This window comes from Clarias gariepinus, chromosome 3, assembly GCF_024256425.1.
Source record: "Clarias gariepinus isolate MV-2021 ecotype Netherlands chromosome 3, CGAR_prim_01v2, whole genome shotgun sequence".
Classification (NCBI taxonomy): domain Eukaryota; kingdom Metazoa; phylum Chordata; class Actinopteri; order Siluriformes; family Clariidae; genus Clarias; species Clarias gariepinus.
In genome coordinates this window covers 31,293,689-31,365,777 of record NC_071102.1, presented here as the reverse complement: position 1 = coordinate 31,365,777, position 72,089 = coordinate 31,293,689, and the positions used below count along the sequence as shown (strand labels likewise).

The 72,089-nt window shown below is 38.9% G+C and overlaps 2 protein-coding genes across 4 annotated transcripts; one reads left to right on the top strand and one right to left on the bottom strand.

Annotated features, from left to right (window-relative positions):
* The first annotated feature begins 27,181 nt into the window (after positions 1–27,181).
* sp8a (sp8 transcription factor a) lies at positions 27,182–29,851 on the top strand. The gene is made up of 2 exons (XM_053492845.1): positions 27,182–27,297; positions 27,719–29,851. The coding sequence occupies exons 1-2, from the start codon at positions 27,277–27,279 to the stop codon at positions 29,045–29,047; spliced, it is 1,350 nt and encodes a 449-aa protein (XP_053348820.1). The 5' UTR covers positions 27,182–27,276; the 3' UTR covers positions 29,048–29,851.
* Positions 29,852–35,012: 5,161 nt separating this feature from the next.
* itgb8 (integrin, beta 8) lies at positions 35,013–60,430 on the bottom strand. 3 transcript variants are annotated; one of them, XM_053493353.1, is made up of 15 exons: positions 59,857–60,430; positions 58,195–58,280; positions 55,487–55,658; positions 55,092–55,338; positions 49,924–50,089; positions 46,219–46,377; positions 46,026–46,121; positions 45,800–45,880; positions 45,116–45,259; positions 43,996–44,398; positions 41,933–42,155; positions 41,472–41,575; positions 39,606–39,716; positions 37,929–38,105; positions 35,013–36,619 (listed from the first exon to the last, which is right to left on the bottom strand). In XM_053493353.1, exons 1-15 carry the CDS (start codon positions 59,993–59,995, stop codon positions 36,555–36,557), a joined length of 2,373 nt encoding a protein of 790 aa, XP_053349328.1. In that variant the 5' UTR covers positions 59,996–60,430; the 3' UTR covers positions 35,013–36,554. The 3 variants fall into 3 exon arrangements, with proteins under 3 accessions (XP_053349328.1, XP_053349327.1, XP_053349329.1); XM_053493352.1 differs by having other exon boundaries at positions 37,945–38,105; positions 59,857–60,429; XM_053493354.1 differs by lacking the exons at positions 58,195–58,280; positions 59,857–60,430 and having other exon boundaries at positions 37,945–38,105; positions 55,092–55,334; positions 55,487–55,648.
* Between the last annotated feature and the right edge of the window lie 11,659 nt (positions 60,431–72,089).

Genomic DNA, 72,089 nt, shown 5'->3' with positions numbered 1-72,089 from the left:
CCTAACAAGCACAGGGAGAACATGCAAAGTCCATGCACACAGACCCGAGACAGGAATTAAATTCCCTCAACCCTGGAGGTGCGAGGCCACAGTGCTAACAACTCCGCCACCATGAACTCTTGACTTCTGGTTACTAAATTTCAAACAACAAAAATAAAAAACATTTCAAAAATTTCAAATTTATCTCTAAATTATAAAAAAAATATCTACTCATTACCGTCAATTATTTATTTATTATTATGAAAGCTAGTGTAAATAAAGTTTTTGCTGTATCATGCTAGCTAACTTTTGAGCGATTGGGTAAAGCTGTTGTTTACTTACATCCTTTGATGGAACTTAAATGAAGAATTTAACACTGTAATTGACTTACAGGTATTTAGAGAGTTACGCATTTATTTCATTGCAATTATAACATTCAGTTATGTAAACATCAGCAGTCAGATGTTTCTAGAATGTCCCATGGGTGTCAATCGACTTGGCTGAATCAAGAAACATGGGAAACACTAATTTATGCTAGCTTACAGCATACAACATGCTAGCTTACAAAACGTTTTTTTTTTTTTTCACTTTAGACCCTAGACTTCTAGAGTGTTTGCTCTGCGATGCCTTGGCACCCTGTCCAGGGTGTACCCCGCCTTGTGCCCTCCCCCAAGTTTATATTACTATCAATTGTTTAAATATTATTATGCAATCTAGATTAAATTCTTACTGTATCTAGTTAACTTTTAAGAGGTCTGGTGAAGCTTCTGTCAGATTGCTTTAGTTTATTTTATCCTTTTTTGTTTGATTTTGTTGAAGATTTCCACTTTTATATCATCTCAATTACAACATTCAACAATATAAAAAGCAGTAGTCAGATGTTTCAATTTACTTGGCAAAACCAAGAAACATGGGGATACATTACCAATATTCTAGTTTACAACAGCTAAATACCTTAGGGCAACATCTTGGGCTCCCTTGTTATTGACTCAAACATTACCCTGGCATCCCAATCTTATGTTACAAACTGGCTTGGATATCAAAATCTAGTTAAAAATGTAGATAAATACATCATTTTAAAGATACACATTGGGTCATTTTTTTCTTATAAGGCAAGTGCAAATGTTTCAGTTGGCACAAAGATCACAGACATTTATTTTAGTTTAGCCCATGGGTGAGGAGTGCTCTACCACCCATTTGCTCTTTTGACAAGTGAAATGTATGAATTATAAAGATCATAGAGAATTGTAGACATTATAGGCTAACCGGTCTGTTTAAAAAAAATAATGACTAGTTATTTTTGCTTTACTATTAACACGTCAGGTCCACTTTATTTGCAAATATATGTATCTACTATATGCTGTCTATAATCCATATCCTAGTAGTTACACTAAATGCGATTTGAGCAAGTAATGGACCTAAGAGCTTTTCATAGAAGTCTATTTTGGCCCTCAAAACTGTCACTCCGAATCCACACAACCCTCCACCCCCCACTCCCTCGGCCTCCTGCTAGTGGACGATAGACAGCTTTAGACTGCATTTGGAGGAGATGAATGGGCAACTCGGCGTTGCAAAGCAGGCTTGTTTGTTGCTTCACAGGCGGCCTTCCATTCCATCCATCCATTGGAAAGTAGGAGAGGGAGAGAGAGTGATGAAATCTCTTGTCCTGGCTCTTTTGCCCCCTTTTTATTGCCTCCCTCAGAGCCTGTGACCCATTACTTGCAAAACACAATGGCCCTCGTCGGCACTTTCCACACTGCTGCTGAGTCAAACAGCACTGGGGGGAACTCGGGTCAATTGTAAGCGACCGCTGCTCTTTCAGCCTCGCTGTGAGAGCTCAGCGGGACTGCTACTACCTAACAGGGAGGGGACTCCTTATCTCTACTGACATCCATCTCTCTATCCATCCATCCATCCATCTAACCATCCACAGATCCATCCATCCAGCCACCCATCCATTTCTGGGTCCTCTTTCCTCTTCATCAATGGCTTTTTGGAGCACCAAAACAGCTTGCTAATCCTTCCCGCTCCCTCCCACAAGTCTTTGTGGCTGTTTCTTTCTCTCGCCATCTCTTATTGTGCGCCTCTTATTCTCTTGCTCTCTGCTCTAGTAGCACCTCTCTTAATCCCACTTGTTGCTTCCTGTCATAGGGCGCCTCGGGGCAGGCAGGCACCGGAAGCTTCTTCGAGTCCGAGACACAGTTACGGCCTGCCACTGGCTGTCTTCTCACTCACAACTCGAATTCATTGAAGAGAGAGAAAGAAAAAAAAAAGAAAAGCAAGCAAGTGTGAAGAGAGGGAAATAGATGGAATGGGAAAAGGGTTAGAGAAAGCAGGGGAGGAGGGTAAGGGTAGTTGACTTCTTGAGCCTATTTTCCCTATTTTAATACCATTAAAAAAGAGTAGCTAAGCGATTAGCAGAGCGAGAGGGGAAAAGACACCCTTGAGTGTGAGCAGGGTTAAAGTGGAGGGGGCACGCTGGGCTCTCAATGCACGAGGCTCACCGGCCACAGAGTGCTTCTGCTTCCTCAAGCACACTCCATGGAGACTCCAGTCAGGTGGAACATTTAACTGCCAATTCTCTTTCTCTCTCTCGCTCTCTCTCTCTCTCTCTCTGCTCCCAGGCACTCTTGTGTTTCCCTCCTACCCATAATGAAAAAGATTTCACATGACAGAGAGATGATCTCAACTAATTAGGAACATAACAGCCACCTGCAGGCGTGCTGAGAGAGAGAATTTGAGAAAAGGAAAGAAAAGTGGCCTTACTAAAATAAGTGAATGAAGCCAAAGTTATTTATTTCTAAGTACTGTAGTTATACATAGATTTATATATGACTGCTGACTATGGATCTGATTAAGGGTCTTGCCTGATCTTAGTGCATAGATACTGTATTTAAATGCATCTTTTATTCCTCAACGCACACCCAGTATTCCTAAGATAGGCTCCGGAAAAAACTAGTTTGAAAAGATAAATAATTGAATAAACATGAACTTTTCGGTAACAGCCATATCCAATGTAATATTTGTAGGAAATTTAGTTACAAAGTGCTATGTTTAAATGTAAATTACTTACTCAGAGAGTAAATGGAAGACTGTTTACTTTTACTTGAGCAATATTTTACCTAGAGTTTGTTTTGTCTAAACTTGTTTGTCCTTGTATATACAGTACAATAAAGTGATTTATATAGTACTCGTACTATTCATTCATTCATTCATTCATCTTCTACACCGCTTAAACTGTGTACATGGTTTGCGGAAGCCTTGAGCCTAACCCAGTAGACTTAGGGAATACAAGTTAACCTAATCTGCATGCCTTTGTACTGTGGAAGGAAACCCACTAAGCACAGAGAGAACACACAGACACCATGCTGACACACCAGAGGTGAGAATCAAACCCTCAACCACTGGTTTCACATACAAAAATTATTTGTATGTTTGTTATTAGTATAGCTTAAGGGGTCTATCTAGTTTAGTTAATGTCTTAAAGTTATTGACTTATTAAAGCCAGTCATTTATATCAAGTATGTATGATCAACAGATGATTGACTGAATTTAACTTAAACCTACTTAACTTAAACTCTGCACTGCCCTTGTTAATGGCATTAGGATTATGAATATTTGTGTTACACAATTTGGATTTCATGTTTAATTAAACAACTATTTCTCCCAGGTGTAAGTCAGCCTCTTAAATTTAAGTGAACACACACATGTACGCACACACAGAGGAGGTATGATCAGGTGAGACTGATTCTGTGCTTTGATTAGCCTAACACACGCACACATGCACACACATAGTCCTTAGGAAATGACTTGACATATGTCTCAAGATAAGTTATAGATTCTCACTCACTCACTTATCATCTATACTGCTTTATCCTGTATTCAGGGTCACAGGGACCTGGAGCCTATCCCAAACTCCATGCACACAGGGACGGGAATCAAGCTGGCCAAGAATCGAATCCGGACCCTGGAGGTGCAAGGCGACAGTGTTAACCACTACACCAATGCGCCAACGAGGAATAGATTATAAAAGTAAAATAATCTTTTTTACGGTATAGAGGCATAACAGAACAAAACATGGCTAACTTGATTTTACTTAAGTCAAGACAAATGAGTTTAACAGACATGGACCTGATGAAGGACGTGATAAAGAGCATGTAGGAGAAATGCTCCATCTCCATCAACGTAATCAGTAATCAGTCAGAGAGAAAGAGAGAGAGAGAGAGAGAGAGAGAGAGAGAGAGAGAGAGATGATTGACTTGGTTTGCTGTATCTGTAAATATTTAAGTAAGTACATCTTACATAAAAAAAAAGCACTTAAATCAAAGTTGTACAGATTTAATGTTGTGTAATATTTAAATATGGTTTATAATCAAGGAAAAGTTAAAGTGCTGTAGTCATGTTGAGAATTATTGGCACTCTTAGTGAGAAATGGCAAAACTTTTAGAGACACAATATTATTTCCTAATATTAGATTGCAGAAAATTGGCTTTAAACTTATCAGCATCACACAGTTAATATACAAGATGTGATGAATGATGATCCTAGGCCAAGTCCACTGCAGTCTCATTTAAAGAGTGGAATCCCTGATCCTTCACCAACAGCACAATTACCAAACAGCACTTGCACATTACTCAGCAAGGAGTTATTGTCAGATTATGATGTTGGCCCACCCATTGTAGCTACAACAGCTTCAACTGTTCTAGGGAGGCTTCCCACAAGGTTTAGGAGTGTGTTTATGGGAATGTTTGACCATTCTTCCAGAAGTGCATTTGTGACGTCAGACATTAATGCTCTAATTCATCTAAATGGAAGTTTTTCCACACCAAAGTGGCTCATTCATGTCTTTATGGATCTTGCTTTGTGCACTGACACACAAATACTGTACAGTGTATTTAACAAAAATGGTTTATGGTGTTTTTATTATTTTAAACTGCACATTTCACCTGGTCTCCTAAAAGGGTGCCAGTAATTCTGGAGTTTAAACAATATTTCTGTCAAATTATTAATTGTCAGTTGTATTAAAAGTTTAGCAGGTTATGTGAATAAGTAAGTATGTGCATAGAGCTATGCTAACACTTACCTTAAAAAAAAGAAGTAATTTATTTTCTATATGTGGCTGTAACAAAATAACTTTCCTTTCATGTGAGTCATTATCGTTTGAACAAATGCTCTTCTAGGAACTACCACTGAGTTTCCTCTTTCCTATGCTCGACCTTCAGACTCCTTTTATAATATGCAACCTGCACCCATTAACAGAAGCGACTTAGGCTAAACCATTCAGCTCTGTGAAAAGAAACACTTTCCATATATTAGATGACAAAACAAAAATATTATCCAGATTTGAAAGGAATAAATCCACTGGACAAAAGGGTAATTGGTTGAGCAAGCACTGACTCTCATTACCAGGCTCCACGGTGGGAAACGGGTCACTGATTAGGCCATTCTGAGGGCCTTGAAGGCCATCCTGCCGGGAGTCACACTGGGGGAAAAGCTGGCCAGGGGTTTAAATAGATTTGCAAGCAATTTACCTTTGCACCATGTTGGCAATCTGATGCAATTTGAGTGCAATTTGCCTGCTTTCAGACTCTTAGCTGCGCTCTGTGCAGCGCAAATGGCAGAGTTGAAAATATCAGCCTGCGAGAACCAAGTGGCATATGACCACTTCTGAAGGGGGCTGCATTGACAACAATTAGAATAAGTGCTAAAAAAAAAAGCCAGACACTGGCTTGCAAGAAGGCGAGCAACAGAATGACAAAGAAACGATGCACCTATGGATGTACAGTATAGACGGTGGATATGGAAAGTGCATCAAAATTACCCGTCCCTTCTGATTGTACGCATGGAAATTGCTCTGACATTTTCTAGAATTCGCAGTCTTGACGTCACTCACAAACCAAAATGACCATGATCGGAGACCATTCCACGCCACTGCGCTCGTCTCTTCTGACTTCCCCTCACTCTTGCTTGTCCACTTTAAAGTTTGCACAAGTGTGTGACAACTTCTGAATAACAATGCACATGACCTCTGTAATGCACTGCTAAACAAATTGTAAAGGATTTGTGTACAAAATGAGAATAGGACTGTTTCAGAACAAACATTATAATGGACAAATGTAAAGTAGCACAAACATTTCAGCCTTAAACTGTCTGTAACAAGGACATGGATCAGGTTCTAAAATCTTAAATATGATCTTAGATCTGAAATTTATCTGGCTGTAATTCAAATTAAAAGTTTATAATTAACAGCAAGCTGAATGCTTATGGGGCTTTCCCACATTCCTGAACTTGATCCCACACTGGTGCAATCTAGAGATGATAGAAGATCATAGGGAGGATGAACCGAGCAGACTCTACTTCTTTAGAAACTCATGTCCTTTAATGTTTGCAGCAAAATGTTTCAAATCCCTTATCAGTCTGTTGTGGCAAGTGCAATATTCTTTGCTGCTATCTGCTGGGGCAGCAGCATCAGAAACATCGACTAACTAAATGAGCTAGGAGAGGGATCTCCCTCTGTGACATCGCTATGAATACGGTCGTATGCATTCTATTTACATCGCACTGATATGATCATGTTCTTTCATTCACTACTTTATTAATGTTTCAACTGGCTGGTGGACCCTATGTATAGTTATTTAAGTTGCTGCCTGTATATACAAACATTATGTATAGGTACATAGAAATAGAATATAATTATTATTCTTTTACACTATTTTACTATGATTGTCATTAATGCACCTTTAAAAAAAACTTTTTTACCCTTTTCTCATTCTGATTTTTGCTGTGATTTGTTGTAATATGTGAACTGGCTATAGTAACATTACAATTTCCCTTTGGGAATTAATAAATCAATCGATCAATCAATAAATCAAACTATTTATCTTGTAATGGTTTACATTTTTTGGAGCTGGTTTGTGTCCAAAATATGCTGAATTCCTTGTTTAGTCTTGGCGTGAATAGCTTTAAGCCGCCACTGCTGAAACGCTTGTAAAAACCTCACATAAGGTGGGTGAGAAATCAGTGCAGTTCTTGACAATTCATGGCAAATCATGAGCTGTAAGAGCTGCTTCAAGGGTAAATTGTTTAAGACAGTTTGTGACAGTTGTGTGAGTTAAGCATGGTTTGTAGTAAAGTCATAGTTAATTGTTGGTATATCATACCATTTCATGGGTATGCAATTATAAAACCACTTAAAATATTTGGATAAAATGTGATAACAGTGCTTTTATTTATAACATAAGTGTATATTATATACACCTATTATATAACCTTTTTATTGCACAAGTTTATTTAACAATAGAGGGGCAGCATACGTATTTCAACAGGTTTTGAAAGGAAAAATGATGCAACTCAACTTTTACCTATTCACCAGGTGCACTATGCATCTGTCAAATTTGTTTAATGAACTCAAATAACAAATCAATTTTTTAAAAGAAAATAACTATTACTGTCGATATTTAATTATGCTTTTCAGATTTGTCAGTTTCAAGCATGCAAAATATTCACTATATGTATGAAGAATTTTATTCATAATTTTCTAATTTTATTACCTATTTAGTTATTGCTAGCTGTAATCATCCATTCACGCATGCTTTGTTTATTTCTGAGTTGGGAGGAAGGATTGTAGAGAGAAGCGTTGAGTTTTCCCAGGAAGCCCCAGCAGGCCGCACACGCTCAGCCAGTTAGAAAAGAGGGAGGCTGATTCTGGATGGACCAGATGTTCTCTAATGGGTCCAGCGCAGAGAGGGGAAAAAGAAGTAGCGGCAGAGACATTTTCCGCACAATTTCACCATCTGAAAGGCCCCGAAATACTTAACGTATTATAAGGGTTCCCACAGCTGTTTTTCCTAGGCAGGGCGGGAGGGAAAAAAGCCCCAACAACTCAATGTCAAAACGCCTCTCTTTTTCTCCCACATCTTTGCTTTCTTTATCTCTGCCTATCAAAAAAAAGAAATCTGACATGTTTTATGTAATGCTGTCAGGCAGTAATAGCTCTGGGGGAGACGGTGGCATGTACCTGCCAAAATGTACATTTTCTGATCAGATTTCCATCCTGAATAACAAATATGTTGGGTTTTTTTTATTCTTAGCTTCTTAGCTTAGATTTGAAAAATTACATCTCCAAGGAAACAGAATAACCACATCAAAGAATCTCTTCTAGTCAGAATTAGGCTTGTAATATTTTACAGGGGAAAAAAAGTCATTCCCTCACCAACCTCTCTTTCCTACCTTTAATGAAGTTTCTAAGGCTAAACATTTGCTACATAATTCACAGGCTTCTTTAACACTGAAAAATGAATCACCTGACCCCTGTAGGAGTGCTGGTTCCAGAACGTTCTCCAGCCTTCATGTTTATTTGTGGCTCTCTTTGCTCTCAATTGTCTTGCACTCATTTTTGGTCCAATTGTTCAAACAGTCATGCTGGCTTTGTCAACAGCTCTGTGCTTGGGCTTCAGATAAAAAAGATTTAAATGCAAATATAGCATAAAAAAGGTAATATGTGCTGTGTTTGGGAATGGCATTTTTCTATTCTAAATATCTATTTCTATTCATAATAAATAAATATTTACAATTTCAACTAATGCCTTCCTATTTTACAAGTTTCACAAGGAGCTGTAAATAATTTTTGAATTTGTGATAGTGGAATAACTTATGAAAATGATGAATTGTAAAGTTTATAGAGAAGAGTTCTCACAGAAACTGCAAAATGATATCTTGTGAAAATTTTGTTGTTATGGTTGTGATGCGTTTTTATCATACTGTGATCAATTTCATATGTAAATCATAAAAAATTAGATAATTATTAAACCCCTACCCTCACACGGTGGTAAATTGTTCCTAAATTGGGTGGTTATGAATTTCCTTAATCACTATGGTTTTCCTCCGTTCTCCGACCTCATCTCAATCCAACTGTCCTGTCATTGGTAGTTGCCTTACTCAGTGCTCGCCTGTTCTGTATTTAGTGCTTGATCTGTATGCATTTACGTCCTCATATTTTTAGAGCCCTATTTTTTATTTCCCCACGTTTTTTTCTGTCCATATCTTTACAGTTTATTGTAGTGTATGCTAGTTTAACCTTCACCTGTCTAGGTTTTGACCCTGATTATCATTTCCTAAATAAAGCCCACACTGACTTTTCACTCTTGCATCCTGCCCTTACGTCACTCGTCACTCCAGTAAGTAGTGTAGTGTAGTATTCATTATATTTCAGAAAGTCACAATTCTACTCTTTATTCTTTCACCTTGTTTAGCACAGCTATCTGTAATACTGCACCAAGTTTTATGAACAGGCTTAAACTTCTCCTGTGTGCTCTGGCAGATCTGTCAGCTCCTGCCTGCCATTTCCTCGCCACTTTCTTTTCACGCTTTGATGCACACGTTCCGCTGGCAAATAGCACATAATAACAGTTTAGACACCTTTCAATTTTAGCATCCTGCTTGAAAAGTTGTGTCCTTCCAGGTGCCATGACAACCATGTGCGACGTGTCACTCTATTAGTCCATTTTTTTTTTGTGTTCCCCAATGATGCTGCCATGGCAACGAAACACCTGCCTGTCAAAAGGTTACATATATTCATATGAAAATCAAACAAGATCTCTGAGGCGGTTATTTTTCTCCCTTATAGCAGCCAGGCATGTGTCGTGAAGTGGCCCAACAAATCTCAAAGAGCATAATGGTCTGATATATCAATTCATTCTGTTGTACAACAGAATATGATAACAAGACGTGCAATTGGCTGAAGAGTCTGGTCCTCACAATGTTCCCCCTGCATGATGGGTAACGCGTTTATTGCTCTTTATCTATCTTCCATCAGGGGAAGACGGTGGAGGTTTGAGCACAGTTTTCATCACTATCTCTTGCCTGACAAGTAATCTCACTGAGAGTTCCCTGAGAGAGAGAAAGAGAGAGAGAGAGAGAGATAGAGAATGTGTGTGTGTGTGTGTGTGTGTGTGTGTGTGTGCACATGTGTGTATGGCAGAGAGAGACAGAGAAGGAGCCAGAGCCAGACGGTTGATGAAATCTGAGTAGTTATCATGCTAACTATTACCTGTCAACCTGCTCCAATCTGTGGGGCATCAATTTTGTGGAGTGGAAGTGAAGGGCGCGAGGGTGGCTACAGCGGGTAAACACCCAGGCAACGGCCTGCCTCAGCCCAGATTCTTCCTGCTTTTATATTTATGAAGGGCACCTGCCATAGAGAGGCCTCAAACTGGACCATTATTGAAGAGGACCACACACACGTAAACACTTTTTCATCAATGCACACATACAACTGTTTAGTATTCTCCTCACACCTGATGGAGAGCAAAGACCTTCTTCTGTAACAACTCTGGTCTCTAGAGTAAGAACTGACTTACATTAAAAATATTCAGATAAGTGGATGCAACCGTTGTCAAACTGAGACCCTCACAGTAATGTGAATTAAACTTTTTTTTAAAAAGTGAGAGACGAAGTATAGACTAAGACTCTCTTTATAGAATATATGTATATATATATAGACATTCTCATCCTCTGTAGTCCAACTAGAGACCGTGGAGGCTAATGGTGACTATTGTAATTATTCCCATCTTATAAGACCATGGTAGAAACTCTGGTCAACATTCACACGCTACAAGCATTTTTGGGAATGTTTTGGGAATTTGGAAATGCCAGTTAGCCTAATTTGCATGTCTTTGGACTGTGGGAGGAAACTGGAGAACCCAGAGGAAACCCACCAAGCACAGGTAGAACATGCAAACTCCATGCACACAGACTTGACATGGGAATCAAACCCAGGATCTGTCCCAATGTTCAAAAACTCAAATCTCCTGCTGCATTTAGGAATAAACCACAACACTAAACAACTCGACAATGTGTTTATTAATAGAAATGTTCTTATGTTGTCATTTGCATTCAGTGACAGCCAAAAAACTCTGTTAAGGTTCAAATGCAGTGGTTGTTAGGAGCATAAAAGCAATCAGGTCAAGTTATTTTTTTCCACTTTTATGCCAATAAAATGTTTAATATAATGGTCATTGAGGTTAGATAGGGACTATTGATTGTGTTTAATAACAGAACTCAGTTATGCGAATAAAAAATCCTAATGCCCTTATACTAGTGCTTGGATATTATCAGGCTCAGTATGCTGGAGCCATGATAGAAATGCTTTATTTTTGAAACACTGGCCTCCCAGGAACTCCTTTAATGGCCTACACATGAGGAAATGGCTTGAAGCAGGGTCAGGAATATACACAGAATGTGGCAAAAACGTTTTGCTGAGTTCCTTTAATGTATGTTGGTGACTGGTGTTGGTAAACTGAATGTGTGTACAGTTCCCATAGGCAGATGACAAGTTGGTGATAAGGTATCACCTTACAGAATCGTCATTCACGATATACTGTACTGCCTTTTTTTAAATGTTTGCACAATTTTAATGTTTTACTGCAGCTAAGAGTCGCATCACTTTCCAATATTTCCTGCTTGTTATTTTCAGCATGCTGCTTTCACGATGGCTTGACGTTTAACAAACCCAGTAAAGAATTCACAACGTAACGTCATCATTATGGAACCTAAAACTTTTTCTTTGTTTTTTTTTCTTTGCGTTTTTGATAGATGTCACATAGAACACTTTGTAAATTAAAATGTTGCTCTTTCAGAAATCAAGAGCTGCACATCTCCCAGCATATCATTCTATTTAGTACGAATTGGTGCATGAGCTGATAATGGCAACATGCCAGCTTGAACATTCTTTGAAAAGCAACATGGTAGAGACTTCCACCTGCACATAGCCAGATTTAAAATCTGGCTTTCAGACTTTTCACCTGGTTTGAATGTCAAATGATCATCACATTGGACGAAAAGCTATGTTTTGAGCTAGGTCTTGAAAGAGGAGTGAGAAGTGATAGAGAGCTTTTGGAATCAGGCCTTGGAGTCTAGAATGCTCTGTCTTGCATATAACTGCCATTCAGGTTGTTTACTGACCAATTCCTGGAGATGAAAATATAAAAACTCGAACAAGCTAGAGAGATAAAATGATGTATCAATGAAAGAATCTAAAGTCACTGCTTTATTCTAAGCAATTGAGGTAAATCTATAAATATCACCCTGTATGTGCTATGTAAAAAACATACACCACTGTTTATTTAAATGTGCTAAAATTTAGACCTCTGATGATGCTCATGTAGCGCTCATGGCCAAGTAGGACCGCCCAGTGCCCAAAATAACCCCTCGCTGTGATGAATGACAGGAGCGATAACACCCTGCCATGCCTAGCTTTGATGCCTACAATACACTCAGCAGCTGTAAGACTTCTCCAGCTCTTTGGAGCTCTCACTTGGCCAGCAGAGCGAAGCTTCTTATTTACTAGTCGCTAGAGCAGCCTGAACTCTGCTCTCACAGGCTGTTGGAGTCTTGTAGTGTGGGATATGAACCTGGAAGTGTCCCGCTGAGTGAGGTCAAAGGGGACAATGTCTCTCTCTTCCACCTTACTACCTCAAAGGAAGTGATAATAGACAGCGCTGGGCTGAAATTAAAAGGGCACGGATTCAGGAAGCCCGGGGTTCGGGCACAATGGTGACTGTGGAGAATTTCCACAGTTATTAAGACTCACCAAGCTGAACAGGCAATCAGGGAGGGGGATTACAAAGAAGGTGGTAATGTGGCAAATTCCAGAAGTCTGGCATCATAAGAGGACCATGGAGTTAAGCAGGAGATTTGATAAACTTGATCGAATTATGTGTTGCTTCTAGTGACTAGTTTAATGTAAGGGAAAACTAAACTCCCTATAAAAATCTAAAGTTCCTTCCTCGTTCTTTGATGTAAATAATGAAAGCTCAGGTAAAGATGCAGACTGAGTTAATACGGTCTTTCAAAGATAAAGACGGCAAATACACGTCTATAAAATGTACAATATTGTGCCACCTGTTGTTTTTGAACAGTCAGCAAGCGTTCACCTGAGAAGTCTGTCTTGCTCACACACACTTAGAGAGGATTACAGACAAAAGAGACTAATTCCAGGGTATCAGATGGTGCATTTCATTTTTTTTTTCTTTATGGTGTGTGTAGGGGTGGAGGTGGGGGGTGTTTGGTGGTGGTGGGGGGGGGGGGGGGTAATTGCTCCCATTCATGCACTTAATCCTGCGTTTCCCTTCACCGTACTCAACTGGCCGAATGCCTCGACCCAGCCTCAGGCGAAATCCTTCACAAAACTATGTTGTCTGACTGACAAGACACCTTTTTGAAAAAATTTACTGATTTATTGATCTGAGAACAGCAATGATAGTTATAGTCAAGACATGGGAGCAACTTAATAGCAGATCAGCTCAGACTCTTTATTTTTAGGAAAGGAGAATAAAAGTGAAGCTGTGATTGACATTCCCAATTTTGGTCACTAGTATTTTGTTGTGTTTTTAGATCCCAGCTCACATGACTCATGTGTTTGGACCCATAAAAAAAAAAAAAAAAAAAAACCTTCAGGCTGATGTCATGACATCTCTATGTTTAGGTAAGGTCTAGCAGACAACAGAAATGAACAGGTCATAACGTGACGGTTGGGACGGGAAGCAGTAAAGACAGCCCCTGTGTGTTATGTACTGTAGCTGGTCTTTAATCAGCCGTCCTCTAACCTCTTCAGGCTCTTTTCTTTAAACTAATTGGCCTCCCATCTGCTAAGGGCTCCAGACAGATAATACTGTTTTATTGCAGCTGAGGTCATCAGAGAGCAGGTCTCAAAGACCTAAAGACAGTATGTAGTGTGCAAAGAAAAGACACAGAGAAAGGGCTACTGCAGTCCAACGATTCCCAGTGGAGCTACTACACCTCTAGTTGTGGTACTGTCCTAACCAGACTGTTTGTCCCAGAGGAGCACTCAGGACGATAAAGCATTAATCTCTGCCACTGTACACACACAAAGAAATGAAGGACTCATTCATGCAGGACATCAGAGATTAAAGAGGCTAAACCTTAAACCTACTGATTATAAAGAAATCCATCTTTCTTTTTATTTTAATGACTCTCAGCAAGCTGAAGATTTGTGTTGACTTATCTGAAATAAAATAGTACAATGGGTTTAGGAAAATTATGCCCTTACCCATATACAGTGCTGGGCAAAAGTATTAAGACAGTATAGCCATGACTTATAGTTCTCCCTGTGCACAAAACAAGTGATGTCACAAATTATTTCTCATCTATCTGGCTAACGGGTTGTGCTAATTATAATCAGCTGGTTTAGTTAATGGATTAAACAAATATGTGGCAGAACTATTACTTTCTGAAGCCGGGCTGTTCACATCTGCACAAAAAAGACTAAAACGAGGAAATTCTCAAGCGAATTGTGAATATCATTAAAACATTGACTTCCACTTATGTCTCAATGCTTTTGGTCACAAGCTTTGCATAAGCCACCATATATAAAAAGGTTTAAAAGCAAGTCACCCGACAAAAGAAGATTTTGCTCCTAAGTGCTGAAATTCATAGCCTGTCTGTGCCTAATGTTAAAACATTGTCAGGCTCATAAAAACTGAAATGATTATAGAGGTGGAGGAAAGTGACAAACCTGTGTGGAGTAAACTATTACAGGCTTCAATTAATCCATCAATCGAGCCTGAGGTAAATAAAACAAAGTCTCAAGGGTTGGTTAGGGTGGGAGGCTTGAACATTGATCCCTACCCTATATACAGGAGTCTCTAACAAGGCTCAGATCAATAAAAACTCATCCTCTAAGTCATATCCAATTAGTAGTGTGTGGAGTAAATAAATGTTTCTGCTATAACTCAGGAAGTTTGGAAGTTAGGAAGACAGGAAGCCTATTGGAATGTAAATAAACTGTGATAAATTCGATAAAGGGGCAATAACGGAAGTAGAATGCAGCTGTTTTAATGAAAACAAAATATGATATGGCTGAAAAAAGGAATAGCAAAAAAGCAAAAAACTTTACCTAAAAAAAACCCACCCAAGAAGTTTAAGATCTGTAATAGCCATGCTTCAGTAGGATGGCTGAGGTCCATTTCAATTAATAAACAGAAAATTTTCTTTGTTAAAATACAGTGCAGAATGTTGTGAATGTGAGTTTTGATGGACGTTCAAGTCAAAGCAGGACTTTGATTGTGCAAAATAACAGAACAAAACTCCCTTAATTTCTCTATATAATTTCCTGCTACACAAATGCATTTATCCCAGTTTTTCACACCTGCTTGGACACTTGCTAAATGTTCACGTTCAGGACCGACTGCAATGGGCTCCGAGCCACCTCGGCCTGGATCATCATATCACGGATGTATATGCATCTTTATAATGCTTTACAGGGCCTAAGAGTCTCACCAGTGTACTGTGCTTGAAGTCGTCTATACATGTCAATTCATTATATGCCTTCATTCAGCAGGAAATTCACGACTTTATCACTCCTTGTAGCTTCAATAAAAATGGCTCAAATTAATGTGGTTTATTAGTTATCTCCAGAATGTGTTATGCTGCACCATAACATTGGGTTAGTTATCTGTGGTAGAAGGGGTAAAGTTGTCAGCAAATGGTTTATGATGGTATAGTTTAAGGGTATAACTGGATATACTTAGATATTAAGAGTGTGTTGTTGAATCACTGACTGGATAAGACAAACTCTAGCCATGTCTTAAAGCGTAGAAAAAAACATTTTTTTGGTCCATACAAAAAAGCAATCTATCTGTTCTAATCGGCCTTCCTGTAAGTTTGTGTTTTTCATAATGTCACCCCACTGCACACTTCATATTGACTTTTAAATGGATCTCAGAGACATCCATTATTCATACGGAGATCTGGGCTGCAGCAGACTCGTTTCATCCAGTGACAAATAGTTCCATCAAGCAATCTAAAAGAAAATGTGGTTTCATTTGAGGAGCCAGGACTCCTTGTTTGTATTCTTGCTATTGGCTATTTACTAACCACCTGGGGAAAAAACAAGGGATAAATCAGTAAATTCTAACTAGGGCTTAGAAATGTTTTTATTTTTATAAACAGCAACAATCAAGAACAAAAATATCAGAGAAATGACAGATGTAAAGTCTAAAGCTGAGTTGACAAAGCTGTAGTTTTACTCTCACTCATCTTATATACTGCTTTATCCTGTACTCCCAGGAGGCTAAGGCAGGATACACCCTGGACAGGGCACACACACACTACCAGCACTACCAATCAACCTAATCTGCAGGTCTTTGGACTGTGAGAGGAAACCAGAGTACCCAGAGAAAACCCACCATGCACGGGGAGAACATGCAAACTCCATGCGCACAGAATTGAGCCTGGCCGGGAATCAAACCCAGACCCTGGAGGTGCAAGGCGACAGTGCTAACCACTACACCACCATGCCGCCCTGCTGTAGTTTTAAAGCTTAGAAAATTGTCAGCTAGCAAAACTACATGGAGGCCAGTGCATTATGCGCGCACACACACACACACACACACACACACACACACACAAACATGGCCAGCACTCCCACCAGCTGTGCCTATGATTAATATTGCCCCGTCAGATTGCGATGAAAAAAGCAGTGTGTGTAATTGCAGTTAAATGGCATGATGCTGGTTGCTGATGCCATGTTTGTATGCAGTCATCTGTCATCTACCCATTAATCTACGTCTTGTGACACAGGACAGAGATGAGCATGGATGATCATGATTTAACACATGCAAACACAAACACACAAATGTAACACTTTCTGTTTACTACAAACGCAGAAGCAAAGAACTCAAGAGGATTGAAGCACCTTGAGATATTTTCTCATGCTTAAAGAGATACTTCATCTTTTTTCAACCTGATCTCTAGCTGTCTCTATAGTAAGTGTCTCTATAGTAAGTGTCTCTATAGTAAGTATGCCTTTGATCACCACAGACAATAATTTCAACACATGTTCAAAACTTGTTTACTCCAAATTCACACTAATTTCATTAACTTAACAATTAGTTAACAAATTAGCTCCACTGCTTGGCCAAGATGATATGTCCTGTCGTTGTGGAAACGATGTTACTGTGTTTAAATTATTTACCAGAATCAAACAAAGAAAACAACTAAAGAGATTATGGAATGGGTTTATGATTATGAGAACCGTCATAAAAAACAATCATGAATGACTGTGAGATTACTTAAATGCACGGTGAAGCTGCATCATTAAAATTGACTAAAGTTGGCTATGATTAATAGTGAATGTAAGAGCATTTCCATACCATGGCCGTTAGAAAACCACTTGCTAGAGAAAAAAAGTGGTCTGCTGACCCATCATGCATAGTGGCTTCTGTACAAGCCACTGGAGGCAGTGTTATGATCTGGGGTTGCTTCAGTTGCTTAGGTTTAGGCTCAGCAATGTTATGTGGCAATAAAATGAAGTCAGCTGATGACCTCAATATACTGAATAACCAGGGTATCACAACTGTGACGGTTTTTCTCCCCCCCTGATGGCACAGGCATATTTCAGGACTCAAACTGTGAATGAGTGGTTCTGGGAGCATAACAAATCATTTTCACACATGAACTGGCTATCACAATGGAGTCCTAACCTAAACACCAATGAAAGTTTTGGGACGTGCTGGAGAAGTCTTTACCGGGTGGTTCGACACTCCCATCATCAATACAAGATCTTAGCCAAGATAAACGCAACTCTGGATGGTAGTAAATGTTGTGGAGGTTGCATAACTTTGTTGAAACAATGCCACAGTGAATGCAACGTCATAGCAAAAGGCAATCCAATAAAATATTAAAATGTACAACGTTTTTAGGGGGGGGGGCAGGCAGCTTATTGCTGTTTTTCAACTGAAAATGTTACAGTATTCCCAAGCCAAGATAGAAAGGGAGGGTTGTGTCATAAAATGCATCTGAGTTAAAAACTTGTGCCAAGTCATATGTGCGAATAATATTAGGAACAATATAAAATATAATGGAAACAACTAAAAAAACAACAATCGCACTTAGCACAGTGAAAAGAACCATAGTATTATTAATCAGTGAATTGTTTTTCTTTCTTTTCTCATTGCAGGAAAACACACTTTTGCTTGTTGTCATCACATCAGGCTTAGATCGAGGACTATGAAAACTGCTGTATGATTCCTGCAGTGACAGATTTCATTCAACTCTTTATGATCTCTTGTGGAACAACCATTCAGATCAGAAAGACCTTAAAATGAAAATAGCGATAGATAAAATCTGTGTGTATGTGTATGTGTGTGTGTGTGTTTAGCATTTGTCACTATGTCAGTGTCAGCACCCAGATGGTTAGAAGAGGAGCTGAGTGAACGTCTAATGTACTTGATGCACACTTGGGAAATCTCGCTCTAACATGCACATACGCACACACAACCACACACACACACACAAAAAGAATGTGTGTGTACATGTGGATAAATGGGTAGGGACAATTTGTGTCAATTGCCATTCAAATTTATTTAAGTGATGAAGGCCACACACTCATGCAAACACGCAACTTAATTTAATTCAATTTTATGAATATAGCGCTTTTAACAACGTCATTGTCGCAAGCAGCTATACAGAAGATTTACACACACACACACACACACACGCACACACACACGCACAGACCTCTTTATCCTTGTGGCTCCTACCGCCATAGGTATTACAACAGCTGTATTTTTTTTATTATTAGTAATTGAAAGTTGCTGTTGGTGGTTTGTACATCATTAAGGTCAAAAGTTTTGGTCCACTTTTTTGAGACAGGTGAGTGACTGCTTTTCCTCAAAAATGGTAAACAAAACCAAACAAAACATGGGGTTGAGGTGAAGGAGACGCCATAAAAGCAGAAAAGTTTTCTCTTTCAGTGTTAATGCAAATCAGTGGCTTTGGACAAAGTAGCTGTTAACATGAGCTACAGAGCTGACCACACACACACACACACACACTCTCTCTCTCTCTCACACTAATACACAGACATACATTAGTAGCTGCATGTGAGTGTGTGCACGTGTGTTTGTGCCTCTTGCATTCCTTTCACAAACAGACAAAAAGCCTGAAGTCTACACACACGAAGGCTTGTTGATGCCACCGTGGATAAATATCTCTGCCTGCTGACGGCCAAGACCATGGAGAGAATCTCTCTTATTTACCTCCTCACACATACTCTCTCTCACTCTCATGCACACACACACACACACACACACAGAAACACAGAGTGGGTGATGGGGGGATGAGAGACAGCAGATGTGAAGACATGTTAAATTGCCCCTGTGATGTATGGCTTAATGAAGCTCTTGTGTTGATCGCTCTCAGCATTCATCACTGGTCTGGTGAGGGGAAGCTTCTCTCTCTCTCTCTCTCTGTGTGTGTGTGTGTGTGTGTTTCTCTATTGCTCTCACACCGCACACAGAAATTCTGACAAACTGCAATTTCATTTAACCTTGGAGAGCCGGTACGAACACCTTCCACGGGACGATTTTCAATAAGGGCTGAGGGAAAGCTGTGATTAAACCAGAATGAGACACACACACACACACACACGCGCGCGCGCGCACTTCTGCTTCGAAAACTAGGCCGTTATGTCGTGTTTAAGTATTTCCTCAGCTCCATCACTTTTATTTCCATCACTAAACAAATACTTCTGTCTTTTTTTTAATGAAGAAACTCCTTAAACCGTCTTTTCCATCTCGCATCACACCTCGCGTCCTGCTTGTCCGCCATCCCTCAGCCCCGCTTGGAGCGCACACCACTCACCTCTGCTCCTATACAAACTGCACTTACGCCTGTTGATGGCGACGCAGGCGTCTGTTGGGGCTGCAGCGAGACAGGGCTGCTGATTGGGATGATCTCCTTATGATTGGACCTATGATTGTCAGAGCTGACCTATAATTCCCTGCTGTCACACAGTGATTCAGTCTGAATGATAAGGGGCAAACTGTCTCTCTCGCACACACACACACACAGGTTAACTAGCTATGGCAGGATCCCGCTGATCTTTGTGTGCGCGCGCGTGTGTGTGTGTATGTGAGTCACGGAAACCTTATATTTTAAACGGTGAGCTGCTTGGCTCAGTATTGCGTAATTAAATGAGCAAACTGCGTACACACTTGATTATTTACCACTTGTATCTATAGCAACACTGGATGCTTCGTCTGTTTGTTCAACTGATTTGACATCGTGAAAAGGAAGTACATGAAGATATGTCAAATCATGTGGTGTAGAGCAATACACTGCTTTGGGATTCATATGTGGTACACATACACATCTGAGTTAGAGTGAGTGCCAATGCTGATTATTTTCATTTAAATATCTATCTATCTATCTATCTATCTATCTATCTATCTATCTATCTATCTATCTATCTAATATAAAATGTAAAATAAATGTTCAGGAATAAAAAAGTGCAGACTGTTGTAATAAAACAACCAAAATGTTAAAATTTACAAAAAAAAAAAAAAAAATACTAATTTACATTTAGGCATTAGGCAGACTTACATTTATTTTTTTTTTAATCTCATTACACATCTAAGCAGTTGAGGGTTAAGGGCCTTGCTCAAGGGCCCAACAGTGGCAACTTGGTGGTTGTGGGGTTTGAACCTGGGATCTTCTGAACCGTAGATTTATTTTAAAGCAGATTAAACCTAGAAATAAAACTTTGGAAAGTGGTTTTCCTCTTTTTAAAAGGTGATACTGGACACCCAGTTCAAAGCAGAACAGAACATAATTCAGAATTATTTCTCTATAGAATCCGCTGCTAAACTAATGCACTTTTTCAAGTTTTCTCAGTAAGACAGGGGCATGATTGCTACACATCTAAAACATTGGCCTCCATGGAACTCATTTAATGGCCCATACATAGGGAAACTGTACAGGACTGTACAGGGTTGTGGCAATAACTCCTTTAATGTGAAAGTGGTGTTTGTGAATGATTGTGTGTTCAGAAAAGACACCTCCTCCGACAGATGTGTCTCTTCTGCAAGTTGGTGACAAGTTATCCATTGATTTAAAAAAAAAACGCCCCTAACCAGATAAACCTTCATGTTTACCTTTTTTTTTTTTTTTTTTTTACATCTGAGCAGTTGAGGGTTAAGGACCGTGCTCAATGGCTCTACAGTAGCAACTTGGTGGTGGGGTTTAAACCTGGGACCCATCAGCCTTAAGCACTACCCCTCATATGTTTAGACATTTTTCCCAGTTATTTTTCTGTTTGTTTACAGGTTTAATAATTATGTTCTTTAGTACAGATATACAAAATATTGTACTTCTGCAGCTAAAGGGAGGTTGCTACAGCTCTCAGGTGAGCTCAAAAATCTTACTAAAGATTTGGTAAAATGCGCAAAGTTTGGTAAAATGGGTTTCTATTTGACTTGTATAGATAGGGCATACATGATTCAAATTCATTTCCGCCTTCAGAAAAGAGCTTAAGACCTTGCTTAAGGCAAAACATGACACTTAAAAGCTTAGAACAAGAAATCCCCACCTTAAAAACATGTTAAATATGTTTCTGATGAAATACTTGAGACGTGATTGTAATGGGCGAGGAGGAGGGAGTTGGTTTCTGGGGTATTTTTAGCCCAGGCAAAGGTCACTGTACTCAGTCACCATCCTCACTCACTTTTTTGCTATTTTATTTAGTCTCATATTAATGAGATTTCAGCACAAATTTGTGCATACATCAGATCAAAGTTCCAGAATGCAATGCAGATATAAACCGCAGTTGCTCTCTGATTTATAGCAGAGACTCAACTCAGCTAGTTAGTGAGCTTCAAGGTTGATGATGGTGTTAGCATGAAAGTTAAAGCTTTGTTTAAGCGTGTACAGATGAGAGAAGTGAGAGTGACAAAATAAAGCACTAAAGAAAGCTCTGCCACATTATTTATTTTAGGTAAACAAACCTAGGACTAAATCTCATTGGCATTTTAGATATATTAGAAGTTAAAATGACACTGTGAGGAATGCAGCAAAGGAAACGGTCACCCAAAGTGAAAATAGACATAAATGTCACTCACATGGGCAAACTTAAAATGTCACCTTGGAATTTCATTTTAAGCAACTTGAAAAATGTTAATAATAGTAATAATAATGTTTATGTTATGTAATAAAGAAATTTAAATGCAGGTCGTGTAAGGTTTGTTTGTATACGAGACCTTCCTGTAGCAGTAATTACATTACCTCCACTACACACCCACAGCTGATAATTCCTGACCCATGTGACCCCCATAAGCAAGTTTGCACCATTCTGACTAGATTAGCCATCTTCGGTCCTGGTCAATCTTGTTCGAATCAATGCAGTATAAATTATCACCTCTACTTAAGGCTACTGCCTGATTAAAAACAATACACATCCTAGCTAATATATGACAAATCGAGAGAGAGCAAGAGAGTGAGAGTAAAAGAGTGTCTTTTCTCCTCTGGGAAATCTGCAGCTCTGAACTCTAATTAAGCCATTGTATCTCTCTGGTGGATGCCTGTTTATTCACTCGGGGCCAACACAGACAGGACACAGGAGGTGTCTCTCACTCTAATGAAATGACACTGTCGCTTTATTCAATATAGAAATATGACTGCTTCTCTATATGCTTCTTTGCTTGTGCAAAAAGCCAAAGATAAGAGATACTCAGGATCAAGGAAAGGAATAAAATTCAGTGTGTTTATCAACACATTTCAAACAAATTTTATCTTCACATACAGTATCTTCCTATATATTGGATTATATCTGCCCCTACATCATCCTTTTTACTGACAGATAGCCTTCGTGAATATGATATGTGGCCACTCCTTCTTACCGCTCCGTGAGCTGAGTCGTCTGGCTGACACTTTTTTTTTAAATCTTTCAACTCATTCCTTACGCATCACTCCCTCTCTCTGCTGATGATAGACAGCGAATAACTTCCGCCATTATGTCCCCGGGACGAGAAACAAGGCCTCTCAAGAGGATAATTACAGGAAGCTGTCGGTCCATCTCCTCCTCAACCACACACACATACACACACACACACATTTACACTTGCTTACACATGCTGACACAGCTGCAAACCCTGTTTCTGTCTAAGAGCAGACTGAGAACAGACAGAAACAGGTCAGACTGCTTACACCATACAAAAGAGGCCACTGAAACCAACTTTCCTATTTGTTATCGTGCCAAACCCTATGGTAAAGTAAAATCAGGTTTTTACAGCGTTGTTTATGGAGTGAGGTGAAGTGAGAATTAAACACTAACTTTATGTTAACAAGTTAATAATACACCTTCAAACAAAAATAGTCTCCTACAAACAGAAAGTTAATAAATATTTTATATTATTTTAGGACATACTGCATTAACTTTGACATTGACCTGTTGCAGTGTGGAATTTCATAAATGCATCCAATGAAACCCAGTCCATTACTGAACATCATGCACACACATTCACACCATGTTACACACCTATCAGCGGTTAGGGCAGCCAAACCAACTGCTTGTTTTTTGTCATGTAGGAGAAAACTGGAGGAACCCCCCTTACCATCTAGAAGGTGAAATTCTGCTCAGGTGGTAACCTGAGTCCAGGATCAAACTCAGGGCTCTGGAGCTGTGAAGGAGCAAAGCTTCACACACATCTGAAAAAAATTATAGTTCACTTAATTAAAACAACAAAATAATGATGCTTTTATTCTTGTCTTATTATTAGCCTGTTGCTTTACTGTGACTAGTCAGGGGATTTTTTTTTTTTTTACTTTACAGAACATGAACTGCGTGTCAAAAACAGGTCGGAATTTGGGTTGGCAAGAGTTATATCAGGGGTGGCATTGTCCATTTCTTGAACCTTATGAAATACCTCTACTAATTAGGTAGTCTACCCCCCCACCTGAGTAATATAATTACTTGGGGGAATATTTTATGTATATACACTGTGTTCTTAAAAACACATGGGATCATTCCTAATCGTGTATGGAAAAATGAGTGTTTATTAAGAAAATCACAACTGCTAAATGAAATTTATAGTTTTTTTTTATATAGGAAAAAGAATTATGAAATTATTAAAAAAAAATAATTTCATTATAATGGGGAGAGGGTTAAAACTCGAATCTCTTATTAATGCAATTAAATACCGTGAGGTGGAATATTGACTTCAGAGTTGTTGGTTTTTTCTTTTCATATTATAAAAGTGACAAACAGTCGAAGAAAACGACGAGACAAAGAATCTGTCAACAAGGCAATAAAAAAGACAAAGTTACCTGTGCGGTATGAATGATACGTTGTAAGTTGAATTTTGCAGCAGCAGCAACAACAAAAACACATAAATAAATAAATAAATAAATAAATACTTTCTTGTCACGTTGGTTTAATAACTTTAACTATAAAGTTTAATGACTTAAGTCAATTTAATGAAAAGAAAAGTGACATCTAAACTCTCCAGTGTAAGCTCAGTGATTATTTAATCTTCAGACATTTGATTTTTACATTGCATCAAGGATTTTGATACAGTTATTGTAAGACACTTTCTACAGGATGCTAATGGTTTAACCTGAATAATTTGACAACTATGTTTAACCCTCTAAGAATAAAAAAAAAACACTAACGACTGGGAGAACATAGTGCATGTATAATAATAATAATAATAATAATAATAATAATAATAATAATAACAACAACAACAATTACAACGCATACTAATACGTGACTCTTTGAGCTTTTATTGTGCGGAGCAGAGTGTGCGTTTGTTAAGACTATAACCTGAGTGAGCTTGGTGGTCATCTCTGTACAAGTCACTTTATTTGTGGGCTCCGTGTGATATTTTATAGCCTGCTATTTCACGCAACGTTGCGCGCGCTAATTTCTTTATGATGGGCAGCTAATTGCATGGCGGGTAATTACAGCGGTTTGAGTAGTGCGCTTTCATTAGAACAAATATTTTTATTAGCATGTATTTGAGATCTAAAAAAAATATATAATAGGAAATCGCAATATTAAACAATAAATGCAGATAATTATGCTTGAGATCTAGGCTATTTAAAAATCCGTATTGCTTGAATGACCTAAATAAAATAAAAAAAACTTGCATTGCATTAGAAGAATTTTTAAGCATGCATCAAAACAGCAATTAAGTCGCCCTCTTGCCATTTTTTCCTGACATTAAAGCCAAGCTGGCATTTTTTCTTCCCCCGCAGAATTGTTCGAAAGCACGCGAATCGCGCTGCGTTTTGTCCGCGCGCGCTGGTCCGTGATAATGCGCTCATTATGAAGCCACGAAGGGAACAGGTTTCAAACGGGGATTCACGAGCGCGATATCCACCGCCATCCGTGTGGGAATAGAAGAGCTGAAAAGACGGAACATCTGTTCCGGACCGGCCTGCCGTTTAGCTCAACCTGTACACCGGGCTTTGAAGTTTGCGACAGGGGTGAATGATGGGGACCTTATGGCACTGTAGATGCATGAGAAAATCATTAAGGACTGCACACACACGCAGAGAGACATAAAATGTGTATGTGTGTGAGACAGAGAATGTATGAGTCTGGCTTGGGAAAATGTTGCATATGTTATTAAAAATCAGAATGCAAATTCTGCGCAAAGTTTTACCTTGTGGTTGTTTTAAAAATTAAACTGTAAACTCTAGGTTTTAATAACATTGATCTGCAAAAGATTAATTTTAACAAGAAAGTTTTCCAAATCTACACTATTAATCCACCAAAGCAATTAATTAGCGGAGAGACATTTTAACGTAGCCTATACCAAGTCTGATTGGAGAAAAGTTCACTAGATCTTCCTTAGATTATTTCAACAAAGATTTTGCAGCTCGCAGACTCAATCAAGAACCATGTAAACACTACGGTTACAGAACATGGTTGAAGAATAAAACATGAAATTATTCTTCAGAAGATCAAAAACGTCCTTTTCTATAGCAAAAAAAAAAAAGAAAAGAAAAAAGAACAAAAAGACGCAGTTAGAATTAAAGAGTCCAAGAACTGCAAGAATGTTTGGCTCATTCTAAAAAATGATACTAACAATAGTCGATTTATCACAGTAATATTAACTTTTTTTTCATTCAAAATGAAGATTTTTTAGGAACTGTTATGCACACAAAATGGGGTCATCAAACGCACACAACGGGTCATCATAACAACAAACATAACATCATCATAACAATAAATAATGCAACATTTTTGCACGTTTTCCCACTGTCCACTGGTCACACGGGACCCAGTCTGATGTCCAGATAAAGATAAAGCGATTTAATAGACTTTGTCTTTTATTTCGCTCTGTAACCAGTTTGGTCAGGGTCGAAAAGGATACACGTCATATCAGGCAAATAAAACCACGCGTGATTAAAACACGCCACTTTATTAAATTTGAATTTCAAATGAAATGTAGGCTGTCGGCGTGAAGAGCATGTTAATGCGTTCAGTTCGGTTCAGTGTGCTTCAGAAGACTCATGCGTACATATCATTTTATTTGCCCCTTATTATTTGTCTGTAGTCAATTATTATTATTATTATTATTATTATTATTATTATGCTATTTGCAAATACCTATAAATTGAGAAAAGAGAAAATGAAAAGAAAATTATACCTACTTAAAATGTTCCTTGTTCTATTTTTTTTTCTAAAACACATCTGACAAACATTTATACTTTTTGTTGTTGTTTGTTTGTTTTGTGTTTTATTTTTGTTGCTATTTTGTCCTTAAAAACGATATGTAGAACCCTACCACAGAAACTCTGCCATAGAAGATTTCCCATTCACAAAAAAACTTTTCTACGCAGATCTGAAGGATTTAAAAATCTTTTAAGTATCACTTTGTATAAATTAAACAAACTTCTAAAATAATGGGAACGTTCACCTTAATGTAAATAAAGTGAAAAGCAAAGGGGGCAACAAGGATAAGGTTAATGCTTTTTTCTCTCTCTTTTTCATATTTGACGCGGTCGTCCTGCCGCGTGCACTCCCACTTCCGCCCCTTGGGCTGGTCGATCACGCCCTCACAAGGCACAATGACCCGTGAGCCCCACTTCACAGATTACACATAATTATTAGGATCCGTGTATGAGGACTGACATAAAAGCAGACATTCTTATAAAAACGATAAACACTCTGCATGATTATTCAGTTTGGAAGAACCTATAATGATTCCCTGCAGAAAAAAAATCAACAAAGTGCTTTATTATCAAAATGAACATATATTTTTTTTGCTCGAAGAGCAGAGACGTCAGCGGTGATGACTTCACGACTTCCGCGAATCTGATTGGTTGATAGCCGAGCCTGTGGAACTTGAAAGCCAGAGAGGAGCTACAACTGCAGTGGGAAAGGGGCGGCGAGCGCCAGTACATGACAATACTGCTTAAAAAATCTTAACAACAAGAACAAGTGCGTAGTCTATAAATGTAAAGCTACTCTTAAAGTTTGACATTTCTGGTATGGCAACTTCACTTCTAGGGGTAAGTAAGACTGCTTGCTTCTGAATGGCATTTTTATTTTCGTTTTCGTAGTTTGTCCTGCTCATTGTTGAAAATGTTCAGAAATTTGAAATAGACCTGAACAGTTGTAATAAAAACTACATTTAAAAGGCGACATATGTTTACATTTACTTGTACAATAGTTCCACTACATTAGCTTTCTCTAATACATAAAGCGTAATTATTATTTTTTTGGAGGGAATATGCTACTTATAAAAACCTGCATATCAGTATAAAATAATATATAATATAATAATTTTCTATTCAAAATGATCTTATATATATATATATATATATATATATATATATATATATATATATATATATATATAATTTATATTGTACTGAGACACTCTTTCTCTGTGCTTAACATGCTTGCACTTGTTGTCTGTAATCACTCCAGGAAGAGCCCAAGTTTGGATCTACTCCTTTAGCCATGCTGGCTGCAACCTGTAACAAAATCGGCAGCCCGAGTCCTACATCTGCCATGATATCGGACAGCGCTTCATTTGGGAAAGGCTTTCATCCTTGGAAAAGAGGCTCTCCGGGAAGCTGCAGTCTCGGCTCGAGTTTGTCATCCCGTGGCGGGAGCGGCCTGGCAGAGGCATTTAACGCAAACGGTTCTCCAGTTTCCAGCGCTTTCTCACTAACCACCAGCAGTGCGTCCGGGAGCCCCTTCGGGAGCGATTACTCGGCGTTTCAGACTTCTGTATCTATCTCAGGTGGATCTCAGGAGCCAAGCTCACAGCCCGTGTTCATCTCGAAAGTGCACACCTCCGTGGACAGCCTTCAGGGTATCTACCCGAGAATGGGCGTCGCGCACGCGTACGACTCTTGGTTCAAATCGGGCATCGCGGCTGGGGACGTGAGCGCGTCGGCCGGCGCGTCGGCTTGGTGGGACGTTGGCACGGGGTGGATCGACAATCCACTGGGTGCCAATAGCCTCCAGACCTCGCTGCATTCTCCGTTAGGAGGCTACAACTCGGACTACTCAGCAGCACTGGGCCACTCCGCGTTCAGCGCCGCTTCATCACCGCACCTGCTCGCCGGCGGGCAGCACCTAGTGGACGGGTTCAAGCCCGTATTGCCGGCCTCGTATCCAGACTCTAGCACGAGCTCAGTGGCGGGCGCTAGCGGAGCTGTCCTCACCGCATCACCCGCTGTAACCCTCGCAGGCTCTCCACGCTCGTCTGCGCGACGCTATGCAGGCAGGGCGACCTGCGACTGCCCAAACTGCCAAGAGGCTGAACGACTCGGACCTGCAGGAGCGAGCCTACGGCGCAAAGGGCTGCACAGTTGTCACATCCCTGGCTGCGGTAAAGTCTACGGCAAGACGTCTCACCTGAAGGCGCACTTGCGCTGGCACACGGGAGAACGGCCGTTCGTGTGCAACTGGTTGTTTTGCGGCAAGAGGTTCACACGCTCCGATGAGCTCCAGAGGCACTTGCGCACGCACACCGGAGAGAAGCGTTTCGCCTGCCCCGTGTGTAACAAGCGCTTCATGCGCAGCGACCACCTAAGCAAACACGTGAAGACGCATAGCGCCGGCGGCACCGAAAATTCAACATCGAACGGCGGCGTGTGCAAAAAGGGTAGCGACACCGACAGCGAACAGAGCGCGCCGGGCAGCCCTGCGTGCCAGTCTCCAGATAATCCTGCGCATTACGGATCCAGTCCAGACGGCAAGCACGAGCGGCCACAATTCAATCAACTAAACAATCTGAATTTGTAAAATACACGGTGAAATTGCGTCAAGGCTCTGTCAGTCAGACGAACTGTATCGATCAAGTACAGAACGTCCGTAACTAAAAACATTTTTAAAAATGTTATCTAATATTTTATCTTAAAGTCTCAGGTGTCTTCATAAACACAGGCAGGGAGCAGTAACCTACACTGTAAAAGCCTGGAGACCGTGCGTCAAAGAAATTTCATTGAAAAACACCCTTCTGTTTACTGTATATATGTGTTGAGGTTTACTATGAAATATCTTGTTTGATTTAACGATACTGAGGCACTTTACTCTTCATATTTAAAAACGGTTTACTTTATGGTAAACTGATCCACCATCAACTCAGAAAAACAGCACTGAGTGTATCTGGTATTTTCAAAACTTTAAATGGTGTTTGGATGGAAACAAAAATCGATTAAATGTTGCTTAGTTATCAGTGAAGGCATTAATGGCCTTTAGGACACCTGTGAAATGTACTCAAGCAGATTTTTAAAAAATCAAATCCCAGTGTGGTTTTGTACTGTAGTTTTTCATTTCTTTGTGACTCGAAACTGCTCAGATTTTTTCCCACAGTGCGCCGACATGTTCAGTTTCTCCTAGGAAAACAAACTGAAAAGCTGTACATAAAGTGTCTCTCAGTTTTATTTATCCATGAGGTTGAACTGTACTTTGAAGTCACTTTGGATTTATATTTATGATTTTAGAATAGGATCATTTCTATCAGGTTGTTAATCTTTTTTTTTTATTTAATCATTTTGTTTGTTTAATTTAATTGCGCATGTGTGTTTGTATTTACTGACGATTGGTTTTAAGGCTAATATCTCCTAATAAAGTCAGATTGAGTTTGACTACAAACTAAATTCAGTTCTTTTGGTCTCCTGCAGCTATAAAACAAGTCCAGAAAAATCCTAAATTATTTTGTGCTGCTATATAACAACTGTAAAGCACAGTAGATGTCATTGGGAATGTTAAGTTCAGTTTTGAAAGTGTTTCATTGCAAAATCTCGAATTTTATATAATTGTCAAATGTTTTATATAAGAATTATGACTGGAGTGTACTGAAAACAATAATTAATACCTTATTTGGTTCCTTTAGTTATCAACGCTCAGCCAAGTTATTTCATGTTTGAGGCTTTAAATGTACAACAAGAATAATAAGATTATTATTAATAATAATAATAATAATTATAATAATAATAATAATAATAATGTTACCAGGTTGTATTTTTTTTACACAAATCTAGTCATGCACGGTAAAGTCCTTGCTTTAAACGCATTCAACTTGTCACTTTATAGGAAACTGATCAACTCAGCAAAACAGCACTGAGTGTATCTGGTATTTTCAAAACCAATTAATGGTTGTCTTCCAGACGCAAATCAAAATGTGCAAAAACAGGACGCAAAAAAATGTAATATAAAAAAAATACTATAATCCAGACTCAATATATCCAGAATCTAAACATCATTTTAATAACTTTAATCTACACAGCAAAATCGCATTCAGGCCTATTTGAATGTCTTTAATGCAGAATATGATCATTTGTTACTTAAAAAAAAACAAACAAACTTGGTATTAACACAAAAACACTGGAATGGTGTATGTGTGTGTGTGTGCGTGCGTGTGCGTGCGTGGGGGGGGGGGGTAATGGGTCATTTGAACAAAAATCAAGTGCACGTGCAGGACAGTTAGCTGAAGAAGGTTAATGCTTTAAATTGTGTCGTTTGAGATTTATTTACCCGGAAACTTCAAATCAGAATCTAATCTGTGTGTTTCCAACTTTACCGCACTGGAGGTTTAGTAAGGAAGAAGAGAGAGTAAAGTACTCGGTTTTGTATCTCGTAGTGTGTTTTTGGAAAGTTTACATTTCCTCTTCCCTGGATCTTCACTGTGCATCTAATTCACTGGACCCTCTTAGCCTAAAGAAAAAAATATATATACTTTTACGAAGCTAGAAAAGTTGGAATGACCACGAAAGAGCTTGCAATTAGTTTGACTTATCAGTTTTACAATCGCTCCTGAAGCAAAGATTTGAGATAAGAGACTCGGCAACTAGCAATATATTGGCAACTATCCTATAAAATAGCATTATATGTTATTAGAACATGCACATTGATTTAAAATGCTGTTTTGGAGACTCTTCATCTTCACTGAATGATAATTATCGGCGTTTTCCTCATTTAGTTTGAATATTTGAATCATACAGTGAATATAGAATGCAGGATTTTATTATTATTATTATCACTATTATTATTATTATTATAACGACAACATAATAGTATAATAGTATTATGAAAATAATTTAACCTTATTGTGACATCAAAAAGCCACTCCCTTACACACACACACACACACACACACACACACACCACCAGTATAAAATCGTATTAAAATAAGTCAGTATATGCCAATTATGATATCTTATAATATATAGCAGCTTCTGGTCCCGCATTCTTTTTACATGCAATTTACTGTTTCGGAAGACGGCAAAAAAAAAAAAAAAAAAAAAATCGAACTTTATGTGCTTTTCCGTGTTATCTTGGCGCCCTCTGGTGACGCAAAAAAAAGGGCCTGTTGGAACACATTGTTTCAAATATACAAAGGCAGATCTTATCCGTACCAAATGAATGCAGAACAACATTTAATATACACAGAATATATTCTGCATCATTTTTCAAAACTCCAAACACTTCATTTTACCATACATATTGGTAAGGGAATAATAACATCTGATCTATTCACATTATACACTCACCTAAAGGACTATTAGGAACATCATACTAATACGGTGTTTGACCCCCTTTCACCTTCAGAACTGCCTTAATTCTACATGGCATTGATTTAACAAGGTGCTGAAAGCATTCTGTAGAAATGATGGCACATATTGATAGGATAGCATCTTGCAGTTGATGGAGATTTGTGGGATGCACATCCAGGGCATGAAGCTCCCGTTCCACCACATCACAAAGATTCTCTATTCGGTTTAGATCTGGTGACTGTGGGGGCCATTTTAGTACAATGAACTCACTGTCATGTTCAAGAAACCAATTTGAAATGATTCGAGCTTGGTGACATGGTGCATTAGTAGTATCAGAGGATGGGTACATGGTGGTCATAAAGGGATGGACATGGTCAGAAACGATGCTCAGATAGCCCGTGGCATTTAAACGATGCCCAATTGCCACATCCCCCACACCATTACACCACCATCACCAGCCTACACAGTGGTAACAAGGCATGATGGATCCATGTTCTCATTCTGTTTACGCCAAATTCTGACTCTACCATTTAAATGTCTCAACAGAAATCGAGACTCATCAGACCAGGCAACATTTTTCCAGTCTTCAACTGTCCAATTTTGGTGAGCTCATGCAAATTGTAACCTCTTTTTCCTATTTGTAGTGAAGATGAGTGCTATCCGGTGGGATCTCCTGCTGTAGTAGCCCATCCGCCTCAAGGTTGTGCGTGTTGTGGCTTCACAAATGCTTTGCTGTGTACCTCGGTTGTAACAAGTGGTTATTTCAGTCAAAGTTGCTCGTCTATCAGCTTGAATCAGTCGGCCCATTCTCCTCTGACCTCTAGCATCAACAAGGCATTTTCACCCACAGGACTGCCGCATACTGGATGTTTTTCCCTTTTCACACCATTCTTTGTAAACCCTAGAAATGGTTGTGCGTGAAAATCCCAGTAACTGAGCAGATTGTGAAGTACTCAGTCTGGCACCAACAACCATGCCACGCTCAAAATTGCTTAAATCACCTTCCTTTCCCATTCTGACATTCAGTTTGGAGTTCAGGAGATTGTCTTGACCAGGACCACACCCCTAAATGCATTGAAGAAACTGCCATGTGATTGGTTGATTAGATAATTGCATTAATGAGAAATTGAACAGGTGTTTCTAATAATCCTTTAGGTGAGTGTAGATAATTAAATAGTTTTGATCAGAGACCAATTTATGGCAGTTTTATTTCACTAGGCTATATGAGAATATCAAGGGGACACATTTATACATTCAGTGTGTTGACTGTGGTGGCACGGTGGTGTAGTGGTTAGCACTGTTGTCTTGCACCTACAGGGTCTGGGTTTGATTCCTGACTAGGCCTGATTCTGCGTATGGAGTTTGCATTTTCTCCCCATGTTTGTTGGGTTTTCTCCGGTCATTCTGGTTTTTTTTCCCACAGTCCAAAAACCTTAGATTAGGCTAACTGGTGCTCCCAAATTGCCTGTAGAGTGTGGGTATGTGTGTGCCCTGAATACACAATACAGTGGTATAGACAATACATAAGTAACCCAAATACAAGATAAAGCGGTATAAACCCTGAATACAGGATAAAGCAGTGTAGACAATAAATAAGTGAGTATGTTGATTGTATCTTTGAAAAAAGTCTGAATTCCAGAAATTTATGTCTTCTGATTGACCGCTTGTCATAATTGGGAGTTAATTGGTAGCACACTGTAATTGTTAGGATAGCACAGTTATGCCATTCATAAAATAAGATACTCCAAGCACTTCATCAAAAACATGGACGTTTACAAATCTGGTTTATCCTTAGGAGCAATTTCCAAACAACAGCTACTTCGATTAAAGGATGCAAGCTGCTTCTTAGCATTGTGTATTACAAAAACTATGTTTAAGTGTTTAAGTTTAGGCTAAAAACCTATTTATTAATATATTTGTCTTGAGTAAAAGAGCAGATCTGGGGGACTCATGGACGTAAAGTATTATGGTGAACTGGTATGTTCAGATGCTGTCTTCCCCACTCTCATTTATCACTCAGGTTTGCTGACAGTGAGGTGATTGGTTGCTTTACATCTCAGGAAGCCCTCATGTCTGTGTTTCCTTCTGTCTCTTCCTTTTAGTTAAGTTGTCATAGTTAGTCCTGCTGGAGTCCCTGCTTGCACTCTGCACTAAATACACATTCACAACTGTTATCTTTCTTTTCTTTACTTTACTTCTCTCTCTCCCTGTCCTTGTCCCTCTCTGTCGAGCTACACATGTGGCCCCTGAGCTGCCAGTAAACCAGACCCTCCTCTGCCCTCCGGATCTGTCTGACTCATCCCCATGAAGGTCCATGTGGTCTGCTTAAGATGCCGTGGTGACTGGGGATGAACCATAAAATGGCCCTGGCCTCTTTAGAACCTTCTCTGAGAATTTGTGACTGCAGTCACTCAATAGTTCAGGACTGGAATTTCCTACAGTCTACCTGAGCATCCAATAATGAATTGGACTCCATATTAACTTAAAGACATCATCTGTTATATTGAACTTCCAGCTGCCTAACACACAGTATACTGTAACTGCAAAACAATTCCTATCAGCCAGGGGAGTTTTCTTTGCCACTGTCACCCTCGGCTTGCTCATCAGTGACAGTCTGATCATTTTGATTTATAAAAATTTTCTTACATTTCATACACATTTGCATAATTTTCTTTTGATTCTGTAAAGCTGCCTTGTGACAATGACCATTGTTTAAACCACTATACAAATAAAATTAAGTTACATTTCCGGGTCTGTGCATATGGAGTTTTCATGTTCATGTTTCATGTTCTCCCCATGTTTGTTAGGTGTCCTCCGGTTACTCTGGTTTCTTCCCAGTCCAAAGACAGGCAGAATAGGCTAAATTGCATATAGTAGGTGAATGAGTAAGTGAGGGTGCGAGTGTGCATGCTTGTGACCTGCGAAGAATTGGAACCCTATTCAGGGTATACCCTGCCTTGTGCCCCTGGGATTCCATTGAGATAGGCTCCAAGACTTCTGGGTCTCTGACCAGAATAAGCGGTATAGAGAATTAATAAGTGAGAGTGATATAAATAATGAAATTGACATGTCTACCCTACATAAACAATACACTTTAATGCTAATCCTTGTATTTGTATATTGTGGTACCAACAGGTTTTGTCATTACACAAGGTTTTATAAATGAAACAGCGGATGAAAATCAGGTTCTCTCTTTTTATCAAGAAGCAAGTACTAAGTAATGTGAAAACAAAACAGTGCAAGTGATGGAATTTTTATTGAAACAATGTATGTAAAATCAAATCAAACAACAGAACAACAAAAGTTCTGTGAACAGGAATAATGCCCAATTGTTCAGTCATCTGCCTGGCACACAGACTATCAATGGTTGCATTGTGTTCAAGTACAAATCTACTGATTTAGTGTTTTATATATTACTAATGCTTTTGAAATATGGACTAATGGCACTTAATTCCTCAAGTTCAACATTCTACTAAGCAGTACAAAAAAAAGCATCTATAATTAACAAAAATAAACGATATTAAATCAATAAATAAACAACTTAGTGTCAAGAACAACATTTGATTGTAAACAGTGTTGAAACTAGTCTACGGCAAAAAAAAGACGAACGGCCGACAAACCTCAGTTCTGTATCAGTACTGCATCAGCTCATGGAAATGGAGCATCGCTGGAATTCAGTAGTTTGACGCACACAAGTGCAGCTCACTTGGCTATTCACATTTTCAAATGCGCACACACACACACACACACACCCACACACACTCACACTCACACACACAGAAATAGAGTATCCCAAGTGACCACGGACCCAACATGAACCACCCATACAGTAAAATTCCAGTTTTTTTTTTACAGCACATCCCAAAGTAAAGTATTATTTGAGATGAACAAAGTGCAGTAATTACTGTAAGTATGACCCACTCAACTAAAGCGTACTTTACATCTGAATCAAATGCTCTACATAGCTGCAATACACACATTTACACATAGTAACTATGCAATTTGTTAAATGTGGACCCACAGAAACAACGTACCTTGATTAAACACATGTTCCACAGATTTCCAAAGGTGGTCCAGGGAAACCCATCTGTCGAGAACATTTTAGTGTTTTCTCGTCTTTAACACACATTTCTGTACCTAACATTCTGAAACACTAAATCATGCAAGACAGGGGGTTCTCTATGTCCACGGATAAGACCCGGTGATGTATATTACTGTAAGTACCTACTGTAAATGCCACTCTAATTCTAAATATTTCTTGGTCTTGTCTAATCTCCCACAAGATGGCAGTCTAACGCGAGCTAAAAAAACTGGCTTCAACTTGAGGTCTGCTATGGCTGTGACGTAGTGCTGAAGGAAGAAATCTTAGTGTTACATTCCAACAAACGGACTTAAATAAACACTACAAACTTAAATAAAACCTTAACTTATTTTTAACTTAATAAAAAAAAATAATCCAGTACCATTGCTCATCCAAGAACATAAACAGGCAGAGGTCAATTAATAGCAGGGGCTGTATGAAATATATAGAGTACTAAAAGTACCAAACAGACCAAAATAAAGTTGCACCTCATGCACAAAGACTGAAATCAACTCCAAAACCACAGAAAAAAAAAAAAAACATGGAGTGTGCTTTCCGCATTCGTTTGCTTATTGCTCTTGCTCGCGTCCTTTCTTTCTTTCCCTCTGCCTCTCAAGGACAGATGTCGTGCAGGGGCATTTTGTGAATGTGAATGTGCATCTCCATGGGGTGCTCATGGAGACAGTCGCGTCTGTAGGTAATCGTCTTCTCGCTGGAGGTGGGTGCATAGGATGGGTTCTGTGAAACAAAATAATTCAAATCATTCATACAATACACATGTATGTACACAGTTTGCACAAATGTGCACTGTGCAATATAGTGTACTAGGTGACATGCATGAGCATGTATGTAGTCTCAAATGTGGTCATGTGACAAAAACATGGATCTAAAACCTAAATACACTAAACACAATGCTAGCAATGCTACTCTGTCTACACTAGTTACATATATTTAAAAAAATTTACTATTTTGTAAATTGGTCTCAGACTTCCTAGAGAAATAGCTAAGACAACGGATGTTACTACAGTTCTATTATTAATTAGGATTATTAGAAATGAAACACTCCCAGACATGCTCTCACAGGAAAATGATCATAAACATGGTTGCTTGATGCAGCCAGCTTTGTAAAGTAACTATTGCCACACAGTAATGTTTTATTTTATTATAACTCACCCAAAGTGTTTCATTTCTCTTATAACACAGCAATTCGCCAATGCTTACAATTTTTGTTATTTATTAATGAATCATGCATAACGTACAAAAACTACTTTTCTAACCCAGTTATTATTAGCCTTAGATTATGTACAGTAGATTAGTCCCTACAACAAGTATAATACACTAAAATGAACAAATAAATGTAACCATGTGCCTGTGACAGCTACTGTTATAGAGAATTATCCAGCACTTTCTAACCATTTAGATTTAAGAAGTCGACAGTGTCGTTGTGTAAATGCAGTCATTTCTTTTAGACTTCCTTGATCTAGCTGTGCTTCTTTGTGGATTTAATGTTTTTTTTTTAAAAATATTTTACAATTTTGTTAGCTTAGAATTTACAATATTTTTTTCATTATTTATAGAAATCCTTATGATGCAACAATCAGACGTTTTTATCCATATCTATAACAACAACAAACACCAAGGGCATTCAAGTCAAACTAGGACTTTTGATTCTGCAGACTAAAAGAACACCAAAGGACTTCTTTTTTTGCAGAACGATGCACAAACTCATACTCAAACTCATCCTGCCCACTGCACCACTTGCACATTAAATACAGAAACTTGGTTAGGATTTCTGTACAGTCCTGATCTCGCTCCAAGCCATTTGCACATGTTTTGGTCATTGAAGGAGTTCCTGGGAGGCCAGCGCTTCAGACGTGAAGGTTCCTGAGAAAACTTTCTACCTTGATGGTATCCCTCTACTAGTGAAACACTGGGATGAGTGCATTAGTCTAGCAGGGGATTGTATAGAAAAATAAAGCGTTGTTTTTCTCCTAGTTGTATTCTATTGTGATCATTTTTACCATTCAGTGCATTCTTTCTCACTCACCCAGACAAACACACACCTTACTGCTGACATCATACTGCTGGACGACGTGCCCCCTCAGCGACCAGTTCTTGCCACGGAGTAGCAAACGCACTCCAGCCAGGATTCCCAGACCCAGAAGCACAGTGAAGAGGAAAATGCCGAGGAAGGTCTTAAAGTATCGGTAGATAGACACACACTCTGAGAAGAGAAAGGATAAAACTATTTCAATATCACCTGTGGGAATAAGTTATATATAGCATATGACAATTCTTTCTCTTTCTAATACAATAACCTTAAATAATGATGATGATATAAAATAATAACAAACATATGCGTCTATTTAAAAAAAAAAATCATACAAAAGGAGATGACGATGATTCTAATATGTTAATGTTTCTACAGCGTCTATATCTGGTGTCAGCAGACTGTAACTCTCAGACATAAAGCTGTAAATTTAATTTAATTTATGTCCAACACAAAAAAGAAGAGAGTCTGGTGAGGGAGCAACTGTTAGTAACAACATTCAATACAACTGCTGTATAGACAAAGTAATGTTATACCACATGAAGGTTAAATTCTCAATTTGGATTATCAGACTTATAAACTGGTTTATATTAATGTTTTAATAAATAATGGTGACCTTTGGAGTTATTACAGGAACTCTGATTTAATAATTTTGTTGTAAAAGCAACAACACATCTAATCAGTCTGGCCTTGGATGTGACATAGTGTAACATTGAAGATGGGAACTTAACAACAACACTGGAAAGATAAGACTGCAACCTCCATTTTGATGCAGACCAAAAACCCAACGAAGAGAAAAACAGTGCCAGGACTTAAATCCATTCATAAACAGCACACTGTGAAGAAAACACGAACATGTTTACTTAATCATCAGTGAAGATGTCAGGAACAGCTGGACAGTAAAAAAAAAATTGTGGAATAAGCAGCAGTGGGACACAAGCTGGATCGAGCTGAAACCAAGGCTCTGACCGGAACTGCTGGTGCGCAGCAGATTTCGGCCATTTATAGATCAGCAGCCGCTGTCAGCTGTGTTATCAGAGATTGTGAAATCCAGTAGGCTTGGCATCGAACTGCTACTCCACATACAAAGAGGCTAAAGTAGTGTATTGACATTTCAGCCTGTTGCCATGGTGATCTGGCAGCAAAGACAGGGAGAGGGAAATTGGGGAATGTCAAACTCATTGGGAGGGGACAGGGAGGATGCGCATACACACACACACACACACACAAACACACACACAAACACACACACAAACACACACACACACACACACACACACACACACACACACACACACACACACACACACACACACACACACACACAAAAGCCTGCCTTGTTTGAAGGCCTTAAACCCAGGCTAAGAACATAGCCTCTGTGACATTTGTAGGTGAAAGACCATGAGACACAAGAAAAGAAAAGTAACAATACCATCTCCACAACTCTCACACAGTCCATGATTCACGCATCACAAAGACACCATAATCTTTACATGATGAGTGTGGGATGAAAACAGAAAGGCACACAGATGTGTGTTCACACTTAATGTCATGCTTTCAGAATGGATCAGAAAATGAAAGAGCAACAGAGAGAGACAGAGAGAGACAGAGACAGAGAGAGAGAGAGAGCGAGAGCGAGAGAGAGAGAGAGTAGAAAGTAGATCTATAATTTACCAGCATGCTTGCTGATCCATAGCTGTGGCCCGTGTAAGGCCATGTCCACGTGGAACCTGATGACGCACTGCTCCCTGCTGTGGTACAGACAGTACTTCCCCCTGATCAGCCCTGCATGAGACGGAGAACTCTATGCAGTTAAAGTTCATCTGCGTTACCTTTTATATATTCCAGATGCAGTATGAATGTAATAAACTACTATAAACATATACAAACAGATTGACAGCAAAGGGAGATAACTCCTGTTTTGCAGTTTTTAGAAAAATGAGCTTTTTTCAACTTTTTCAGAAGTATTGCAGTAACTGACAAAGGATATTTTGTGCATGATTTCTTTGAGTCACAAATGTGCCAGAACTGTTTAAGTCATGTAAGTATGTATTTTGTGTGATTTTGGCTGAAAAAATTTGGTGTGATTTTCCCCCTCCTACTGTTTTGACATGTATGGATATATCAGCCTGCAGATGTGTTTGTGGTTTTTTAAGTATGCAATTTAGTATCAATAATATGTGGGTTGGGTTTTAATAAAACTATAGCAAACTCATGCTTTGATGGGCACAACAGAAAGTAGTGGCACTGGATTACCATAATCGGATATTAATCAAAACCTTTTTAATTGTAAAGACTGCTGAAGATCACAAGAAGCATTATGAGCAATTTAAAAACTTTAGTTGACAGCATCATCAGCCTCGTCCTGTACCAGTTTCAGTTTCACTTTGGTACTTTATGCTGGCACTGAAATGTTACATTTTGCCTAAAACCTCAATGCTTACAGCTTTAAAAATAAGGAAAACCTTGAGTGTCAGACATAATAATTGTTTAAAATTAGAAAAAATTAAAAAATTGTGTTCTTCGTCATCTACTGTTTAGATAGATAGACAGACAGACAGACAGACAGATAGATAGATACTTTATTGATCAGATAATGCCAATTTATATACTGTATATTCTGACATATATACACATTCGACTTTAGGAGACACCAAAGTGAAAATACCTTGACTACCTGAGTTTACACCAGGTGCTCATTCTGATTTAATGCTATGATTTGGTCTGGTCTTGGGACTGGCACTAAGATATTTTATAAGATCAATAATTTATGCCTCCCTCACCGGCGGGGTGAGCGTTGGAAAAAGACAAGGATTCCACCAATAAACCACTGATGCCCTCAGTATGTTACACGCCTCAGTGCACTACACAGTGGAATACAATAGTCTTCCAGAACACCACTGGCCGTCACTTCATAGTTACTATTTAACAAAAATGTCAGCCTTTACTGGTTAAAGCCAAATGTGAGGTAGTTAGGCCAAAGAGAAGAGATAGAGACGTATTCCATGTTTAACCTTTGTCCCAGTTCACCACAGGGAAAATCCCAAATCTGAGAAAACATTACTTGCAATATCTTTAATAGATATTATTTATGAACAATGTAGTATAATGTTTAGCTCAGAATGTGTCTGATATGGTCCAGAACCTCTTATCGCCATAAGATATTTCATAATATAATTAAATCTTTTTTATTACTCAATTAGCAGTTTAAACTTAGATTGTAGATCAATTTGTATTGCACACTAAGCAAGTATGTATCAAAGGTTAAGAAGGTGCCTTGCATTTTAGGGTTGGATCAGTCTAAAATCTTTTATCATTACAGTAACATTTTGTGTTCTTTAGAATTCTGTCCTTATTTAGTCCCTTGTCTTTTGGGTGCTTCCTGAAGATGCTATGCAGAATGAAGTCACATCCAAACCATGACTCACATCATGCTTTGTGTAAACACTGAATGTAAACAAATGTCCAGACAGTATGGCAGATCAATGAGAGCTGACGCAGATTCCCAAGCCCTAAACACACTTTATCAAACTAACATACCAGTTATGTCATCAACATAGGCCACCAGCGCAGTGCAGCTTCTATTGCATTGTTGTGTATCATTTGCATCAAGGCCTTTAGACAGGTGGCAGTCCACGCAATTCCTGAGACAAGGAGACAAAAGAGTTAGAGAGCCGATAAGAGAAAAATTTATGCATTTTTGGGGATAAACAAGTAAAATTTCATTAGTCACACACATGCACATACAGAAAGACATGCAAAATATAACATATTTATGAATCCAGATATACCTGTGTACTGACAGGAATGTTGGATGTGTGGGTGTGGGTGAGGTATGGAGGAGGGGTGTTCAAGTCAAACCGGGACTCAATAAAAGAAGTAAAATACACTTTTCATATTTATATATGCTTCTATAACTACTCCTAGATGTTGTCCTGGTTGAGGGCCAGTATGGCCTGCAGGAACCACCAGAAGTAAAAGAGAAAATAAAACGTATTTACCAGTGTGATAGACAGGCGTTTGAGCAGGTTGTACACTTCTCACAGAATGTTCCAGAGCGTCGGAGGTGATCACACACACACTTGCCACAGACACACTTTCCATGCCCACTGCACACCAAGCCATCAGACGACACACAGCTTTCTGTGGAGACGGGGCAGCCACAACTCTCACCTGTCCAGCCAGGCTGACATAAGCATTCCCCTGAGACACACTGGCCATGTCCTGACATTACCAACACAAACAAAGGTAATAAGGGAGATTTTATAATTGTATTGGATAGTTTATGAACTGTGTTCTCATATTACTCTTAGGGTTTTTATTTGTTAACTATATTGTGAATGAGCAAATATTCGGACTGAGCAATCCAGATGTTCTAATAATTGTTAATTGCACTGACTGCCGGTCGCAGTATGGGTGTAAGAAGGTAAGTACTGAGGGGAGAGATCAACTGAATGCCAAAACCCTCATTCAAACCCAATCACAGAAGCACTTTCAACAAGAAAACATACCTGACAGTGGTATATCATATTCAAAAACACTTTGACCCGTTAATAATGCTTCTAAGTTGTTCTGAATCACATATCTATCTCTGTTCTTTTATTTCCAGGTACAAAGCTACTCCTGAGCCTGATCAAGGGCCCTACTTGTTTGGGACACTAGCTTTCCATTACAAGCTATTTGGGATTCAACCCGAACCCAGAATTTAAGGGACTGATATTCTAAAGCGTAATAATAACAAGATTTTTGTTTGCAGAGCAAATTGATTGGTTAAATAAAGGAACAAATCATAATCTGTTGATAATAAATTATGTTTGCAGAACTGTTGAATAAAAGCAATATCATACCCAAATTTGTCCCGTATTGCTGAATATATCTGTAATGCCTTTGTGTGTGTGTGTGTGTGTGTGTGTGTGTGTGTGTGTGTGAGAAAGTCATCCTACACAGAACCCCCCCCAAACAGTAGCCCCTCTCCTCCTGCTTTTTCCCTCCCTAACACCATTTCCTTTCAACAGTAAAGTGCAGGTTAATTTATTTTATTTTTACTTTATATTTTGTATTAATGATTTTTATATGAATATTTTTGAGCTGTGGAATGAATAATTGGAGTTTCCGTTGATTCTTAAGGGGAAATTAGCTTTGATATACAAGTGTTTTGATATACTGTACAAGCAGGCTTCCGGAACAAATTATGCTCGCTGTCCTTTTTTTTCAGTAGTGCGGTGTTTGTGCTGGTAAAAAAAAAATGTTTATGCTGGGACAATTACAGGTTAAGTAAAAATTTTTTTAAATACAACAGTACCAATTACCAATTAGTCTGAACCAGCACTAGCTAGCCTGCTAGCAAGACCGCCTAATATATTAATTACACAATAAAGTAACTGGACAGATAGTAATTAGTGTAAGGTTGAAAAGCTTGCTAGCATTTTTACTGTAAATTAAAATAAAATAATACCAAGACAGTAGTTAGCTTAACACCGGCTTGCAAGCAGTGTTAAATATTGTTTGTTAATTATACTATAATTATACTATATAATATTTAGCCCAACATTTTCTATATTGTACAATTAATAGTCTTTATGATTACATATACAGTATGAGTAAAGTAAATACAGTAAATTTAATTGATATGTTATTTTATTTATTTATTTATTGTTGAAAAGTCAGCCATAACACAGGGACTCGGAAGCAGAGAGGGATCTGATTCTTGCTCAAATTAGCATGTACCATAAAATAGCTGGATGACAGTAGCAAAATGCAGTGTTTAGATCTGGCGAGTTTAGCTAAATTATTGTATTCTGTAAATAAATAAATAGTACCTGAGCCAGATAGGTGAAAGAAAGATACATCTAATGCTAGTTTTACAGCTAATGCTAGTTGGTGCAAACAGACATTTGGGGTAAAATGGTATGTATAAGTAACCAATCACCAACCGAAAGCAGTGTTAGCACCACTTACAAATACCAGTATTTCATGCTAGGACCAGATTTCAGATTACAAAACATCTGGTTCTTTGTGATGTGTTAAAATGTGTTTGTGTTTAGACACAGACACACATACCCACCTCCACACATTACACCCCTCTCGTTGGGACAGGAGAAATCGTCCTTCTCGCAGAACTGTCCGTAGATGGTGCCAAGCTTGCTCCGGTCACACACACATGCCCCGCACACACAAGTTCCTCTGCCACTGCACATCAGGCCAGACTTCACATCTTGGCAACTGTCCATCAAACCCCTCTCAACTGCTGAATTGATTCCAGACGAACACGGGGGAGTTTCCGGATTGTCATGGCAAGGTCCTGCCCCACCGCAGCTACACACACAGGCTTGTCGCACTCGTACAATTGTGGACTCGTTAAATCCTACAGGTTTCACCACCAATTTAACCTCAGGATTATTTGGTTTCCGCAGAGCATCATCCCTTTCCGGACATGCTCGCATTCCCACTGTGATGTTGAAGAAGACCTTGAGGGAGGACAGATCAGATAAGAGTAGGGTTTTTTTTATTATTAGGGAAAAGTTTAACAGTTCCAGTCATGGAATGTGTGCACAATGTGGATTGGTGTTTCCTGTGCCTAATTTAACACATCTGGTAATGATTATGCCTTTGTCAGTAGAGGGAAATACTAGTTCACATGGTTTAGGGAAACACAGATGGAGGTAGAAGAGTCAGTGATTGGCATGTGGAAGGGTCTTTCCCTGTAAATATTACATTTTTAAAAATGTTAGTTTCAGATGATGTTATGTAAATTTCTGAGCAGCTAAATGACTTGCACATAAAGGGCAACATGTACCATAATACTATAAAGCAAGTTTAAAACATAGTTTCTAATAAAATGTTTTTTTATATCACTATCTTGTATTACATACTGTAAAGGTCATGTGAGTTCAGCATATCAGGCTGTTCTTGTAAATGGGATTTTAGTGTAATCGCCTCAAGTACACATTCTATTCTGTTCTCCCTAGGGACCTTGAAATACACACATGCGCATACTGTACACACTCACAACCACAACCAATCAAAAGGACTCTCCTAACAAAAGTACTCAGTACACATTCTCCCCTGCCTGTTATGTAGGAGGCTTTTGTTAAGTACTCTGGTAATCGCAATAAGAAATGTCTTCTGAAGAAAAAAAGGGTTTGTATTAGTATTCTTTAATCAACTCATTGATTCTTTCGTACTTTTTGCCCGGGTTGAACGTTGGTGCATTTGCTGCTCCCTGACGCAGTAGATCCGGTCGGGCATACTGCTTTTACGCTGACCCAGAATCTGTGTGCTTCTCTGTCCTCGACTTCCACCTCCACTCTGACATCTGATAACAGTTTCTGAAAAAAAGGAATGTGAGACAGAGATGCACCAACCACATTGTCTGTGCAAGAGGCACTGTTATTCTAAGCTGTAATGAGGCTTTTTTAAACACATGTTAAAAACAGAAGCTCTAAAAATAGTTGGTGGTAGAGAGAGACATGGTGCACTGTCGCTGCGGCAATTCAGGAGAATTATAATGCAGCTCTCTGTTCGGAACAATCTGTGGATTCTACTTCTTCCGGGAGGAGGAACAATAGGTTGTTGTAACCCCACTGGGTTTAATGCATTTGCCCTGCTGAATGCCAGCTCAAAATCCCCTTTTCCACCTCAGCTCCCCTGTGAGAATTTTTTCCCACTGACACTGACTCAGACAGGAAACCCTGATCATTCTGTACGCATACTCACAAGCAGCTTTATTTGTAAATCCTAAAGGAAAGCACTGACTGTGTGGTGATACATAAAAGAACCTGTCCTCTTAAGACAGGTTAATGACTAGCTGCCACAATATAAAGTGCCACAATGAGTCAGACAGAAACCAAAAGCTTGGGTGTTCTCACCTTGTATGCATCCACCACTAGGTTTGTAAGATTCCCAGGTAAAATGCCTAGGTAAGTACCCGGTAGGAAAGCCACCAAATCCTTTTAACAAAAGACACAAAAGAGAGAGCGATAGAGAGAGAGAGAGAGAGAGAGAGAGAGAGAGACTCATTTAATATCTGCCCCTGTTGTAAGCCATGGGATTATCTAATGAAGCCAGGATCCATTTTCATTTGTCAGGAATTACCTCATACCACTCATACTGCACGTGCTTCACAGCAAAAACTGAGTAAATGTTGTTGTGTAGAAGCTTCTCTGCCAACTGCCCAATGGTTGGATGCTCCTGAAGGAGGCCAAGAATAAAATCAATAGCATTTCTAAAACATTCTGCTCAGTAAGATCCATAAATACAATTATTTAGATATAGTGTGTTTGATTACCATGTGGGCAGATTGGGAATAGGTGCCATCTTCTAGGTGGCAGCGTCCATCGTGGGGCACCACAATGCCTGCCAGTTTGCTATCCAGTGCAAGATGAGATGGCTCATCGGTCATGAACAGCAGCAAGTGCTTAGCTTCAGGACGCCAGCCAATGTCTTTCTGCAAAAATGATTAATAAACATAAAATTACAGTCTTAGTATGCTTACTTGTTTATATTATTCAAAATAATCTTTACATTCACATTTGTTCTAGTTTTTAGACCTTGCTCATAGAGTATTGTGGTTTAATTTTGCCTGCCTGTCTTGTATGGACTTGGATTATGGTTAACCTCAACAAAGTTCATACTACTTATAGTATATATTATATGTATTACATACATGCACAAACTAAAATACTGTACATACTGTAGATGATACTGCTACTTACAACTGTCTCAACTCTACAAGTAATTTGTCACCTGCAGGTTAACCATACAGTATAAACCCAGAGTTGACAAAACGTCAGGTACATGGACCCCAATATTCTACTAATAATCATAATAATAGCACAATCAAAATCAAAAAATGCATCATGTAAACACCTTAATAGGAACAGTCGGACCTGATCAGAATGTATTTTCAACTGGAATAGTGGGGTTGGGTAAAACTTTATCTGTTCAATAGGAAAATATTAGCTGTTTAAACACTAGATCTGATTATTTCACTCTTGATGGAATAAATATATTGTTTTGCCATTTTACATGTAGTAAAGCATCCAAGCAATCATTAATAAGATAAGACATTAATCTTGTATTAAAGCACGGAATGTGGGATTTATTGAAAATTATAGAAATATTGTCCAAGCAAATGTAGCTAATGTGACCCCTGTTTAGGGTTATGAAAGCTGCTTATTTTCTGTGTTAGCTTCATGTTTAAAAACAGCTATGCTAGAACAAGAGCTATCATTCCATTAATAATATTTCCTTAGAAACATGAAGGAACTCCTGTAAGGAGTTTGCACAACTGTTTCCCATGACACCTGCATGCTGAGCCCTATCTCAAAAGCAGCTCGTTACACGGCAAACAGAAATCCCAAGATGGAAAATTATCCAAGGTGAGTAACAAAGATGGCCAGATATGGTCAGAAAAGAAGTCGGATAGTCAGATATCACAGATAAACAAGTAGTTCATTAATCTCGGTGTAGTTCTACTTTCTATTCCAGTATCCAGTAAGAAAGTGAGACTGAAAGTAATACACAGAGCTGTAGGAGTTATCAAGCCTGCTATTCATTCAAGGTCATACCCGAACCATATCTCAGTGAATCATGGAAAAACCCAAAAAGTGGACACAAGCTGCATTGTTATAAAGGCCTAGTCAACCTACTAATGAATGTCTTACTCCTTGTCTTACTCCTGCAGCCCTGAATAACACCCACATTTATGCATAACTACATAAAAGAGAGCATTAAAATGATGTCATTAAAAAAGCAATCTCAGCATCAGTGACACAGAGTGACTCAGGCACCCAATATGCTCCATGATGAGCACTCTCTCTAAGGGGGATGCGTAATGTGCACTGCTGTACACACATTCCCATGCATTGTTCACAGGCTTGGGCGGTGACGGCAGTTAGCCATCACAACTTAAAACTTGAAAGGAGACAGATCAGTCCTCAGACTGCAGTGCACTTTTTTTTTTTGGAAAGGAGTCTTTTTAATCGTGATGTTAAGGTAAACCCCTGACCTAAAAATGGAGCCAAAATTGAAAACTGAGCACAAAACACTCGAGCCTACAAACACACTCTGTGTTTATGAACAATTAAGCCAAGAATAAAAGGGAAGTACTTGCACTTAACTTGTATCTGTGTGGCCTCCAAGCCAAGCTAACGAGTTCAGCCAACCACAACATGAAGGCTGTTATTATGAACATTTTATTGTACTAACAATTCCATGTAAAATTTCTCACAAAGAGGAGGCATTATCTAACCTGCTGCTTAGTCAAGCTCATTTCTTTACACAAACTCTTTGTATTTTCAACTGCTTTTCAACTCGTGTTGGCAGTCACTTGCACAGAAACCACATTAGCTCATTATAAGATTATCTACTTATGTACAACATTTGCACATTGTGTGTGAGATTATCATGGACAAAAATGTTAACATATTTGCCTGTAGCGAGAAATGAAAGAGAAAACATATTTACTTTGTTACCTAACTTATAAATCAATTCACATTTTTATTTGCAGAGTAGCCATGCATAGAAATGCTTATACAACAGCCTTTGGTAGTCTATATAAAGCAGAATGGGGTAAAACGGTGATTTAAGTGACTTTAAACATGACATGGTTGTTTGTGCCAGACGAGCTAGTCTGAATTTTTCCAGAAAATGCTGGTCAACTGAGATTTTTACCGCAATCATCTCTAGGGTTTACAGAGAAAAATGGTTTGCTGATGCCAAAGATCAGCAGAGAATGGGCTGATACAGGTCTGATGATCTCATATATATATCTGATAGATTAAATGACATCTTTTTGCAATCGAAGAGTGTTGGCGAACAGCACCTTTGAACACACAACATGCCAAACCTTGAGGCAGATGGGCTACAGCATCAAAGACCACAGCAGGTACCACTACTGTCAACTGAGGCTACAATTTGCATCGGCTTACCAAAATTGGCCAACAGAAGATTGGACAAATGTCTGCTTTGATGAGTCTAAATTTCTGCTGAAACAGTCAGATGGTAGGGTCATAATTTGGCATCAACATGGAAGCATGGATCCATCCTGCCATGTACCAATGGTCCAAGTTGGCGGTGGTGTGAGGGACATTTTCTCGGCACACTTTGGGCTCCCTACCCGAGTACTATAGGTGAGCATGTCGATCCCTTTATATGACCATAGTAACATGGTACTTCATATGAACATGACAATAAGCTCGCTGTACTCAATTGGCCGCCACAATCACCAGATCCTAATTTAACAGATCACCATTGGGATATGGTAGAACATAAGAGTGCATCATAGATGTACAACTGACAAATCTGCAGTCAAATCTATATCAATATGGATCAAAATCTCTATGCCATGAAGAATTGGGGCGGTTCTGAAAAATAGGGTCCGACCTGGTAGTAGGGCTGATTAGTAGCAAGGTGTGCATAATGAAGTGGGTGGTGAGTGTATGTGGTATAGGTGATTTCAAAAAAAAAAAAAAAACCTGAGGTTATTTCCTTTTGACACTATTAGACATCTTTCTAAGTAACTAGTTAACTCTGTTTCCTAAAATATAATCAAATTATTGTTTTAAACTACAGCAATGGTAATCAGGATGCTAAGGATAAAGAAACAAATGTGCCATGCAGTGCTGCAGAAGCACCGAGTCCTTTCATTATAAGGAACATGGCCTACTTTTTTACTCCCATGAGCTTTATATTTGCCTGCCTCATTACCAAACCTAATACACACCTCTGATCTGAACACAAATGTTCACTCAGTAGATCATAGTCTTGTGCATAATGATACTGCTAACCAAATTTTAACAGTTAAAGCTTACATTTTGTGTGTTTAAAATGTCCCTTTTTATTAAAAAGGAGGTTTAGTTTATTTCCTCTCACCATAGAACACTGTTAATTTTTTCCACTACAGGAGAGAAAGGGCGCCAGACCTCACAGGTCTTTCAGACTGCCGTGGTAACGCACTGTAAATGTCTGATGCTCAGGCTTTAGTGTTTACCTGACACACAGCTGCTTGCAGCATGGCATCAAAGCCTCCCTCTGGTGTGTCCATATTCCCAGAGATCCTCTGCTGCTGAATCACATGCTTGAATTCTGTCATGTTGTTGGTGATGGGAAGGACGTGGATAAAGCCGTGCGCAGGCCGGCAATCAATCTCAAAATCACTAGAGTGAGAAAGAGGAAAGATAGAGGGTGATGAAATCACAACAGAAAAGAAAAGGTAGAATGAAAAATGAAAGAAGGAATAGAACACTAGAAAGTGGGGGCGGGTGGGGGGGGGGGGGGTGAAAAGACAACAAAGTGGACAGGCAGTATAAGGGAAACAGTTTACATGAGCCACTCTCCACTGCAGATTCCCACATTACAACCGATGAGATCATCATGGAATGTGATGGTGCTCCCCGGGCCTACTTCAGGGAGGTCGTGAGGTTAGTCTACTAAGCGGTGGCATTTTTCTGTAATGTTAAAAAAATCCATTCTCCTTGGCTAAAAATACATCCACATAGACCCTTCGGAATGTTTGGATTGATCTGCACATGTAAGGATAAGTAAACTGCAGCTTATCAGCCCACAAATCAAATAATCTTCAGTCTTCTAAATATATAGTACTGTGCAAAAGTCCTAGGCCAGCCCTCATTTCTTCATTCATTCATTCATTCATTCACCTTGTATAACGCTTATCCTGGACATGGTCGCGGGGGGCCTGGGCCCTATCCCAGGGGACTTTGAGCATTAGGCAGGGTACACCTTGGATAGGAGCCACAACAACACAAACACACACATACTCATTCACACACTATAGGCAATTACGGATCTTCAATCAACCTAATGTGAAATCAGAGTACCCAGAAGAAAACCCACCAAGCACGAGAAGAAAATGCAAACTCCATGCACACAGACCCTGAGGCGAGATTCTAACCCGGAAGCTGAAGCTACAATTACGTAGATTAAATTAAAGAAATGGGAACAAATAATTTTGGTGACAGATTGCAAAGTGCCTTATGTACAGTAAGAAATTCAACAGTGACCTCATTTCCCTTTTTGTTAGTTCCAACCAGCATCATTACTATATTAATCACCGGCCTGATCATCTGTCATCAGCTGCACTTGTTTTTCACTGGTCCTGCCTCATGTTAGATGCTTTTTATGCTTAAATTTTTTATTTATTTGTTTAAGCTTGAATGATTTACAGGTCACTCCGTGGCTTAACAAACAAAAAACCTTTAAAACTGGTCAGGTACTGAAAATGGGAACCAAAAAACAGACTATATTTAAAATACAAAGAAATCTGGCTCCTTTGCACAGTTCTGTATCTAAACTCTAAATCTAAATTTGCCAGTCATCTTCTCCCATATGCATCAGTTGAAAAGGAGCAGATGTTTGACTGATGGACCACACTCAGCACATCAGTGACACAGATGAATTTTGTACTGGTCACTGTATGTATGCACATTTACGCATTATGTCTATATTAGTCTACTGTGTAGGTGCATGGTTAGAGACCATGCACCTCATTTTTTTCATGCATGGTTTGTTTTGATAGCCACCCTGCCACCCTTGAAGAAGAACAAAATGTATAGATCCCTCTCAGGGCTGGATGGGGAGTAAAACACTTTCAATATATTAGTCCTCTCACAAATAGCTTGCACAGGGTCAGAATCTTTAGTGTGCAGACATATCAGGTTTTGCAGTAGCAATGGGACTCTTGGGAACCATATAAGCAAACCCTAGTTTTTTTGTTAATTTTTAATTACATACTTGTTCAATAAGTGTCACATTAACTAAATACAGAAGGTTTAAGTGGAGATAAACCTTAATGTGAAATGGCAAAGGGGGAAAGACATCCAGGGCCAGTGGAGACTCATAAAAATGAGTGGGCTGCAAAAATGGGAGAAAGGGCATCCAGTGTAACACCTGTACCCAGTTAAATGTGCAGATTGGATGGTCTGCTGCCAGATCTGTAAGAAATTCAATTTGCACTTGAACACAGCATGTTTCTGAACACAGCATCACTGTAAGCAGTCAGTAACTGTACACCTCCCAAATCCCATTCTGTACTGTTATACAATAATCTCTTTCTCTCTAATAAGACGATGTCACTAGAATAAGCTTGGGTACAATGATTAATAAATTCATGCCCCTTTTTGCTGTAAGTGATGTCATGAAAATCTAGCAAGCCACAGGATACACACTTATCTAATCACATACTTTAGAAATACCAATCAATTTGAAAACAATCAGTCTACAAACTTTTTTTGGATTGTACCCAGAGAAAACCCACCAAGCATGGGGAGTCCCCCAGAGGTGGGATTACTAATTAACCATGCCAGCCGTAATAATGGGTATTATATTATATAATACAATACTTTAGAGCAGGGCCAGAAATGACCACTGAGTGTTTATTACAGTATACATACAGTATAGTAATCACCTTCATATGGTGACATTTACTATCAAAAGTTCTGAAAACTTACTTGATTTGTGAATCACATGTTCAACCACTTTAAAGTCTTTCACTTCAAAAGTAAAAAAAAGAAGAAAAAAATATGAGGGCTGTACCAAAAGTAATGCAAAAAAGACACAACTTTTTTATAAACTCACACAGATTGTTCAAATTGCACATGTTGCTAGAGTAGGTCTTCTTCTATATAATAGTACTACTCAACATTACAAAAGATGCATTTAAGCCTCTTTGAAAATCTCCTTTGTTGCAGTTGATGGGCTCCCGCTGTGTTACAGAATGTTTAGGGGGATGACACACTTGATGAGCAACGTGGACAGATGGATGAAGAAGTTTAAAGAGCGGGAACCAACATTGAAGACAAACCACAAAGTGAGAGACCATCAACTGCAACAAATTGGGTTTTATCAAATGTTATCAACACCCTATGTTAGTTAATAAAAAAAAAGCCCACTTTTGCATTTCTTTTGGTACAGCCCCTATATTTAGATTCTATTCTCACTGCAGCACAACAGCATCACTTAACAGCTGGTGTCTAATTACTAACCTAATTAATTAGGCTTCTGCATGCTCATATCTGTCCAACAACTTGATTAAAGCATGACACTCAGTGAGTGAGGAAATCATCCTTGTAAGCTAAAGGGGATCTAGCCATATTTAGGTAGACTGATCCTTTTTTGCTTATTAAGCAGACTCCTTAACAACATAAGCATAGAAAATATGAGAAAGCAAACAAAATGACTTGTTTACAGAGCCATCTGATAGCTTTTTCCAGGGCATCATGCACATATTTGTTAGTAATGCAGATGCATTAAGACTGCCGCAGTCTCCATTAGTGATCCATTATTAACCACAACAAAAAAAACTTCAAGTTAACTAAAGGACATCTGTTTTGCTTTTTTCTTTTTCTTTTTTTACTATATAACAGTTATAGAACAAATTTATTTATGGCGGAGGAGGGGACAAACTTACCAATCTATAATCTATGTAATCTATATATTTTTCATGATTATCGAATTCATCCAGAATTCAGTAATTCTTTTCAATAATTCTTTTCAATAATTCTTTTCTAATATAATTTTATGCCCCTATGCGATTCAGTTACAATTCTAGTCAAAATCTGGTATAACACTGACTGGACCATGAGCTTTCACCCACGTAGAGCCTGTACCACTTATCTACAGCACAGCTAATTTAATTAATTAGTTAGGAAAAAAACAAAAGCCTCCAGAACAACTTTAATGATCCTTGGCAAATTCTCTGGAACTGCACTAGAGGTATGGACACTTAATATAAAGTTTTAACGATAGTGATGGCAAGTGCTACGTGCTAGTCAAAGCATTATTTTAACAAACAAACCATTTAATGAGCCCTGCACTGAGGATGAGGCAAGGTCACCCCGAAGAGACCACTTACAAATGTTTCATCAGAAAATATAAAGGTGATCATTTAGAAGAACTTGATTTCCCATGAAAAAAAGATAAGTACGGAAAACCATGACAGTAAAAAGAAAGTAAAAAGATAACACAGCATAGCAGATCAACAGTTCTTTCCTTCCATTTGTTACATATTTGCCAGCTGACTATTCAACAGGTCAATGTACAAAACATTAACTGAACAAACCATGATCACCTTCTATACACCCAAGCTTGTGAACCCAAACTCCACAGATCTCTAGATCCCAGTCCTTTGGGCAGCGATCAGATGTGCTGGATAAACAAGCCCAATCCATAGAGGCTTTACCCCACAACACCCTCTAAAGGATCTGCCTGCAGAGCCATAGCTGCCACAATGGTATGTGTACATGGCTGAGATAGATGTACATGTGACAAATTAAAAGTTTAAGTTTAACTTATAAGTTGATTATTAGGCCAATATTGTGCCACTTTAGAAGAGGACCTTGGACTCCTGGGACTAGAGTTAAGCATCTCCTGAGAAACATGCTAACAGTTATAAACCCAATTATACTGTATATAACCAACTTAGGGTATTAAGAATTAATACAAGGTGGAACCTGAACTCTCAGAAAACATGTGTGAAATGTAGGTCATGTTGATAGAAGGGAAGATTTCCAGCTAACCGCACAAGGCTACATTTGTTTCAGGTGACTGATCAAGCTATTGAGAGTGGGAGAAAGAAACATTGCTCATCCTGCACCTGCTCCCTGGCTGCTTTACTTCCTGAAGCAGGCACTGTTACAAAGCTCTGCTTTGGATTTAACTCCTCAGTCCCTCTAATTAAGACTCTAATGTTGCGTATTACATGGTTTATTAGCACCTGAGAGCTGAATTCATGTCATTCAACAGAAAGATGTTTGTAATACCCAGCTGTCCTCATATGGGGATCTTAGAAGAACATACACACAATGTAGTTGGGAGAGAATGTGATGTCCTCATATGAGGACAGTGGGGGCTCAAGAAGATAACAGATGTAGCTGCAATGGGATGATGTTGAAAAAAACGTTATTAAACCTTTTCAATGACTATAAATTATGGTTTATCTAATTGTTGCTTGGTGCTGCCTTTACACCCATAATAAAACTTTAAATTATAGCAATTTGTGTTTATGTGGGTCAGTTCCGATGCAAAGATCAAATCTCAACTGCAAGAAAATTATGAGCTTGAGACTACAATTAATATAACTTCAAAGCTATAGAGGGAAGTTGCATTTTGGAAGGCTTTTAAAATAAAAGAAACACTGCTTACCTACAAGGGTTACTGATTTGTGAAGGATGCACATCGATATAGGGAGAGACTGGCTTGTCCACGAATGATCCAAACCCCACTTGGAAATCACTGGAATGCTCCTTCATGCGGTAAGAAAGGTTCTCTCCGACGGTCTTCAGCTGGTTAAGGTTCTCCTGCATGGAGGCGGAGACGTCCACCAGGTAGTACAGGTCTACTGGGTATAGTTCTAACTGCTTCACTTCTATAATGAAGTTCGCCTCACTGCCTGGGACAGGAAATTATATAATTATTACACAGCTTTCAAAACCAATGATGCTCTACGGTTTAATAATGTACCACAACAATGAGTATAAGCAGCCAGAAACTGAAAACAAAAAGTAAAATTGATGCAAAGAAGAGATGCTGTTCCTTACCTGGTCGCAGCTGGATGGAAATGTCTCGAGGAGTCACCTGTGAGCTGCTCAGTGTCAAGTTTGCCTCTACTTTAACTCCAGGATTCTCAATAAACTCCCTACTGCAGCCTTTGAGCATAAGCTGAGCGGCAGAACCACACCTCTCGCTAATGTCCGTTCCATCCAGAAAGCTCTGTTAAAGCAAAATACACATATGTAGTGAAGATCATAAGTTCCCACTCATTCAGACACTACAGGCGATTTGAGAAACGCCAATTAGCCTAATCGACATGTCTTTGGACTGTGGGAGGAAACCAGAGTACCCAGAGGAAACCCACCAAGCATGGAGAGAACATGCAAACTCTATGCACACAAAGGTGGGAATCAAACTTAAATTGAACCCTGACCCTCTGGAGATGCAAGGCAATAACAAGAGCTGATCTGCTTTTGCTTTGAGCCGGAACTTTCTGAGGGTGGAAAGGCAGTTGAAAAAGATCAGAGATATACAATAAGTGGGTGCCTGTTTAATGTCTTTTTTTTCCTAATAAATTTGACTTTGTATTTTATGAAAAGACATTGAAGAGATGCCAGAACTAGAGAGATATAATCTTTCTCTTGGGTCTAGTCAAAAGCCTTTCTGTAGAATTCTGGAGAAGTTGTAGTCAGGACTATGTCTACTAGCCTGACCAATATACAGTAGTACAGTAAATCCCACTTCGCCTTTTTAATATCTGTTTAATAGAAAGACAGTAAAAGAGTAACAAGTGATTTCTTCTGTGTACATGAGCTAGCATACATTAATGATTGACTAGCTTTAATGTGATTCATGCATGCAAAAATTAAGGGTATTCCCACCAGTCAGTAAACAGATTAAATTACATTTCCAATTACAGCTTCCTGTAGCAACCATATCATTCAAACTTGTGACATGCAGCAAATTGGACACTTAGATCATAACTGTTTACAATTATATTTGCCATATGGCAGATGTGACACAAGTGCTGTAATGTTTCGGTAATACAGACTAATATTGTTTTCTTAGGTCGTAGACATTATCACAGGGTATCATCAGTCCAGGAAACTTTGTTTGGTGGGGTATGGAATAAAAAAACAGATATAACCAACACTTTTTTTTACATGCTTATTTCACTACATTATTAAGAGGTAGGTTTTTAAGCTGAATTTTAAAGTTTGCCAGTGACTAGCTGTAAGGACATATAGAGACTGCTCATTCCACCTAGACTTCAGAACAAAGAAGAGTCTTAATGCATGCCTTCCTTGTATACTGAGACATGGTGGGACTATTTAAGCAGGGCCCAAACATCAGAGAGAGGGTGGTGCAGAGCAGGATGTGATGACCACTCAAAGGAACAGGTGGGTGCTGTAACTTTGAGTTAATGTACTGTACCTTCATTGTTTATGTTTTTTTTTGTTGTTGTCTTATTTGCAAAGATCTGGTGCATTTATTCCCAAGAGCAAAAATTACCTGATGAAACAGGTGGAAACAGGTATGGCTCAAATGAAAATCTGAAGCCACACTGGCCAGATAAGAATCAAGGTTCCTGATCTATTCTCTAATCCCTTGGATCCAACTTGGTCTACTATAGCTCATATGCAGTAGGCCTAGTTTAAAATGTGTAAAAGTGTGAGAGTTAACTCCCTGTGCTAACTTGATACATCTTACGCAATATTAAGAACAACAGTGAGAAAATACACCTGGACGCTTAAACAATTCAATTACAATAAAGTATTCCTTCACCTATTCACCTAATGTAGAGGGACAATTACACTCAGGGTTTATCCTACAGTTTCCCAATTACTGAGCACTACATGTGCAGTTGCAAAACCCAACACAGACCACAAAAAGGATGCATATGTGTACTTATAATCAGCTTACCTTATATTTTTCTATCATCAAGGGTCTTTGATGTACCATTTCCCATGGAACAAATGAAATGTCTCATAAATCAATTTATATGTTTGATTAATGTATTAATGTCTATTACAGTATGTTGTGACATAATAATAACTATTATTGAGCATGGTGATAAATGTCATTGGAAAATTAACTACCACCAAACATTAAATCCAGAAAGATTACCTCCTACAGGCATGAATTCAAAATTCTTTATTCTTTATAGATCATGCACAGATTTTAGAGACTTTTTATATTAAAAAAAACCACACAAACAAGACATTTTGGGCTGTGGAACAAACAGCCATAAACTTTCCATCAACAAATGACTAAACTGTGTTATTGATCCGAGGGTGTGTGTAGGAGTAAAAAGGGTTACTAAAAATAAGCGGGTGAAAGATACCACAGCTTTTTGAACAGAGTGTAATATGTCTTTCATCATGCACCTCTTTATGGGGTCAGAAATATCTGTCAATGTAAAGCCATATCTCTCACATCCAGATTAGTGGGCAGTCATGGTCTGTGTGTGGGCTGGGAAAGCACCTGACTTTGCAGCCCATTTAAAGGGTTCCCACGGCCACTCCAGCCCGAAGCAGCTTGTTTAAGAGGCTGCTGGGACTTAGAGAGTCTCTCAGCCCGTTAAGAGCCAGCAAGCCCCGTGCTGGGGGAAGGTGTAACCGTACAAAAGTACAAGGGTAGGGTTCCTCAAGGTTCCTTCCTATCAGACTAAACACTACCATATCTTATTGGTAAGTTTAAAAAAAAACACCCACTGAGAACCAAGATAGACACATCATTGTTGTCTTCACATTACCTTCTGAAAGCACCAAGAGCAATCTGGTCCACGGCTCAGGCACTCTCGACACGTTGAGACAAGGGGTGACCCGCACTTATTATCAGCTGCAATGCAAGAAAAAAAAAAGAAAGACAAGATGAAACAAAGATCCAAATTTTTGCTTTGAGAACCTTTCTCAGTCATGAATGGCTGACTAATTTTAGGGGCTCATTAAAACAACATCCCGGTTATTGCTTGCAATTGTTGCTCAGAACACCTGAATTTGGCTCATCACATCAGTAATAAGCACTTTATGGAATCAAAAGTGGAAGAAAAAAAACATCTGCATGACAGGGGAATTCTAGCCCCTGAGGATATGATGAGTTTAAACAAACAGTACTTCGAATTAAGTTGAATGCCCATGCACCTGTTAAGCAAAAATAAAAGAAAGAAAGGAACAGATCGTTATGTTTGCACATTATACAAACATGACGGAGCAAAAGAAAAATAAAAAGTAGGTCACACAGGTAAAGAAATATACACTTGATCATGTTTTTATTGTTTGTTTTTTTTAGTTGTTTCTATGATCAAAAAATATATAATACGTTCATTTTGAGAATTCTACATCATTTCCATATTCCATATTTTAATGTCTGATACCTCCCTGTTAACACACCAGCAAGGCTTCCATATAAGCACTTGTTTATATTTCTTAATCATCATTGTCCTATGCTGTGTTGCTGGTAGGGTTTTGAGGTCTTCTTGCTGTATGTGCAGTGTTCCCAGCTTGTGGTCCAACATTCACCACAACCCTGACCAGTATAAGTTGTTTATTAAAAATTAATGAAAATAAGAATGAATGAACCATGTATTCTGTTTTGTGTAATAACAATACAGTATGTTTTGGTTTTATGCCTGTGGTTCTGTATAATAAAGACGCTTGTTTAAAGTGTCAGTCATTGATAATTAACCTGAACTACAGACTCTGGTTCATCGCAATACATAACATAAAGTAAACCTCCAAAAATAAATCAAATCTAAACATTTATCTTTTTTAAGAAAATCAGCGTTAGTTAATAGACAACGACTATATTCATCTTTGTATTTCATTTTTAAAAGAATACATAGTGGAAATTAGTGTCATATACTGTAGACTCTAACCATCATCATGTCCTGTCCTTATAGTGTAAAACTATTAATATATTTCTCCATTACTCATGTCAGAGATGCATGACCACAGCAAGTCCATTCCCTAGATACTTAATCATACAGAGTGAGAATAAAATCATTTTCGGATTATTTTTGATCAGTTTAATTTTGTCTCAGTAATGACAATGATTCATGTTCCTATCTAAAATATGATTATGTACAATCATATTTGAGATCATATTAATTCGTCTCTGTATTGACAATCAGTCATGTTACTATCTAAAATATGACTGTATATTCATGTTCCTATCCAAAATATGATTATGTACAATCATAGTTTAGATAGGAACATGAATGCTTTGTCATTACAGAGACAAATTAATAGAGGTCATGTTGCACTGGTTTGTAAACAAGGAAAGACATTATCCTCAACCTGTATTTTTACTTATGGTAAACAATTAAAACTTTTATTTAGTATTAGCTATGTAGTTAGGAGTCATCAGAGAGCCTGGTTATGAAAATCCATAGAAATCTGTCCGCTCTGTTACTCACCCGGTAAAGAGGAAGAGGATGCGGCGGCGGACACGACACCGAGCAGCGCACTACGGAGAACGAGGTTCCAGTACACGAGCAACCAGGAACTCATAGCAGCACCGGGGAACGGAGTGCTTCCGCGCCAGGTAGTTTTCATTCAAAACCCAGACCGAAACAAAAGACCGAGCAGTGAGCTCTCGAAACGGCACCGTAACGCATTCGCCCGTCTAACTGCCTAATCCCGAACCGCGTTCAGAGTCCCCCGGAATAAAACCGGATTATCAAAGGAAGAAGCCCACAAAGCCCGTTTTGTTCGAGCCGAACGCTCGTGAAGGACGCGGAGGAGGAGGAGGAGGAGGAAAACCAAAGTCCGCACCGTTCTTCCATTTAGCCCGAACACACGCGCAGGTGGTGGTGGTGAGCGGCTGAGACCGGCCCCGCGGCCATCAGCGTGCTCCTGTCACGGCAACGAACTGCGATGATAATGATGTTGAGAGACGAGGTCTTTCACTATGCCGGTCATCGCGCGCGCTCGCTCGGGCTGTTCAAAAGTGAGGTTGCACGCGCGCCTTTATTCGACAGCGCCATGGTATAAAACAGCTGCCGAAAACTTCACTGTGCTGTCGGTAGGCGGAGTGCGCGCGCAGCTCGAGGCTTGGTATACGTAACCTACTCATTCATACAGTGAATAAAAGAAGTGATGTATATCAAATCTATCTGACGTCTTTTTTTTTATACCCACACAGTTTGTGCAAGGGTATTTTTCTCTCTTAAACATGTTATTGCATTTTATGTGAAAGACATCCATAAGCTATAATGTAATCCTTTTGTTTATTATCTCTTTCCTGTCTGTTTTTTTTGCCTCTTTCCTCTTTATTTTATCCTGACTATGATCAATATCTCAGGAGCCTTGGCTACAGAAGGCACCATGCCACATGGAGCATTCCCTGGAGAAATTCTAGAACTGATAGACACACAAAAGGAAACAGATCTGAGAACCTGTTTTGTAATCCTTAGACCTATTTTAATGTACATCAATAAATTCCAAATGTAGAGTTTCCCTAGCAGAGCAGGCTGACATGCATCACGACATGCATCACACATCAAGCCTTGTACTGGAGATTAAGAACAAAACCCACATAGACATGGAGAGAACATGTACAGAAACTGCACACAGACCCAAGCTCAGAATCAAACTGGAGATACATACAGATCAGTAATTTTTACATTAAACTTGAAATGCTGAAATAATTACAAATTCGGCATGTTTTTTTTTTTTACTTTATGTGAGAAAACCCCCCAACTATTAATCTATAGGCATTTTCCTGCATTTAAATTCTGATATATGAACATAGCATAGGGGCAGTGATGGCTAAGGCACTTAGGCTCTGTATTGTTGAGTGTGGGGGGTTTGAGTGCTGCCACAACTAAGTCACCAGTGTTGGGTTCTGGGGCAAGACCCTTAACCCTACATGCCATTGCATGCAGTGCTAGATATTGGGAGGTTTGCAACAGGACGGACATCTGGTGTAAAAACCTGTGCCAGATCTTGCAGCTCAAGTGGTCAGATGTAGCTCAGTGAAGGTGTTGGAATACAGTTTGGAAAGTCCCAGGTTCAAATCCCACAACTGCCAAATTGTCCCTGTTGGGCCTAGAGCAAGGCCCATAACCCTCAACTGCTTATGTGTATAATAAAACACAAATGTAAGTCTGCTAAATGTAAATGTTGCAACTCCTAGGATAGATGGGACAAAAAAAAAACTCAAGGAAATATATATATTACATATACAGTAATGTATTAATTAAAATGTCTACATAAAGGAATTTTAAGTGATGCTAACTAATTTCATGGAATTAACTATGGCCTCAGTATAACTCTAGTATTTAGTGAACAGTTTACTAGGATTTTTAGCACACTGAAAGCATATTTGAAAGTTTCTGGTTGACCAGGCCATGGTGAACTGAAATAAGGAAATGCAACATCACCCTGGATGACCTACATAGGTAAGGCATGGGGGATTTATCAAGTTCTCCATGGGTTCTGTTGAAAAGGATTGTGAATTATGATCAGATGTTAAGGTTAAAGTCTGGATCTTCAGCATCTAAGATTGATGGTATGATTTGTAACTGATCTTGGAATCAGTGTTTATGATGCCTGTCCTGACCATACACACAAATTCACATGCTCATTCACACTTAGAGACAGATTGTTGGAGGAGTCAGTCTAAGCTTTGGCATGTTTTTAAAGATTCAGGGAAACTGGAGAGTAAAAAGGAAAACCACATGAACATGGACAGAACTTGCAAAACTCCAAACAGACAGCAAACTCGAGTCAGGATTTAACCATGGCTAATAATCCATGCTGGTGATTGGCATCCAAATTCTACTGGCAAAGGCCGGCACCTACAAAATCAACAAGACTATCCTTCATGACAAGCCAGTGTTCAATTGTTTCTTTTTGCTATTTCTGATGTTGAGCCAGAAGCTGGAACGGCCCCAAAACTGTTAACAAAAGCAGAGGTTTTTCTCATTACAGCTTACAGGGGGAATCCAGCTGCATTTCAAACTTCAAAGTTGGTTAGAGCTACAATAACAGAAAAGCTCTCTACTACAAAAGTTAAGCAGAAGTTTAAACTCATGACTTGTAAGATTCTGGCTTCCAATACGGTTTTGTGCCATTGATGTTTAAGTGTTAGCAGGGTGTTCTGTTCTAGATCGCCACCCTGTAGTGGAAGTCCCCAAGCTTTTAGGACAGACTATGTAACAGCGAAACGTTTTTCAGGAACTGCTTTAACCTGGTCAGAGCCTGGGTGAATCCAGAGCCTCTTCCGGAATGCTAGACATGAAATGGACAGAACCAGGACATGTATCTAAAGCCAATCTATCTACTGCATGTTTTTGACAGTTTTTGACAAAAAAACAGAGCCTTGAGGAAACCTATGTTATCTCATAAAATATCATGCAAAACTGTTCCACACAAATGGTTAAACAGATGACCTTGGAACTGTGAGGTGACAAAGGTGAGATGGCACTATCATGCCACCCAGAAGCAATTAATTTAGTTATTTAATGTTTTTCTTTTCTCTAAAAATCAACATGGTTTACAATACCTTGTCTGTCCAGCAACAAATCCTCTGAGCTTCAGTGAGAACCTTTTATTGTGTTCCAACTGTAATTGGCCAAATAAAACATTCTTTTTTACAACGCTGATGAAAATGTCATCAAAACATGGCAAATCGCTGCTGAGAGAAGACTCTCACGTTAAAAGCAGGGTAGGATGGAAGATAATAGTTTCTACTTTCCTAGACGACAAATGAATAGAAACAGGCTTGTTGGAATGGAAGAGCTGGGAAAAGATCCAAAACTAGACGATGTGTCTGTTGAAGGGGAAATATTTGGGACAAAGCAGAAGATGGCCCCAAAGAACAGAAAGAGAAAGAATACAGGGTGGTTGCTGTGATGTTCTGCTCTCCCCCCCTACAATAATGAGGGATTATTGTAGGCCATTGCCCTAAAGTTACACACTAATTACAAGGACTGTGCTTTTTTTTTCTTCCTTTTTTTAATGAGGGAATTGGAAGAACCTTTCTACAATGATTTAAACAAATTATATATATACTTGTTTAATTTACATTTAAAGAAATTTAACCTATTACAGATAAAAAGCAAAATTCATAATATATAACAAATAACAAAAAAAGATTTCATGTAAAAACTTTGGAGAAGCCAGACACGATATGGTTGGTGTGAGCCTACAGTATTTAGTCTGGCTACCCCTTTCCCACCTTTGTGTCTCCCTTTCATTTTGCTCTGTTTTTCTTTACTTTAGGTTTTATTTGTTCATGTTAATCTCCCTGCCACAGTGCATCACATACCGCTGACCTGCCTCACCATATGCCTCCTTTGACTCTAGTTGCTGTTGCCTGATTTAATCTTTTACACCAATCCAAACACATCAACACATCAAAAGAATAGCATCTGTACTATTTTCCCATCAGCAGGAGTTTTGGTAAAAGGACATTTTTTGAGCCAAAAGACAGAGAAGTAGTTATACAAAAGAAGACCATCTCATGATTTGGGAATTTTTTATAAAATCCTGTGCTCAACTACAAGATGACCATTCGTGTCAGTAGGGTCAAGGGTTGCTACCAGAAACTGTCCAGTCTCTTGAATTTCCAAACTCCATGACAGTCTAATCAGAGGTCAGCGCCAGGTTGACTCCTTTTACAATAACTCTGATCCACACACTGACTCGTTTTACAACAAACACTGAGTCAGTGAATTATGCCTCAAGTCTACAAGCATTTAAAAGTACTGAAACAGCAGTGACATTAAATGATCCATACAGAACCACGTGGGCTGAAATCACAGGATGTGCAGGAATTTCAGTTAATGTAGCAATAAGATGTTATAAAAAATATTTGCAGTCACATAATTACAGAGATTACTATACCGCAGCTCACATTCTTCTGGCTAAAACAGCTTTCCAAAAATCCCAGTGTCACACTGTCGCTGGTCAGATGAGTACGTTTTCAACTGACATTTATTTGTTCTGTCTTTTTACAAAAACCCAGATGGAGATATAGATGCATCATGAGCAAACCAGATGCAACAGTGGCAAGAAACTCCCTGAGGTGACATTAAGAGAAAGAAGAACGAATCTTTAGGGGAACCAGACTTAAAAAGGAACTCATCTGGCTGACAACAAATTGTGGGATTATAACTTGTGGCAGTATACAGGTGTAAAAACAGTTCCAAGTGTGTTGGATGTTTAGTATAAGCAGATTAGGAATAAGAGTCATGGAATTAGCACAGGACAGTATTTTGATCATAGCTTGGTTGGTAGAAACCCACAGCATCCAGAAGAGATTCTTCACTGGAGCAGGAGTGAGACATGGGTGTCAACAGTTTTTGGAAGCGTAATCATGTGAAACCATTAACAGCAGCTGACAGTGAATCAAAAGTCTCCAAGCAAAATTAGACCATCAGGATTAAATCTGGCAGGTCCAGAAGGTGCCAGCAACCACGTAATATATAAAATGTCCCATATAATGGACATGTCCACTTCACATCCAGCATGTTTTGGCACTCACATTATTTATTTTAAATAAGCATGATTTTTTTTCCCAGCAGCTTGAAATACTGTATGGATGTTGAATTCCCCTTTGCTAAGTATGGCAGATACATGACCTTATAGATATGCAAGTGTATGCCTTACATACACATTCTAAAGGTTAAATGATCCACAGATATAGTACAAGGGCCTACATTTTACATCTGAATAGAGAGACAACCTACAGACACCCACACACAGAAAAAAACTGAGCATTGATGTCATTTACATTGCTGACATCACAAAGAAAGTATTTCCCTTTTCTTATCACGCATAAGTTCCTCTTTCAGAAGATAAAGTAAAATTGTTAACTGTTAGTGCTTTTATTTAGTTATATTGTATAAAAGAAATGTTCATCACAAAACCTAGCAAGTATAGCATAGAAGACAAAACAGATGATGAATTAATCATGTATTTAAGTTCAAAGGTTTGTTAAAAAGAAATGTAATGTAGTGGATTACATTAATGTAACTGTTCCCACATTAGTACAGTATATATTCACTCTTTCTCTCTCTCTCTGTCGAGCTACACATGTCGTTCCTGAGCTGCCAGTGATCCAGACTCCCTCTGCCCTCCGGACCTGTCTGACCCATCCTGGTACCCCGCTTCTGGCTGAAGATCTCGTCACATGGATGCCCCGTGTGTCTCTCTGGGATGCGTCTGGTGTCTGGGAATGATTCTCTCTACGTAGAAAATGGTTCTGGCCTTGACTGGTGTTGGCAACTGTTTCTCTGGGGACTTGACAGTTCGATAGTTCATGACTGGAACTTCTTACAAGTCTACCTTGGTCTTCAATAACTACCTGGACTCCATATTAACATCAATTAACATCAGCTATTATAGCTGAACTGCCTCCCACCCTACACACTGTATAAATGCAGATCATTTACTGCTTTCTGTTTCACCCAAATGAGGATGGGTTCCCTGTTGAGTCCGGTTCCTCTCAAGGTTTCTTCCTATTACCATCTCAGGAGGTTTTTCCTTGCTACTGTCGCCCTCGGCTTGCTCACCAGGGACAAACTGACCATTTTGATTCATACAAATTCACATTTCATACAAACTTAAATAATTCTTTTGACTGTGTAAAGCTGCTTTGCGGCAATGAAAATTGCTAAAAGCGCTATACAAATAAAATTGAATTGAATTGAATAGTATACAGTAGGCAGTATTTGAATAAACAAAAAATAAAATGATAGTTTAAAAATCTGAATGTAATATTTAATATTTACATTGCTTTCAAACTCTTAGGCCTCCCTTGAGCAGGCTTTAGAAATTCCTTCCGCTGTAATATTAATCACTGCAAGGCAAAGTTCTTAGAAACTTTGAAAAGTCCAAGTAAGCCACCAATTTGTTTTAAGGCCCATCCCACTCTCTTATAAACAAGGTGATTTTTACAGTTCTGCTGCAGACAACTAATGGCTACAGCCAACCACATCATTCCGTTTCCATGGTAAGCATACAGTGTCGGGTTTTTTGCATTGAATTTTGGTGGTTATAAGCCCACGCTACACTAACCTCAAGTATACATACTATGACCTTGTCACCAACTGCGGTATTTCTTTGCTACATTATGACAGAATATAATTTGGCCCTACGATTCAGTACTCTACTCCTACATCATTCCAAGTGAACACACGTAATCTCCCTGAACAAGTTGAGGTTTTTCCCGGAAGTGCACTATGGCCTTGGGAACTTCATACTGACCACAAAACAGTGGCGGAAATCTAGTTCACAGACAGTTTTTTTGTAGTTGTTGTCAAAAGTACTAAATCTATTCCTGCGACACAAATGTACAAGGGGTATTTAGGACAAAAACCAGGACTTTGGATTGTACAAAATAACAACAGAGTTATGATTAACAACTGCCATTATTTCTCTATATTATCCAGGCTGCACTAATGCACTTACCCCAGTGTTTCACTAGTGCTTGAATACCATCCAAGTTCACCAAAATAGAACTTTTCTTCTAGTACTTTAGAGCAGTGATTGGACTGCCTGTTTCACGTCTAAATTGTTGGACTCACAGGAACTCTTTTAATGGCCCAAACACAGGAAAGTGGCTTTAAGTGAGGTCAAGACTCTATGGGGGAGGTGGCGATGACGCCCAGCCAACTTCCTATAATGTGCAAGTGGTTCAGTGCACTAGAATGAGGTCTTGCAGTGTCCTGCAAACACAAGTTGGTTACCTGTTACCTGCTGTTTCACAAGGATCAGGTGTTCCACTTGCTGAATGTTCATGGAAACGACTGCAGTGGACTTCAAGCCCCCTCAACTCGGCTTGTCATTTACAGACGTACTGCCTTTGTTAAAATGGTCGCACTATTCAAATGTTTTACTGTGGCTAAGTGTTTCATCACTGTATTGTGCTTGAAGTCTTCCGTAAATGTCAATCAATTTTACGCAATCATTTATGCAAGAAAGTTCTTCACAAGTCCTGGTTTCGTCATAAAACAAATTAGCCATATTACATTATATAATAATAAAGTACATGACCCACACTAGTATTTTAAAACTTTGCTGAGTTTTATCAAGAATGGCAATTCAATATCCAATTGAAACATTAAAGTCTGAAACCACTGGGCGATTGTGTCATCGCTGCATTTTATAACTTCTGGGAATTGATTCAAGTGATTTTGGTCATCTTTTCAAAGCTTAGTTGGTTACCAACCATAATAATTAGTGGTAAGAGTTTCCCTGTAATGTAAACGCTTCATATTTTACAAGAAGAGACCTGTGGCTTTTTGACAAAAACATGGGAATTTACATCAACCACACTGAGGTAAACTTGAATATCTCCCTACAATATTTGTGTATAAGCGAATAAACAAAGTGCAAAACTATACACTGAATATAAACCCGATTTCAAAAACATGCAAGTATTTCTAGGGTTTATTGATATCAAAAGGTTTTCAGTGAGGAGATGCTTATTTTTATTTTTGGAAAGATTTTGAAGACTAATGTGAAGCATAGTTGATATTTGAAGGTTTATTATAAATTACATGTTGATATTAATCTTTGAAGCTAGCACTAGTGTGCACGTCAAATAGAATTGAGAATTTTACATGCTCTAATGTAATGATCATTAATCATTCCTGCTTTAAAGCATATATACACTCAGGGATATTATTCTATTAATATGACATGGTTTGTGTATATTGAAAACATCCTGAAACATGAAAGAAATCCTTTCTAATCTCAAAAACCAACCAAGGGCTAGCAAGCTAATTCTGTATGATGAATTAATATCAGTCTGCTTGCTTATGAAGGATGTACCATGCACATCTGGTACAATCAGCCGCCAGAGACACCCTCCCTCCCCCCACTTCATTAGCACAGATGTGACCTCAACCTAAAAGGCAGTAAAAAGATTATATGATTGCTTACATGGGATTTGTCTGGACTTTTTTTTGCTGCTGCTGCTGTTTAAAAATGATTGTATTTCACAGTTTTTCTCTTGAGGAACTTACAAATATTGGCTTACGTTTCAGGAAAACAGTTCTAACATTGCCCACATTCATTGGGAAGTAGATCAAACAACATCAGAAAAAAGCTGGAAAAGGAAGGGAAAACAGTATTTATCAACCACAACAGTCTATGCTTCGTTAGACTAGCCGCAGGACAACCCTGACCTTCACCTCATTTCTGCGCCCAGTAAAAGCATGTTTTGGTTGCATGGAGGGAGTTTAGGGGACTTTCCGGTCGGTATAAACACACCAGACTCTTATTTGCATTACACATGCTGACCAAAAATCTTCTGTAAAAGCCATGAATAAAAACAGGCTTTACCCACAACCTGAATCATGCAAGTCCCCGAAGTGACATAGTGATTTTTTTTTTTTTTTAAATGGTGTGCCCATGAGATACCCTGAGATAAAATCACTAAAAACTAAAAAAGTATTTAATGACCACAAATTATTATAAATTGTCTGGCCAGAAAAAAAGTCCCCATTTCAGAAGGATCAAATTATTGATCTGCATCAAGCAAAGAAAACTATGAATATTTAATTTTACTGGAACTTCGTTGAGAACTGAGAACACATTATTGCAACCTGGAATGATAGGTTGCTGAACCGATGGAAAAAATGTTGAGAAAAAAATCATACATAGATCACTGAAATTTTTGAGGAAGTTGCATAGCAAAAAAAAAACAACAGTAATGAGTATAGTGACGAGAACTCCAAATATTGGGGCTAAACAGCTGTGGGGCCATAAGAAGACCACTTATTAGTGAGACTAATCAGAAAAAAAGTGCTTTATTTTGCTACAGAGAGGAATCATATGGAAAAAGTCATGTGGTCTGATGAGTTTAGATTGACCCTATACAAGAGTGACGGGCGTATCAGGGTAAGAAAGGAAGCACATGAAGCGTTTCACCCACCATGCATAGTACCCATTGTACAATTCTCTGGAAGCAGTGTTATGATCTGGGGTTGCTTTAGTTGATCTGGTTTAGACTTAACAAGATAGTCGATTAAATGAATATACTGGGTGACCAGGTTATCACATCTTTTTAGTTTTTCTTCCCTGATGGCACAGGACTCTAGGACTCAAATTGTGAAAGAGTGGTTCTGGGAGCATGAGGAAATAATTTTGCTACCAGTGTGTGCTGTAATCTAAACTACTGTGAAGGTGTGAATAAAATCTTAGAGTGTGTGATCTTTTTTTGGCCAGGCAGTGTATTATAACAACAAAATGCCAAAGTTGTAGTTACAAAGTGTAATTTGAGCTTATACATAATGCCTGGCCTTCAGTTAATTATTTGGCAAAACGAGATTATGAACTTTTTTTTCTCTGGAAGTTAATAAGACAGGAAGTACATCATGTTATGTCACAGAGAAAATGGAAACCCCAACACTGCTGTCTTGATTTTTTTGTTGCAGAAAAGTACAGACCATTACGAAGTACTGAAACTGGTGGACCAGTTCAATCCCCAGTTAGGAAACAAACCTTAGTCACAGAAGGATTGCATGAACCAGTGCATAAAAGAGTTAGAGTTGTGTCAGGAAGGGCAGCTTAAAACCTTTGCCATATCGAATGCACAGAACTAATGACCCAGTCATACAAAATAGCTTTCTGATGTAAATGATCATCTGTTTTCCTTTGACAAAATACACCAGTTTTAACATGAATAACACATTAACATGTGATCTGAGTTAGAGCTAGCCCTCTTATGAGAGCTACTGCTAAAGAGAATGAATCAACGCCTTCTGACCAATCAGAATTACTGTAAGAATCCAAAATTTATCAGTGCAGTGATGTAATCACCATTATCATCATCACTGTGAACAGTAACAGTTTTGGGTCAATTTTTAGATTTAACTAGAAAAGTGTGGGCGTGAGCAATGACGCTGGTGCATGCTAAGATCTCAGTGAATCATTCGCTTAGATACAAGAAAACCACAACCACGATATCCTGCGACTCATTCGCAGGTTTTTTTTTTTTTACTTAAGCAAAACGTGTAATCTTGTTTACTGAGTCCAGTACCACATGGTCTTCAGTGGAAGTCACCAATGTCATCAACATATTTATCCCATTTCTATAATCATGGTAGGACCAGTCTACAGGCAATTTGGGAATTGTAAATTAGCTTAATATGCATGTCCTTGGACTGTGGGAGAGAAGTGAAGTGCCTGATTTTTTATTTAATAAACAAGCGAGGGCTTGATAAATGAGTAGTATGCATGCACTTGTTTGCCGAGCGTCACGTGATCACAGCTGATCCAATGGTTCTTCTCATTTTTGTGCTATGGGATTGTGGGTAATCATCTCCCATGCTCAGTCTCAGTGAGTGTGCGTCATTCGTATAATCAACATTCGTGCGCTCATGTACTGTTAATGATAACATTGTGACCACGTGTGTGTGCGCGTAAAGCATTTTTTTTTTTTGTGTGTCCTGCACTGCAACAAAGTCCCCCGTGAAGAAAAAAAGTTGAAAAGGCTGTAGCAGTATTGTTGCTGGAGATTTTAACCATGGAAATCTCAAGTCAGTGCTCCCTAATTTCCATCAATATGCGGACTTTGCAACGAAAGGGGAAAACACGCTAGATCTTATTTACACAAACATCCCGGGCCCCACATCGGCTACTCGGACCACATCTCTGTTATGCTAATTCCCGTGCCACGACGCATGTGGCAGGGCATACGAGCCATCACCAAGTACAGAACATCACATGCCTGTGACAGAGACAGCTTCCTTCCAGATGCGCTAAACAGCTTCTACGCACAGTTTGACACAGCCCTCCACCCAATGACCAGGTGCATCACCACAGCTGATGTAAGGAAAACTCTACGCAGAGTCAAAACATGTAAAGCTGCAGGACCAGACAATATCCATGGCAGAGTGGTCAGAGAATGTGCTGAACAGCTGGCAGATGTTCCTACTGACATCTTCAACTGAGCAGTGCTGTCGTTCCTCATTCAAAGAAGTCTTCTGTGTCATGGCTTAATGACTACCGTCCTGTTGCACCCACACCTATCAGGAATTGCTTCGAGCAGCTTGTCATGAGACACATAAAGACCCTGCTTCCCCCCCCCCCCCCCCTTACTGGACCACCTATAGGTTGCATATCATCCTAACCGTTCAACGGACGACGCCATCTTTACTACATTCCATTTGACCCTCATACAACTAAATAAGAAGGACACCTACGTTGGAATGTTGTACATAGATTTCAGCTCAGTATTCAATATTATCATCCCCCTGTTTGGGAAGCTGAGCCTAAAGAGCTTGAATACCTCCCTCTGTGTCTAGATCGTGGACTTTCTGACTGGTAGGCCTCAGTCAGTGGGGATCAGTAATGGCACCACCACACTTGTTCCCCTGCCGTTCACATTGCTGACTCAAGTTTGCTGATGACATGACCGTGGTGGGTCTCATCAGCAAGAATGGCTGAGTCAGTGTACAGAGAGGAAGTACAGAGGCGAACTGGTATAAAGACAACAACCTGTCTCTGAACGTCAATAAGACAAAAGAGATCTTTGTTGACTTCCGACTCTCCATTGAACAACCAATGCTGCTCTGTGGAGATCATCAACAGCACCAAATTCCTCGGTGTCCACCTAGAGGAGAATCTCATCTGGTCCCTCAACAGCTCTCTGCACAAGAAAGCCCAACAGTGTTTTTTCCTCCTGAGAAGG

What these genes read in the sequence shown, in the direction of transcription:
- sp8a (XM_053492845.1), top strand. Translation starts at nt 27,277, where the DNA reads ATGGCAACTTCACTTCTAGGG. An exon ending in TGGCAACTTCACTTCTAGGG is followed by an intron (nt 27,298 to 27,718) that starts GTAAGTAAGACT and finishes TAATCACTCCAG; the next exon opens with GAAGAGCCCAAGTTTGGATC.
- itgb8 (XM_053493352.1), bottom strand. Translation starts at nt 59,995, where the DNA reads ATGAAAACTACCTGGCGCGGAAGCACTCCGTTCCCCGGTGCTGCTATG. An exon ending in GCTCTTGGTGCTTTCAGAAG is followed by an intron (nt 55,659 to 58,194) that starts GTAATGTGAAGA and finishes TTGCTTTAACAG; the next exon opens with AGCTTTCTGGATGGAACGGA. An exon ending in CAAATCAGTAACCCTTGTAG is followed by an intron (nt 50,090 to 55,091) that starts GTAAGCAGTGTT and finishes TTCTCACTCTAG; the next exon opens with TGATTTTGAGATTGATTGCC.